This window comes from Mustela lutreola, chromosome 3 (assembly GCF_030435805.1).
Source record: "Mustela lutreola isolate mMusLut2 chromosome 3, mMusLut2.pri, whole genome shotgun sequence".
NCBI lineage: Eukaryota > Metazoa > Chordata > Mammalia > Carnivora > Mustelidae > Mustela > Mustela lutreola.
In genome coordinates, this window is record NC_081292.1 from 125,427,509 (window position 1) to 125,499,597 (window position 72,089).

A 72,089-nucleotide genomic window follows, 5' to 3' on the forward strand; every position below is an offset into this window, starting at 1 on the left:
TGATTTGTGTCAGAGCCTCTGATTGTTAATCTAGGTATGTTTTACACATTAGGCCAAAAGGGATGTATTTAGCTAAAATGGACGTTAAGGATGTGGTCTTTCACCTCTATTTGGAAAAATGAGTGTTGTGTGATAGGCAATGATTTAGGACAGGTCTGAAAGGATGCCAAGCTCTCACATCATATGATCTTCAAACACTGGAAGTGAAAGAGTCTCAATTAATTCCTGTTCAAAGAATTCTCTTTTTCACTCTAGTTCCAAATTGGGAGAAGAAATAGGGTGACTCCTAAACTGTTTGAGGCATTTTTTCTAATTTTTTCTAATCACGAATGCTTTTTGTCTCCAAATGAGCCATTTCTATAAAGATCTTAAGATGCTTCCAACTCACACCCTTCATTCTCTCCCTCACTCTGGAGAATCAGGTTTGAACATTCTGCATGGGAACGACCCGTGCTCTAGCTTAATGTCTTCGAAGACTCATGATGTAACCAGACTGTTATATCATCCTATTGGTTACTTATTGGACTCATAATGCTCAGATATATGTTTTATTAAGAAAAATATATTATCCCAATTTCCCTTTTTCTTTTTAATTTCAAAGTGTGGTTATTAGAAAATTTAAAAATAACTTAAATGACTTGCGTTTGTGGCTTGCATTTTATTCCCATTGGACAGTTCTGTCTGGTAAAGAAGACAGAGAGAGAGAGAGAGAGAGCAAAAGAGAGAGAAAAGAAGAGAGAGAGAGAATGAGAGAGAATGAAACATGTGAGTACTTTGAGAAAATAACATATTACATGCCTTTACTTTATGCTTTACTCAGCCCTTAGCAGCATAGTTTTACCTGTGCATGAATTTCATTTAAAAATAGGGTCAGCAGTAAGTGATTCTGAGATGGTAAGTAATAAGGCAAGATCTGAAAGCATGTACCTCTTGGGTGGCTAGAGCAATATAACAAAGAGGAGAGATGGTGTTTCAGCTCGGATGCATATGAGAGGATGTCTTTGCCTGGCCTGTGCATAAGGGTAGTCAGCTCTGGATGGTGTAAACCACATTCTCCAGGACTGTACATTCTAGGTAAGATGTAGATGTGCATAATTCAGTGGAATTCCTTGGAAAAACTGTGAAAAAGAACATAAATGAAGCAATGAAAATATATGGGAGATATATAACTCTCTAACAATTGGGAATCATTTATTAAATCATTCTTAAGTTACATAAATATCCATTGAGCTTCTCTTGATGTCCATTCATACCTCTTCTAGACAGTAGAAGAGGAACCAAAAAATCAAAATCTATGCCTTTCTGATTTTTGCATAAAAAGAGGAATAGAAGGATGACAAACGTGAAGATGAATGGTTAGTACGTCATGTTTTTCTATGAAGAAAGTTGAAGTAGAGCAAAGGGATAAGGGGGCAGAGAGTCTTAATTTAGAAAAGGTGTTTAAGGAATTCCCCTTTGGAGAGGGGACAATTGAAAAGAGACGTGGCTGAAGTGAGAAAGCAAATGAAATGGTAACTGTGGGAAGATTATTCTAGGCCATGATAGTGGATGTTCACATGTCTGAGGCAGAGGCTGTGTGGTATGTATCTGAGGATTTACATGGGAGCAGTGAGGCTAGAGAGGAGTGAGGAACTGGGAGAACTGTAGGAAGTAAGGCTACAGAGGGAACTGGGGTCAGGTGGTGCTGGATCTTGGAGGATAAGATACCCTCCACCTTACTCTTGGAGGGTAAGGCAAGGATTCAGAAGTTTATTTTAAGTGAGATGGCCAACCTTTGTAGAGTTTTAGTTTTGTTTTGTTTTTAAGATTTTATTCATTTATTTGACAGGAAGAGGGAGAGAGATCATGAGCAGGCAAAGAGGCAGGCAGAGAGGGGGGTGGGGAGCAGGCTCCCCGCTGAACAGAGAGCCCAATGCGGGGCTTGATCCCAGGACCCCGGGATCATGACCTGAGCTGAAGGCAGAGGTTTAACCCACTGAGCCACCCAGGTGCCCCACCTTTGTAGAGTTTTGAGCATGGTACAGATGCCATCTGGTTTTACATTTTAAAGGATCCCTCTGATGGGAAGTAGAACATATATTCTAGTGAGGCAACAAAGGAAAAAGACTGATGAAGAAGCAGTTCAGACAGGCTAAATTAAAGCTGGTTATAGTTTATACTAGAGGACTAAAGTGGAAGTGATTAGAAACGATTGAATTTTGAATGTATTTTGTAAATGAACCAAAGGGTTTTCCTGATAGGTTGTATTTGTGGGAGAAAGAAAGAAAAGAATCAGGGATGACTCCAAGGGTTGGGCTTGTGTAGCTATAAAAATGGAATCACCATTTATGAAGACAAGGAAATCTGTAAGAGACCATAATAAGCAAAAGATGCATATTGTAATCTACATGGACTCCACTAAATGGAAAGCTAGAAAATGTATAGCTAACAAGTTAAAATAAAATGATTAAAATATTTGATTAACTAAAAAGAGAAAATTTTAAAAAAGTATAAAACCAATGATTCAAATAGAAAACAAATAAGGTGATGGCAGACATAAATCCAAATATTAGTGATCAGTTTATTTTTTAAAAAATATTTATTTATTTATTTTAAAGAGAGAAAGAGAACACATGAGTGGGAGGGGCAGAGGGAGAGAGGAACCAAGCAGACTTCCCACTGAGGGTGGAACCAGTGTGGGCCCCATCTCAAGACCCCAAGGTCATGACCTGACTGGAAACCAATGGGAAGCCTTGGCTGCCTGGGCTACCCAGGTGCCCCCAGTAATTATTTTATATGGACTAAAATGTCCATTTAAAACTAGTGGTGGTGAGGGGTGGGAGGTTGGGGGAACCAGGTGGCGGGTATTAGAGAGGGCACGGATTGCATGGAGTACTGGGTGTGGTACAAAAACAATGAATACTGTTATGCTGAAAATAAATAAAAAATAAATTAAAAAAATAAATATGTTAGGAAAAAAAAAAAACTAAGATGACAGAATGGTTAACAGTAAAAGTTGAAAACCCTGTGATAGGAACTGGTAGGAAAGAATGAAAATTAGAATTCAATTTGGATATGATAAGTGGAGATGGTTAGTTGGCACTTGACTATTGAAGTCTGGAGTTCAAAAGACAGATGGAGACTGAATATGTCAATTTGAATCACAAGAATTTTCAATAGTTAAGAATCCATCTTTCAATTTCATGGTTAAATAGTGGCTTAGCTAATTGGCTATTGAGTACTTAGTGGGCATGTTTTAAAGGGTATTCACATACCTTACTGATAATGTATTAATAAACTTGTAAGATTTCTTTCCTTCTGGGATTCCATATACTATCAAAAAAATATTTCACTGCCAGGGAATTCAGACCAGATGGTTGCTATAGTCTTTTCCAAATCTAAAGTTCTACCCTTAGAAGGTAAATCCAGGATCAGTGCAGGTGAACCATTTCATTTCTCTACAATAAAATGTTCCTTGTTGTGTTTTATCTAAATCATGTGAAACAACTATGAAGGCTACTAACTCTTAAACTCCTCGCAAGGAGTTCCAAGTTGCCCTGAGACTAATTTTCCTTGATAAATGCCATCAGGTAATCACTGGTACAATTTATTTTGCTAAAATTTTATTTTGTTAAAAATATTTGGAGATTTGGAGATATATATGTGTGTATATATATACACATATATATATTTGGAACAGTGGGATTCAGATTTTTTTTTATTACACTTTATCACTACTTTTCTAAATGTGTGACAAACAAAATCTAAAAAATGCTTTCTTTATGTAGTTGTGTTTTTTTTAAGCCTATACACAATTATTATGGTAAGAATTATAATTCTTACCACTATAGCTCTTGATTTGGGCTCATATTCAACAGATGGTCTTTTTGATATAAATTTTGGTATTTGTTATACTGAACCTAACTGATATTTGGAATTTAAATCCACAGGTTTATAGTTTGCTGTTAAATGTTAGCTTCATTGGAAATTCTATATTAGAGAAATCTGTTTGTATATTGACTCTGTATTCCAAAATATTAACTCTCCTCCAAGCTTTATGTTATAATAAAAATGAACACAGTTCCTTCTGTATCTCCTAATCTAAGCCATTCACAAAAACTTTCAGGGGAAGTGACAGAACAGAAGCCCATGTATACCGTATCAAATACAGTTCTTCTCAGCTTGATAATTACCAAAAGCCTATATTTACATTTCATCAGAGATAAATCTACCATAAGTTAATTGTGTTATATTTTCTACATGGCACCAATAAGGGCAATTTTAGAATACTGAGAGAGGTCGAAAGAAAAAGTTCTGTACATAGTGGAGTCCTTCCTTCCCTTCATTCTGCTCAAGTGATGCATATTTTCGTTGCACTTCTCATGGGATTCCAAGTGTTCATAAGGTTCTGAGTTTGATCGCTTTGTCCAGCTGAGTGTGATTCTAGTTTTTAAAGATTTGGAGGGATAATCCAATATGGTCTGTAAACATGAGCCATCTACTTCATATAATGCTCAATCACAGAAAAATTATTAGTTCCATATCTGCAGAAAAAAACTGGCTGTGTTCTTCTTACCTAGATGAACATATTAAAATCAATTTCAAAGACAATTTGACCACGTAGTATTATTATCCTACAAATAAAATGTGAAATCTTAAACAAGACTGAAGTCCCCTTGACTGTACCATGATTTAACCCAAATCTCCATTTTTTTAAAAGATTTTATTTATTTATTTGACATACAGAGATCACAAGTAGGCAGAGAGGCAGGCAAAAGGAGAGGAAGGGAAGCAGGCTCCCTGCTGAGCAGAGAACCACATGCGAGGCTCGATCCCAGGACCCTAGGATCATGACCTGAGCTGAAGGCAGAGGCTTTAACCCACTGAGCCACCCAGGCACCCCCCAAATCTCCATTTTATCAATGAAGATATGATGTATAACTTCTGATGGGAATAAATATAAATTATTCTTTTGCTTTTCCTGAAACTCTCCTAAAATCTCCTAAACTAGAAATATTTCTGTAAAATTGAAATGTTACTTATTATCTGTGGCTATTCGCTAACTTCTAGCTGTCTTTTCCTTTTCTTTTTATGTGATCACAAATGATGTTTTCTAACACATTTAGCTTTTGATATTTTCTAGACTTAAAAAAAAAAAATGGGTAGATTCATGTATACTCAGGTATCCCAGCATGAATGCAGAGGGCAGTACTAGGTACTTAGCGGAGATGTAGTTTCCTCATCTGGCCAGATGCTTAGTACTGGCCTTTCAATCTCTGTTCACGCAGTTCTTCATGTCACTGCCTTCAACGTCCAGCAAAGATTCCACATTTCACGCTGCCTTCAACGTCCAGCGATGATTCCACATTTTCATAGTTTTCTCTGAACTATATGTCCTCTCCTAGTGTATTCATCACTTCTAAAATAGTCATTCACTGTTTAAAAATGTTGTCTGGTAATCATTCGTTTAATATCAGTATTTGTAAATATGCGTTTAGCATTTACTACAAATCAGGCATCATTTTAGGTGTTATGAACATGGAAGTAGCGAATAAACTCCCTTATGGTCTAATCTAGTCGTAAAGATAGTACATTTAAAAATGTATCCGCAATCAAGTCAGGTATGGTTTAAGAGAGAGAAGTCCTACATGTCATAAGAGCGTGTGATTGGGTCTCTTCCCTGGCTGCACGTTGTAATCACCCAAGGATCTAAAACAAACAATAGCAAAATTCATGCCGATGGTCTGATTCAGGTGTAGAAGAGACCTGAGGCATTAGTAGTTTTAAAATCGATAATTCCATTGTACAGCCAGAGTTGCGAACCCCAGACCTCTCCTTTCACTGAATGCCTATGGGGGACCTTTAGTGTAGAGGTATTGACACATGTCCCTCCGGCCAACATCAGTACCTTATTGAGTTTTCAACTCTTCACAAAGAACGCTAATAAAGAAGTTTGAAAAAAAAAGGCTGGGTTTCCTTCTAACATCTATTTTCGTGGTCCCAGCAATACATTAGAAGACTGTGGATTCTCTGTGATGCAGCTGCCAGGAATAGCAGCAGCCTCTGGAATTCCTTATCTATAACTCATTTAATAAATTAAGTACCAGGCATCAGTGATCTTCATCCTCTCAGTATGGGAGTAGCATCCATTTTATTTCCTTCGCCAGCCCCTTTCCATATGATGTCTTCACCTGTATGCTTTATTCCCAGCTTTTCTTTAATTTTAAAGATTTTTCTCTGGGACCAGGCACTTTAATTATTTTTAAGCAAAACGGGACAAACTCCATGTCTACTATGGATTAAAAAAGACAAATAATATTACTAGTTAGCCAACTTTACCCTTACCAAAGAAGAAAATAGAGCATGTATTCTTTTAAGTGAGGTTAAATATAATTTTGTTTATGGTACACAGGTAATTGAAGAAATCAGGTTTTCCCTCTACCCACTATATATCTAGACAATGGCCTCATTCTACCCCCACCACCCCTCATCATGCTGTCCCCTTATTTTTCTGCATAAACAACCTGTCTTTCCCTTTTGTGGTATTTGCTTTTTCTTTAACTATCACCCTTCAAAGGCTAAAAAGAGAGAGAGAGAGAGGGACTATCTAGTCTGCATCACTACTTAAAACTATTAGAAGACAGCAGTTCACTAGTTGGGACAATACAATTCAAAACACCAAAAAGATAACAGGTTTTGAGAAATTGGCATATGTTAGTGATTAAGCAATCATTCATTTCCCACAGATTTCTTTTTATAGGAAACTTTGGAAAATCCCAAAAGAGCTGACCGAGTCATTTAAACCACAACAGGTTTCTTTCAACATCAAAACCATGGGTAGGAGTGGGCGAGGGATACTTTTCTTTTCCTTTCTTTGCTTTTCTCATATTCTCTTTTCTTCCTTCTTTTTCCCTTTTCTTCTCTTCTCTTTTCTCCTCTTTTCTGTTCCTGTCCTGTCCTTTCTCTCCTTTTTTTAAGCAAGGATAGCTTGGTCAGACTGTGCAGAGCTGTGGCTTCCCCTCCTGTGGATGCCTTCTGAACAGCAGATCTAACTTCCTCCTCAAACCAAGGCATCCTGAAAACATCCAAGCAGAGGAAGCATTTTTTCACCATGACATGGGAAAGGGCCACAGAGATCCAAATGGAAACGGACATTTCATGTGAGTGACTATTTCTACCCCAGCTTGGCTTCTTGCCTAATTCAACAGACACTTAGGTGGCTGAAGAGGGAAATTTTTGTTAAAGTGAATCCAGCTCTGAGTTGGACACGGAGCCTTTTGACTGGTGGCCGAGTTCCTTGTGCTAGCTGGCAAAATTCACAAATTTTTCTTTTGGTTGTTGTTGCTGGTTCTGAAAATACTTCATTTCCTGGCAAGTTTTCTTTCTTTAGTAGATAAAGGGAAAGATCTTTTCCATCTACGCCATGTAACACTCCTATCATCTCAGAAAGTGTTTTCTCAACCAGGCAGGATCCCCTAAAGACTCACTCTTGCTCTCTGTGGCCTCTTGACAGCTGGCTTATAACCAAGTGGTCTCAGAAAAGTCCTCCCTTTCCCTGATTGTGTATGTCAGCAGGAGTCTGTTTGCTGTCATCAGAAGGTTCATCTTACATGTATGACCACGGGAGCTGTGTGTGTGTGTGTGTGTGTGTTTGTGTAAGGGGTGGGCACAGAGCCCAGTTTTAAGCTTTCAGGAATACTCAAAAACTATGATTAAGAAAATTAGAGATTAAGATGGTACTCCTTTCCCTGTTGCTCCCTAGGAAGCAGTGTAACATCTCTTGTTATGGGCCACCTATAAAAACACCGCCATGTTTATCAAAGATAGACAATCTTCTACACTTGTGGTAGAGTGAATGGACACAATCTTTCTGGGTACCATGATGGCATTACAAGTCAAAGCTTTAAAAATCATGTATCTGTACTTAGAAATTGATCTTAAGGAAGTAGTCATGAGTGTACAATAACTGATATTAACAAGGATTTTCATTGCAAAGCAAAAAGTGAAAACAATCATCCAACATTTGGGAAATGGTGATGTGTCCATCTAACGGAAGAGTTTATAGTTGCGTTTTTAAAAGATACACAAAGGTATGAAGTAAGGTCTTTGACACGATGTAGAGTGGAGGAAAAAGAAGAGTAAGAAACTGACACAGTTTAATGACATCTTTGTATAAATATGTATGCACAACTGCATAAGTAAATGACTAATAGGAAATACACCAAAGTTGTAGCCGTGATTTTCCCTGTAGCATGCCATTCCATCTAGGATGGGTGGATGGATGGATGGATGATTATGTAGATACACAGAAAACTATTTTTGTAAGAAGGAAAATGAGCTTTGTTAGATACAAAAAAGGAAAATGTTTGTCTAATCTGTAAATAAGTTATGAAAAAATCCATATCAAAATAAAAAGAAGTATTTCATAAGCATAACCATCACAGAAATAGAAATAGCATAAAACAAATGAGAAATTCTAGATAGAGCAGAGGGCTAAGAGAACACCTAGTTCCTTTTTCTGTTTTCCCAGGGGAGAAACAAGAAGCAGAGAGGTGGTATCTCTTTTCTCAAGGTCTGATAGTAACTTTGTGATTAAGGTAGAACTAGTCTTAGCCCTTAGATGATTCGAGTATGCAAGAGATGGCATTTTATTGTCAATGTTGTTCTTTGTTTACATGTAGGTCATTGATTTTGATTAAGTTTGGATTATTTGGTTGGCATATTAACCTCCCAAAGGTCACCTGTTTCTTGATATTGTGGTTGGTTTGACGTTCTAGACTGGAGAAAGTTGTTACAATATTAATAATAGCCCTACATGTTGTATAGACTGTATTTGATAAGTGTTGGTGTGCAGCAAGAGCTTCTGTCTTTGAATCTGTTGCTATTTATGCATGTGACTTTTAATGTGGATGACTTTGAATTTGAGATTAACCTAAAATGCAAGGGAAGTAAACTAAAAGAAATGATTTTCAATCCAGTTACACAAAGTTCCTTCAGTAAGGTATTTTTTTCTGCACCAAGTACAGAAACTTGTAAGAATTCAGTAAATAGTTGTTGACCAAATTAATAAACACACAGTGCTTTCAGAAACATTTTCCCAATGGCATGGAATTATATGTAGTTAGAATTGGCAGTATTGTTTAAATAATTCATATAGGTCTGTCCTTAAATAGTATGAAAAAATAAGACTTCTCGAAGTACAAGTGTGGCATCAGTTTGGTTTAAAAGCTTCCTTTTCTCAATGTGTAGATTGTATGTTGCAAATATTAACTGTGAAAACATCAGGTAATACCTACCTGGTATTATAACTTTCTTCTAATTCAGTCAGTGAGTATATATAATTTCTAAGTAGGGGTATTTAAAGTTAATTAGTTCTGAATACTGTTTATTAACTATATTTTAATGACCCATTCTTTTTATCAAAAGCACTAAAACCTTTTAGAAATCACTTTATAAATGCGATTTTAATTCTTTGACCATATTCATAGACCACCACTTTCTCAGAAGAGATTAAATGATTCAGGTTTAAAGAAACAAATTACTGTGCTAATCTTCAGGTATTTCTCTTCCTGATAGGACTGCTCAGGTCTAATTGTGGCAACACAGGCCCATCACAATGCTGGTTTCTTTGGTGCTTCTTGGAGGTATTTGTCAGAGACTTGAGATTTGGTGTAAGGAAGACTAGCCTTCAGCAGTTTCCGAAACAGACTGGTTCCTCTAAAATAATTCATATAGTTGGCCTCATGAAAACATGCCTGAGTCCACCAGGTAGAAGGACTTCAAATGGAATACAGGAACTTTTAGTAGCATTTGGGCTGGTGTTCGGGATTCTTAGAATTAATCATTCACACGTCTCTGAATGTCGTGGACATTCTGAAAAGCCCAGAGCAGGATTGCTGGAACTGTCCCACAGTGGAAAGGGGTTTAGTTTGACCATGGAAGTTTTGAATAAATTGGGAAGTATTACTTAAAAGCCAGGCGTCCAGCTTCCTTTGATAAATTGCAGGTCTGGTAACTCTGGGTTCTCTTCCTCTCGTGGCACTGACTGGTATGTCGTGTGGGTAGAGGCACCTGCCTGTTGAGATGAGGCAGGGAACCTTTACCAGCCATGCGTCGACTCTGACCTAACCTGTTTTACTCAGACATTAATGCATTTCCAGCCTCATCAGTATGGACATTTGATTTTTTTGACCACCGTCAAAGGACTAAAGCATTGTTGGTGCTGCCTACTGCCCCAGGTGTATTTTGTAATTTGACTCAACATTTAATCCCATCCTGCATTGGAAGGTGTGCTAAAATGTCAGCAGGTAATTCCCTTTTATATCCTTTTATGTGTAAATTGTAGGCTCTCTTTATTCATTTATGTCTTCCTTCTATTTTTAAGGCAATAATACAAGGCTTCCTAACCAGCTTTTCTGGGCTATTGCAGACTTTGCTTTTCTCCCCCTTTTCTGAAGTCTTATGGCATGTTTTATCTCTAAGACTTTAGTTCTTAAGATTGGCACTGTAATATCACTTTGGAATTCAATCCCTTTCAAAGTCAGACATTTTTCTCCACAAAGGGCAAGGATAATGCCTTTTGCCAATATTACATATAATTCCAATATTTTTACTAATATAACTACTAATGAACTGGTGTTAATTTAGTAAAAGTCCCAATATTACCAAACCTAGGAGAGTGCTGGGCACACGGCAGATCTGTAAGTATACTCGTTGACTCAATCAGTATTTCCACTTCTTTACTATTTAACCTAAAACATTAATTTCCTTCAGTATGAAAATTACTTATTGTACTGTAGCACATCACCCATAATACCTAGCAACTCAAATAATATAAACTCCTCCTTTAGATGTTTAGGAAGAAATAGTTCTAACAAAAGCAGAACACAAAAATGTAAGTGCCTGCCCTGAATTTCTATTGCCTTATACATTTCTTCTTACCACTGCTGAGCCAATGTTTTCCTCTTTTAATTTCTCTATTAACTTTAATTAGGCTCATGAGTTTGCTGGCCAGGTGGGTTTTCCCTAAATACTCACAACTCCATTTTCCAGGCTAACAGTAGAATTAAGTTAAGCTGCAGATTTGTGGCAGAATCTAACATTATAAGCTATGGAAGGTTCCAATGCCACCACAACTCATTTTATCCACTGAGGATTTCAGCAGACAGCACTTTTAATAAGCCAGGCTCGACATTTTTCAGGGAATACTTTGGGATCCATTTTTGAAAGCAATATTGGTTATGATTCCACAGCTGGAAGATTTCCGAGGAAATAATGTTTTGTCCTCTTGAAAACATACTTGGTCCATACGGCATACAGAACACAATAACTCCAAGCAACTGGTTCTCAATTTTACTAACACATATCTCAAACATGTAATTTTCCAATGGCATTGTAGTAGGCAGATGATAGAAGAAGAGTAGGATTAGTTCCAATTTACTCTCTTATTTCATTTCATTTTATTTTGTCTTTTAGGGAACATAAATTGCCTACATTATTTATGTATCTTGGTGCATTAACATAGGTTTCCTTTGTAATTTTCTTACTAAAAATCTTGAAAAAAGGAACAGAACAGAGCTGAAAATCTTCCTGCGATGATACAGAGCATTAGATCGTCTCAGGTACTGGCTGCTGGTTTAATAAAAGGATAGGATTTCCATTTACTCCAGGCAGGCTTAATGTATTGTTCTCGGAGTGAGACAGTCAGAATGAGTCAGGAGCCAAAGAATACACTTTATAGACACAAATAATCGTAAATTCAGAATGTCACCTTTAGGCAGAGGCATTTTTATTATTGTTAGTGGAGCTGCTGAGTAGGTTTGATGTTTTATTCTCTTGAGGACTCAATGTTCCCGAGTCCTGGAGCCCTGTCTTTATCAGGCTCGCAAGGAGGGAGCCCAGCCAAACTTGCTTCCTATACTTCTCTATGATTGATAGCAGATGGCATGCTTTAAAATAAACCTATCCATTAGCAGTCCTCAGTGTTTTTACTCAAGGCATTTACAACTGTCTCAAGCAGAAAACACATTCACTCCATGAGCTAGTTTCAGTCCACAACAGCTGTACAGGTGCAAATCTCTCATTAACTCTTAAATAGTAGTGAGATAAACAATGGCATTTTCTCTTACTCTATTTAAGGGAGTATACTTCAAAGCTGCTGTAGAATTACTCTCCTCTACAACAGAGCTTCAAAGGAAGGAGTGTTATTAGAACTGAGTAATGTTATGCAATGATACACTAGCCCAAAGAATGTATAGATCATGTGGTGGATGTTATAGTTTTAAAATTTGTTTCTAGGCACACAGATTTAGTGGAAAATCACAGTCTCATAAGAGTGTTTGTATTGAGGTAGAAAGAAAAAACAATACTCAGTAAAAGTCCTTGGTGGCACTGAGGCCTCTGATTCCCGTGCACTTCTACCAGAATCCTGTTGTCTCCTTTCCCCATCCCCTGTCTCTCCGTGTTTGCAAAGGGAATGTTCACCTGAGCTTTTACCCAACGATGGATCAGTTAATCGGGTCTGTTTAGACAGCCAATCGAATTTCCTTGCATACTAGTAGTTAGAGAAAAGCAGTCATTTTACTTATTTATTTATTTTTAAGATTTATTTATTTGAGTGGCGGGGAGGGACTGAGGGAGAGAGAATCCTGAAGCAGAATCCCCACTGACCGCAGAGCCCAACCGGGGCTTGAACCCAGGACTGTGTAAGATCATGCCCTGAGCCGAAATCAAGAGTTGGATGCTTCACCTACTGAGTCACCCAGGTGCCCCAAGCAAAGTCATTTTGAAAGTTTATTTGTTAACCATACTGAACACAGATAAGAATGTTGATTTGTGCTCAAGGGAAGAAAAAGTGCTATGTAGTATAAAAGAGTATTATTATTATTAAGATTGGCAAGCACCTAACAGAATTTATCTTATGCCAAGTAATGCTCTATAATCTTACAAAAAAATAGCTTACTATATCTTATCAACAACTCTGGAGAAGACTAATATCAATATCCCTAATTTTATATGTAAGGAAGCCACTAGGCTATGTTATACTTATTGTAATTAATGATAAGATCCCAGACAGAGTACTTCTGGAAAGGAGCAACTCAGAGCATGGATTCCATGGCCTCACTGGTTTAAATGTGTTTTTTTTTTTGTTTTTGTTTGTTTGTTTGTTTGTTTTAAATGTTTGTTTCAGTACTTACTGTCTGTATGATTGTAAGCATGTCCTTTGATGGTCTCTCTCTGTTTGTTCACTTCTTATTTTATAGGCCTACTATGGGCTAATAACTGTTCCTTCCTGATATGGCTATTGTGATGATTGAATGAATTAGTGTATGTATAATGCTTAGAAGAGTGAGACGTAGTAAATGCTATAAAAGTTTTATAAAAGTTTTAGCTATTGCATTGCAATCATCGTCTTTATGAAGCATATTATACTGATCTTAAGCCCTTAATGTAGTTTTCTCTTATTATCTTCTTTGTCTAAGACTCTGTGTTTTGAAATATTTTAATATTCAAGCGAACAATTTATTTGTTTTTGTATTATATTTTACTAATCAAACACATACAGTTACCAATCAGAGACTGATAAGCATGAGGTAGTAAGAGTTTTCATATGAAATTGATAAGATGTTAACTGAAAGCAATTTGACACTCTAGCTTTAGCACCCTTATTATTGCTGAGTGTGTTATTCCCATGGGCCTTCTGAAATAATGAAACTGGTTGACAGAGCCCCTCATTACAACCTTCCATGGGTCCCAATTGGCCCATGCTGCCATGATAGGCAAACCTAAACCAAAATGTCTCTTCAGTGGGCAGCTGGAGAGGCAAAGTAGTAACAGTCATAAAATATGCTCTATGCCTATCCTATCCCCTGCTGTAGTTTTTAAAGGTTAGCCTGGGTTACAGGATTTTTCAGAAGAAGGCCCATATGCCATTAACTTCCCAATGACCACCTAATATAGATAGTTTGAAAAAATGTTGAAAAAATCCCAGTGGGCATGAGGCACTTCATTACAAGCCATCTTCATAGAATCTGTGTGTTTTCTCACAAGGAGCCTTTTGTAGAGATGGTTGCTTTCTTGTCTTTGCAAGTTGCACTCAAGTAAGTTCTAGAATAAATATACCTATACACAAGGTGAATAAAATCCTAAAATAATGCAGGGAAGTTTAAGTGATGAACAACACCTACTAGTGCCGGGTTATTTTATGTTGGTATGGACATTAGGTATCCAATTATTGCCATTGTAATAACGATTTGGTTATTCATAACATTTCATTTGGATTTCTGAAATGTAATTCTATATCGGGTGTGGTTATAGAAGGTAAATGCTGGGCCAATGGATATTCCATACTTCTTGCTGTAAGCTTCCAGGGAGTATGGCTTGTAATTTGATATTTCTCAAGAGTATCTTGGTGTGCATTTTAGAGGAAGTTGGTATATTAATAGTTCCTCTACACTTCATTACTAGTTTTAGTATCACACTGAATGAGATTAAGTCGGTTAGATTTATACTCTCTACACAGAAAGAAAGAAAGGAAAAAAAGAAAAAGAAACAAGGAATGGGGTCTAGGAAAATCAGTACACTTATTGGATTAAATGTCCTAGAAAGAGAAATTATGTTTTAGTAAGAAGTTATTTTTTTTCAGAAAGATATATATATTAGGAGTTTGAAAAAAATTAATACGTAATATTTAAGATTTTTAGGGTAAAATGAACTAAGACTATATTATTACAGAAATATAACTAAGTGTGGGTTATATCTCCTGTAGAATTCCAAATAATCAGCATTTGTAATGCAATAGTAGAAAGGAATGTAGGGAACTCGACATCAGTGTACCTGCATTCAATAAAAAATAACAACCTAATATCTGTCTACCCTTAGGCCAATTACTTCAGCTCTTTGTTCCTAAATGTAAGTTCCCTATGTCTCAGATTCCTCACCTGTAAGTTAGGAGGGTTGGACTAGATCAGAAAATCAAACAAATGGCAGGTGGATTTGGATTCCCCCCTCCCATAGCCATGACAGGCAGCAATAATTGATTGCAGACTCTTCCTGCTGAGCCTATATGAGGCCTTTGAATTTTCAGTGCAGTGACCTGAGCAGCCTTTCTGTGATCCTCCTTGTCCAAAGCGAACTTGAAATGAGACTTGTTGGGTATTTCTGTTAGCCCTTAGATGGTCCCTAAAATGGATTAATGGTTTCCCACCTTGAGGCATTGTCTAGGATTAATAGGTAGATGTGTTAAATGGAGAAATGGATAACATAATTCGTATTTTGGTGAGTATGGTATAAATGCTGGTGTTTTAATATTATGTTCTATTACTCTATTCCTGTGAGGAATGCTTCCTTTTAAGGAAATCTTTTTTTTTTTTTTTAAATTTTAAAACATTTTTAGGATTTTGTTTGTTTATTCGTCAGAGAAAGAGAGAGGGAGAGAGCAAAAGCTGGGGGAGAGGCAGGCAGAGAGAGAGAAACAGGCTCCCCTCTGAGCAAGGAACCCAACTGGGGCTTGATCCCAGAACCCTGGGATCATAACCAGAGCTGAAGGCAGTTGCTTAGCAGAATGAGCCACACAGGTGCTCCTAGGGAAATCTTGATATTCTTTCACACTGGCTCATTTATTTATTGTTAATGGTTTTAAAACTCCTGAACCTATTGTTTTCATTGCTCACTTGGCCCCTTATTCAGTATAACTTTAAAGTATTTTCTCTAATTTATACCAGTCTCTGTGATTCTAAACTGATCCAAGAATTGTGTTCTCAGTGTTCTCTTTGATAGCTTTTTATTCCTTGAGTCCCCCATTTTCTGTTTATTTTTTTGAAGACTTGTTCCACTTCATTCAACTTGAAATTTCCAAGTAGTGCATATCTGTCTATATCTCCCTCTGAATTCTGTTCAGTTGGAATGTTTTGGAAGTTGAGGTCCATTCCCAATGATGGGTCATGATTGGATTTCTCTGCGTTAGTTGTGTGTCAGACATAACTAATAGCAATTATCCAGAGCTTTCCAATGTGAATAACAGCTCTTGTAAGATCAGGAAATTATCTTTAGTTTACAAAACTTCCTTGATAAATATGTAACTTATTGCAGCATCTAAAAGAATAGCAATTTCTTCAGAATATATTGAGTTCATCCTCATTACTTACAATAGTTCTTCTTTTTCACATACTTTCAGATGGAGGAAATAAACTATCTCATTTCAGAACTTTATTACTATTATACATTTTAGTAGCACTTTACATTTTGTAGAGTGCTTTGTAGTTTCTATTTCTGTAGGTTTTAAGAAAATATGGTCTTTTGGGTATAATTATGGGCTAGGACTTAGGAGACAGATTTTAGTTTTGTCTCTGTCATTGTGATTTAAGTTGCAATCAATGACCAGTGACCCTATTTCTCCACAATCAAGTTCTCTTCTCTATGAAATGGGTGCAGTATTGCTAATTTTGCTTGTGTGTGTGCTAAAAAGAAACATCTTCCTGGACTATTTTCTTCAAGCTCTTCAAGAGAAGAAATCCATAAGTAGTATGCAAAGTACCACTTACTGTGTCATCTCAGACTCTGTTTCCTACCGTCATGTTCCCCTCCTAACAAAGAAATAATGGAATTGTCCCTGAGACAGAAGAGTGGCTGGATGGTAGCCCAGGATTTGGGTTGCATTCCCAGTAGTGTTTGACATTTGCGTTCATCAGTTGACTTTCTTGTCACCTGGAGTAATGTTAAGTTGAATTAGTATGTTCAGTGCAATGAAACAAGCAAACAGATTTTTAAAATGTTGAATTTTCAGCAAATTAACAATTATAAGCTTTCATATCCAAAGGCAATGAAGTATTGTTATACAATTAAAATTAAACGGAATTTACATTGACAATAAATAAATATATACTTTAAGTTGAGGAAAATGTGAGCAAATATATTAGCAATAATTAACATGTACTACTTTAAGTCATATTTTAATTGTTTACAAAACTAATTTTTCTATTATACATTCACAGCAAGGCAATAGGGGCATTAATCAACTGGGTCTGAATGGCTGACTATCAGAAGTTTGGCAGAAATCAAGTCGAAGTCTTCTTGGTACAATTTCTTCTGTGAAAAATCTTGTGACTATTCCCAGGAAGAGAAGCCAAACACTCTCACACACACACACACACACACACACACAACTTTATAACAAACAAAATAGCAGTATCACTTTATATGGAACCTTTATTTTCAAAAGATCCCAGAATGCTTATAAACTGTTTTTCAAACCATATACAGGAACCACTGAAGCACGGCTTTATTTTGAAGCCAGAAGAGGAGCTGAAATGTCAGTTGAAGAGGATGTTCTTGTTCTGGAAGGGGTGTGGCTTATGTGACCTAATAGGAGTTTTCTGGCTCTAATTTCTGCAGTGCCGCGTGGGTGGAATTCCTCTGCCTTGGAGCTGCTTGTATAAGACAAGACTGTATTACTTTGGAAGGTGGGAAGTGAAGGAGAAGCCAGTAGTGGAAAGAGGAGGCATGGGGAATGGACTGTTTATGTTTCTGTTACCAAGTGGCAGTGACTACAGCCTGTCACAAGTTGCTAGGCTCCCTGCCCCTTGGGTAGAAAAACTCTGTCCCAGGTGCTAATTGAACCAGGTTATTTGAGTTGCCAAATGAAAAACTCATCTCCTATTTTTGAAGAAAAAATATAATAACAGGTTCAGTTGGCTCACGTATAGTTTAGGATCATAGAATGTTGGAATAGGATGGATACCAGAGGTTATCTAGTTAAAAAGCTTTATTTTCTCTTTGAGAAAACTAGGACCCGAGCAGGGGAAGAGATAAGAACACTATCTTAGATCATATCAGAATCTTCCGTTTGGAAGACGCCTTACTGATTAACTAATTTAATCTCCCACACATTATAGAATGACATCTAAACCCTTTCTGAGAGGTATTTCAGCAATTCTGTTGACTGATAGGGACTAGGATGTCAGAGAGCAATGGATTCCATTGTTGGTCTTCTCTTAGGAATATTCTTCAGAATATTCATTCTTTCATTTCTTTAATGCACATTTATTAAGTGCCAGTTATGTGCCAGGAATTAAGCTAGGCTTTGGAACACAGAGGAAGGTAATACAAAACAACAACACCTCATATTTATTGGGACTGCACTGCAGGTTGGTTACCATGTGTTTTATGCATATTACCTCATTTATTCCTTCTAACAAGCCTGTGAAGAAGCTTTTATTTTCCCCATTTACAGGTAAGGAAGAGGGTGTAACTTGCCAAAAAGAAACAGCTAGTAAGTGGCAGAGCAGGGATTTAAGGCAGGTGTGATGGTTTTAGAGGTCATGCTCTTTACCCTAACATAATTCCACTCTTTAAGTCACCAGCTAAACAAATAAATGAACAACACAATAACTGATTCTTAGTAGAGCTATGAAGCAAAGGAGCAGAGTTCTACAAAAGGCTTAATGAGCTCCACTAGCCACAGTGGTAGGGAAGACTTTGAAGGAAAACCAGCCATCAGAATAGCTTTGTCCAGAGAAGAGCAAACTTTCTTCTTCTAAAGTTCTCCCATTTAATTCTATTCTTGAAATTATAAAAAGAAGATTGAATCCCTCTGTCATATACATTTGTTTGGGAGTAAGTGAGGCTCTTTTTCTTGAGGAGTACTATATAAATCATCAATCACTGATTTTATAAACAGACCTCTACATTTTAATAAAGGCCTTTGTAGAAACTATTACTTTTATCCTTAATCTCTGGTCCTTTTATTTTATTGTATCTATCACCTCACTCCCTTCTCTCACCTTTATAATAATCATGTTTGCTAATAAATGATCTCCATTGATCCTTGGCACTTTAATGGGAAAGCAACTAAAATATATTTAGTGTTTACTATGTATCAAGTTTCAGGGGAAGACTCTTATATACGTTATCTCATTTAGATCTCAAACTTCAATAAGTTGTATTACAAAATAGTCTAACACATTAAGGTCAGGGAGATTAAATTTGCCTAAAACCACTCTACTGGTTAGCAGCAAGCCCCAATTTAAAAAAAAAAAAAAAAAAAGTTTGCATGATTCCAAAAAGTGCTCTTTTCTTCCCATAACTCCCCTTGTTAATTTGATAAATATTCTAATTTTTTAAAAAATGTGTTTGCTTGTTTTGTTATGCTGACTACAAATCCAATTTAAGGTTACTCCAGGTGATAAGCAAGTCAACTGATTAATGTCGAACACTGCTGGAGATGCAACCCAAATCTGTGGCTACCATCCAGACACTCCTCTGTCTCAGGGACAATCTCATTATTTCTTTGTTAAGAAAGTGATCTGAAAAAAAAAAAAAAAAAAAAAAAAAGAAGGTGACCTGAGCGTGGAAACACAATAGAGCCTTACTTAGGAAGGGAGTTTCCTACCATAGCATGGGAAATATCAATAGGGTTAGGGCCGCTTTTTATTGTTGCTGTTACATATATATTCTCTGATCTCAGGATGGGTCTTATAATGGATAGCATTTTATAAGCCAATCATGGCATAGTTTTCATTGTTTGTTTATGAATGTGCTTGGTCATAGATAATTATATTGTTGTTTCAGTTATATGTGGATTGTTGCAACTACATATATTTGTTTCCTATTTTATTTTTTTATCAAAGTATAATTGACATGTGATAGCCTATTATTTTCAGGTGTATATCATACTGATTTGATATTTTTATACATTACAAAATGATCACCATAATAAGTTTAATTATCATCTGTCACCATACGAAGTTATTGCAATTGTGTTGATTCTTTTCCCTATGCCATACGTTATATCCCCATGACTTATTTTGTAACTTGAAGTTTGTACCTCTTAATCTCTTTCACCTATTTCACTCTCCCCCCCATAATTGCTTTTTAAAATGTTTTTCTGATTATTGTCTCAAAACTTGCTCTTGACTCCTCATGATCAGATAAAAAAAAATAAAATCAAGACTTGCAGAATAATTTAAAGTGATGTGGAAGAAAAATTAGAGACAATGGTATAGCACTCTTATGGAACTGAAACAGCATTGGTATTTTGCTGGCATGTATCATGGTACTGTGTCAAAAAATTCCATGTATCATGTCATTTTTAATTAGCATTGCTTTGTTTTCTTAATCACACACAAAATAATCCTCAGCGTTACTATCCATGATGTCTTAGAACCAATAAAATATGATGAATAACTTGACCAAATTCACATAGAGAGTAACTGGTAGAGTCCACAATCACAAAACTTCTAAAGGGTCCATACTCCAGACTCTTATTTGCTAAACTATCCCCCCTTTTAGCAGAATGGTGAGAAATTATTTTTTCTCACCCCGCATATCAAAGATGGGCAACTTATTATATGCATTAAAAATTAAAATGCATCCTGGGCGCCTGGGTGGCTCAGTGGGTTAAGCCGCTGCCTTCGGCTCAGGTCATGATCTCAGGGTCCTGGGATCGAGTCCCGCATCGGGCTCTCTGCTCGGCAGGGAGCCTGCTTCCCTCCCTGTCTCTCTCTGCCTGCCTCTCCATCTACTTGTGATTTCTCTCTGTCAAATAAATAAATAAAATCTTTAAAAAAAAAAAATTAAAATGCATCCTGCATTATGCCTAGAAAATACTATATAACAGACTGACATAATAAAAATACGTATTCTATCAGTGTTGATTATAATTTTCGCATAAGATGGTATACTTTCAAATAGTAACATTGAATTGATCTCTTATAATTAGCCTTCAAGGACAGTGGATTGAGATGGTAGCCATTCAAGAACACACACTGGGTTCATTCTTCATTTGAGGTTTCTCTCACATTGTATCTCTTTTCCTGAGGTATGGAACTGGTAGTTTAATAACGTAGGGCACCGGGGCTTAACATGTACAAAGAAACTGAAACACTACATTATTTTAGGAAAGAATGAAGATAAAAAAAAACAAAACTACTTAGGGAAGAGTTAAAGCAATGGCGGAGTATCCTTGAAATTAAATATTTCTCTATACCAGTTGACATTTAAAATGTGTGACTTAAGAGATATAAGAAGAAAATTGTGAGAAACATAACCTTAAATATTTTGGATCACATTTTCGTGAATTATGCAGCATTTGGCACAAACTTTAGGAAACAGAAACACTCTAGGGTAATGATGAGTATGTCTATGTGCTCCGTGTGAACATATAGGCACTGACACAGTGTATTTGGGGTATAATGTACTAGACACATAGACTATGTCTATGGCCAAATTGCTTTTCCTGTCACTGTTCCATCCCTGGGACTAAATGTTGGCTCTTTAAAATTTGCCTTTATGGATGCTTCCATGCTGAAGTTATGGAACGTAGTTGTTGCATAGCACAGATGTTGTTTTAATTCTTCACGGGCAGTCGGATGTCCTCTGAGAAGTCACCCCGCAGCCATCCTTAGAGATGGCATGTTGTAGACGGGACAGAACAAAGCGGTAAAAGAAATAAAATGAAGCTATGTTATCATTGGCTACCCTTTAAACATATTAAAAACTCTCAGAAGAGATAATCTACAGTGGGGAATAGTGCTGTGTTGGCACAGGGTGCACAGGATGACCTAATGGGTCTTTTCAGTCTCTAATTCCTGTGATATTGCAGATCTAAGAGATGGAGCCAGTCATTGTTTACAACATAACAGATTTCTGTCTCCCCCCACCCCCCATCTCTTTCACCCCCCGCCCCGGTCCCTGGAGTTCAACAGAGAATCTCTTAAAATAAACAAAAACTGTGAGAAACTAAGAAAAGTCAGGGACTGGCCCACTTTTTTTGGTGGCAGAGTATGGAAAGTATGAAGCGCTGATCTGACTGTACGGGCTGGAAAGCACAGGGGTCTGAGCCATTTACACTACAGGCAGTAGTTTAAAAAGGAAAACACACACACACACACACACACACACAAATCAACTTGAAAAAATGGGTGTAACCCTGGGCTTTGATACAGCTGGCCTTTCAGCCCCCACTTGAGATTTGAACATCCCCAAGGGAAGCTGTGGTTTGGAATAAGATCGTGCATTTAATTTCACTCAGAGAACTTATTGGACTTGGCACCAAAAGAAAGAATTTGCAGTATATTTTTTGTCATGATTAGTGGCCCCCTCACCACAACATTTGATTATTTTGGAAAGGGAAAAGTTAAATCCTTGTAAAGTTGTGATTTACAATTTGCGAGCATCCAGGTAGGGAGCAGGACTTCTGCCAGCTTGATCATGGGATCCACATTTTATTCTAGCTCATTGATGTGAGAAAACAAAACAGTTCTGTGGGGGGAACTAGACTTGGAAATATATCCCTTGATTATCCTGGGAGATTTTCTCTCTACACTACATCTTCTCTCAGTCACGTTGATTTTGGTCTCGGCTGGAACTTGTAGCGAGAAACTGGCATGTGGCTGGTTTACTTTTCATTTCTAATCTGTAGTATCTGGTATTTTTATCGTTTGATTTCTTGGCCCTCATGGTTATGCAAATCTTGAGGCAAAGGAGTTAAAAGGAGCTTCTAATTTTATACCTGAAAATAACTTTCCCTGGACATCTTTTTTTCTCAAGCTTTATGATTAAGAGTGGAGATCTTGTGGATATTTTAATACAGACTAAAATATGTCCAGATAGCCAAAGGGAAAGGGAATGACCAACTGGGTAGGCTGATGAATATTTTCCTGGTAGATGCACAATTTTCCCCACAACTGTGATGCTTTCTCCTCTGACATTAAGAAAGCAGTTTGCAGAAGTAACATTCCTTTGAACACTCAGCTTTCTGAATTGGTGTCCTGCCGCAAGGACTGAAGTAGGGTAAGTTTGAACATCGATGCTGACTAACAGCCAAGCAAATGAGATTCTGTTCTATCGTCCAAAAGTCAGTCGGGTCTTGAAGTAAATCTCAAAGCAGAATTAATACCAATTACATGCCACCTCTTTTACTACTTTTGAAATTTGTGGTCTATTTCTAGTTGGATTTGTGCTTGCTGGGAAACAGTCTGTAATGTTCAGGCAGAGAGTTCTCACCATGATTACTAAGGGAAAGCTATTTGCTGAATAATGTCAATGTAGCAATGTTAGTGGTATTGTTGGCAGAGGGAAAACACTTTTTTTCTCTCGTTCTGGACTTGGACAGGAGATAAAGATAAATACAAGAATTTCTTTGGTATTTGGGAAGTATTCCATTTGGTATACTTGTCCCAAGATGGGCATGGTGGTTAAGGGAATAGGCAGTAAGGGCAAGGAGCTCAGGGTCCAGTCCTAGCTGGCTGGGTGACCTTGGGCGAATTGTCTATCTTCTCTAAGTCTGTTTTTCCATCTGCACAATGGTGCAAGTAAAAATGGTTTCATCTGGTTGTTGCGGGGATGGGAAGGTTAATAGAAATATATCATTAATGTTGTATAATGATTGGCACATATTAAGAATTCAGTAAGTGTTAGTTATTATGGCTGTTTGGTATTGACCTCAGGATCAGGATAGTTTCTGGTTGCATATCCTGGTGAACTTAGATTCCATTTCTCTGTGGGAATGAGATACAAAATCTGCTTCCTCTTTCTACTCTCACTGACTTAATGACAGAGAGTCAATAAGAGTGTTCTTATATGACCCCACCTTTGCAAAGCTACTATGAAATTTGAATCAAAAGCCAATTCATTCTGTATTAATGAGGACCTTTTCAATTGACTGTGACAGAAAACCAACTTGAATTTTTTTTTTTTTTTTTTTTTTTTGTATTCTCTTATGTTTCTAGGAATTCTGATTTCTGGGTGCCTGTTATCTCCTTTTCCTTGCCCGCCCCCCACCATCCTTCTTACTCTCTCCCTTCCTTCTCCAGCTTTTACTTTCTTCTGTGACGATTTTATTCTAGGCAAGCTGTCTACACATGACGGCAAATATGCCCTCCAGCATAGGTGATCTGAATTCAGCTAGAATTCTTAGAGGATACATGGGGAAATAATGTGGCACAGAGATAATTCTCATAGTGAAGACTAGATTTTCTCCCAAATATCTCTGGTGGATATATACTTACTAGTTATCCCTTGTGGTCCATTTTTCCCTACATATACTCTTTTTCACATGTGCACAATTTTGTAATGCCCTTCCCTAAAATAACCCAACCCACTTCTCTACTATGAACACATTCTCTTCTTTCAAAAGAGATACAAACCCATATCTCACTTTGTTACCGCATCCCAATGCAAGTTTAGGATCATTGATGGAGATGTATTGGCTGATGTCGATGTGGCAATTTCATAAGCTACTCACAAAGCTCTACATGGTATTTTCCATTACCATCTCCATCGACAATGGAGGAGGAATGAGGGGATAAATTCATCAAGATTACCATTTAGAAAAGGTGAGAAGGAGAAACAGCTTATAGTGGCCATGAGTTTGGGATATATAACATATTCTGTGGGACTAGAGTAATAGGATCTCTTCCTTCTGGTGGTGGAAAGCATTCCAGTCACCACTCTGGTTGCTCTGAGATATGCTTCTTGTCCATTGTTTTTCATAACCACATTTGAAGGGCAAAAGTTCTGCTGTGACAAAGTGACTTTAAGCAACTCATGTCATCTTGACATGGTCTGCGTGCCCTGGGGAATAATGTGGGGATTGCCCATTGCCTACCTTTATTTGTTGGTCTTTGAGTTTCTTTGATAAACATCTTTAAAACCTTAGGAGGCTGCCTATCTATCTGTTCATTTCACTGTAAGAGTTCTACATATTACCAATTCGAAGATGCATATTCTTTTGCACCTTTTAACATTACTGGAATGTTCCTAAAGCTAGTGAATGCATGAAGTCCAGGGCTGTGCAATCAAATGCTCTACCACTGAGCTATACCCCCAAGTCTAGGGCTGTGAAGGGCTGTATTCTAGACCCTGTTCTGGGCGTTTTGTTTTGTTTTCCTTTTAGTAAGAGCCTTGATGTGTTACCCAACACCTCTTGTACTGCCAATGGTGCTAACAAGTACCTTAAAGAAGGCAAACAAAACAAAACAAAAAACCCAAAAAACTACAATATTTACTGTTTCAAGTGGCTAGAAATGTGGAGGGACAAAATGGACGAATCAAACACATTAATGTACCTATTTATTACCTTTATGATGTGTAAAATTTGACTGTTTACTATTATAAAAACAAAATATATATGATGTTCACTAAGGTCATTTATGTTAGTATTGACATCATCTAGGGCATCTACCCACTTTCTTCCAAAATACCTCTTCACACCTTTGCAGAGTCATGGTCAAGGCTGGATTTGATCAGATGATTATGATCCAGTCTGGCATTTAAAAGTTTTTCTATGTGCTAGCAAATTCACCAACATGGTCTCTATTCATAATTTCTATGGAAGTATTAAATTGTCATTTGCATTTTAAAAATTAGCATCCACAAAGTCCACATCATCTTTTGCAGACTAAGTCTATTCTCAGACAACTGTTGGATTTAGTTTATTTGCAAGGAGCGGAGCTTAGACTCATTTAGGACATGGTTGACTTAGCAGTTTCCTCTCCATCCAGCCCCCTTGATTCTGTGTCCATTTATTGTGTCCACTTCCTTTTCAATCTGCACTTGAGTAACTCATATCTTCCTGTTTCTTAACGCACACCTCTGTCAATACCTTCTTTAAGGAACAGATCTGGTATCAATTAGTTTTATTTTGGTATGACTTAAAGTCAGCCCTAGTTGTGCTTTTTTTTAATGCTGACACTGTTAGTGTATTTCTCAGTGAGCATGTTGGAGAGGAGATTTTACCCTTTTCCCCTGAAGTACAACTAGTGAATATAGTGCTCACACTGATTAAGAACAAAATTGAGCTTAGAGAATATGTTAGATGAAGGCCTAGAACCATACTTACTAAACTTAATCATAAAAATTATCTGGAGCTTTAAAAAAAAAAAAGTTTCCTGGGCCCTGTTCCAGACTTATCGGGTCAGACTCTCTGAAATAAGGTCTTGAGAATTGTTCTTTAATGAACTCCCCAGGCAGTTCCTATGATCAGGCAAGTTGGTCTAAAATAAACCAATAATGGGAGCGGGTATAAACATAAGAGAACACAGTAGATCCCACAAGGTACTACATGACACATGCAAGGGCACAACTTTGATCCACCTTCTTCAAATACCTTTATAAACAGTATAATCTTAATGAAATGTTATGGTTCCTCTTACTGTTTATCTTTCTTATATCGTAAACTTTAACATATCCCAAAGCTAAAAAGTTATATGTAGTTTGAAAACGGGGAGAATAAATGACTAAATCCCACAGGATCTGAACGTGTGGATTGTATGGAAGTGATATAAAAGGCAGCATGCTCAAACAGAAACAATCACTTGCTTTCATCTTATTTATCTCCTGAAGAGTAGCATTTCTTTGCTTTCATTTCTTCATATAATTTAATCTTCCTTTAAAAAAATTATTTATGTATTTTCTAACTTCATTGAGGAATAACTGACAATCATAACTGTATATATTTAAAGGGTACAGCCCGATTATATTTATCAGTATAACATATATGTTTTATATAATATATGCAGACACACATATACAGTGGAATGATTACCAAGATCAAGATAAAGATAATTAACATATCTTCTTCTCACACAGTTAACTCTGTATGTGTGTAGTGAGAGAGCACTTAGGATCCATTCTCAGCAGCTTTTAAGTATACAACACCATATATTATTAACTACGATCGCCATGCTGTACATTAGGTCCTCAGAAGTTATTCTTCTTATAAATGAAAGTTTGTACCCTTTGACCTACATCTTCCCATTTTCCCTCACCATAGCCCTAACAAAGATCATTCTGAGAGCATTATGGTAGGTGAAATAAGCCAGACGGAGAAAGGTAAATGCTGTATGGTATCATTTACATGTGAAACAAACAAGCAACTGAACACGAAATAATTTTATAGAAACAGAGAATTGAATGGTGAGTACTTTAGTCTTTCTAATCTGAGGCAATTTTGCAAGTATTTTATTACTTTAGAAAAGTGTTATATTATATGTAAAAATTACAAATAAGATATACATGATCTTTTATAATTTTTTCTATTTAGTATTTCTATATTAGGGAATCCAATTAGAAGTATTATAACATCGACTTCTGAATTAAATCAATATCTACATATTGATATTGAAATGGTTAAAATATAGTTCTTTATATAATTTAAATAGTGCTATGCTGCAAATATCTTGGCAGAGAGATAAAACTATGAAGATCAACGGTTTTGACAAAAGATATATTCTAAAGTGTGACATATTCTAATATCTCTTATTTAACTACACCTTACTGCAACAGATATTTAAAACACTCAGCCTCATTCAGAATTTCTAATGTTAATTATTTAGTTCGTGTTGTCTAGATAGGCTGTAAACTGGCTTAGGTGCATACATTTTACATTCCATTTAGTCTCTACTTTGTAAATCTGTGGCCAGTTAACTAGCGGCATTTCTGTTAGTCTAAAAACAGAGACCAAACTGCCCCAGATCAGAGATCATCTGTCCTCTTGCTTTCCAGATCTCCTCCAGCAAGGATTTGAGAACCCAGCAAAGAGAAAGAGTTAAGCCTGTTCTCCTAGTTGGCAGAAACTTTGTAGTTTAAAATTACATACTGACTCTGGTGTAGAGACACAAGAAATTATAGAGCAGACACTGTCCAGGACAACGTATAATTTACAATGTACTAAAGAATGTATACCGCATGGCAAAGTAAGTGAAGTGCTTCTTCAAATATAAGTGTTTTGCATAGAAAGGCAGTAATTATCCACTCCTAGGGAAATGTTTGCATTCATTCTAAATCAATATTTACTATTCATTTCTTGTGTTCAACAAAACAGGGATTTAACTTTTTTTTTTAATTTTAATGAAGCACTAAGACTATAATAATTCTACAATGTAATTGTCTTGATATGAAATATTGCTAAATGGTGTTGCTATTTCAAGAAAGAGCAGTGTGAAATGGAAGGGTATCCCTGTTTGTGAAATGTTACTTTGGGAACATTCAATTCAAACTCAGCCAAGCAGGGCGACTCACCAGTTTTCAAAGATAACTTCAGCTGTCTCTTTGGTAAGACCCTTAACTAGGATCATTCAGATGAGTCTTTGCCTTTATATCTTTTCTCTTTCTCTCACAGGCTTTCTGATAACGATTCTGTTTCAACTCAGCTATTGCTTTTTGGGGTGTGCATGTGTGTGTGTGTGAAATTCTTCTATACAATTATTCTTTTCTGCAAGAGGAAAAGATTTCTTTCCCTTTTACCTTCCCAATTCTCCCTGATTATTTTGTTCAAAGGGACCTCAAGGAAAATGCCAGAGGAAAAAAATAAGAAAATAGGACCCCTGAATACTGTATTCTGAGGCAGGACTGAGGGTCTCTGGCATATTTTTATTTATAGAGCTTATGATCTGATCATTCTATGACTCTTCTTTGGAAAATGACTACAATTTTTTATTTTAAAGGCTAAAAAAGAACTGGACAATATAACAATATGTTATATTACAACACAAATACTCTTTTTTTCTCAGCAACAGAATAATGGCTTTGCCCCTGAGTTGCAGGTCAAAGCAGTGCCCTTCAGTGAACACCATTGCATTACCAAATGCTTCATAAATGCCCATGTTTTCTGCAAGCTTATATTTCTGTCTTCCACGTCTGTGTGTAGTTTAGGACCTAAGGTTTTTCTCTTGTTCTTGTCTTGCTGTTTTTGTTTTTTTGTTTTAGGGGTGGGTGGAGTGAAGGGGACATCTTTTTTGAAAGTCCCATCATTCCTAAGAGATTTTTCAGATTCTATATTGATTGTTTATGTGATTTAAAATTTAATCAGTGTTGTATCTTCAGATTCACAGCTTCTGCAGCATCCTTATATTATTTAAAATGAGATTTAGAGCAGAAGGGGAATCAAAAGTAAATTATATACCTTCACAATCTCATTACATAGTTTGTGTAGCTTTTCTGACTTTAAACTGTTCGTGTATGAGCAGTGGGGAGTGGGTCTGGACTGAGGTTCCCTCTTTGTGCTTTCCTGCCTATTTATAATTCATGCAAGCTCTTTGAGTGAATTACTACTTGGTATGTACTCTGGGGACAAATAATATCATTTATGTATTGTGATTGCTACTCTATCCTATCTGGCTTTTTATTGACAAGAAACAAGGGTGTTGCTTGTAGTTTTAAAACTAAATGGGGTGCAGAAATTGTCCTTCTTGTTCTGAGAAAGGCACCTTCTTTCTGCAGGAAATGCTATTGTAAACTGTACTGTTATAAATGGTGTGTTAGTTTTCAAGATATTCCTGTCTTGGTGTATGAAGTAACAAAGTGTTCCTTTAGCTTTCAGTAGAGAGAGCCAATGGAAAAGCAGGCAGTTAAGGACACGTTCCTAAAGTCTGGAAAATCAATGGGACACTAAAAAGGGAACTGAAGTGGACCGGAAGGAACCTCTTGAGGGTCATTTTAAAAACCAGAAACTGATTATGAACAGAGCTTTTACCCAAGAACTGGAGGGGGCCAGAAAACCCATTCTACTGCACTCAGTTAAATGTCTAATAGTTGAGATGTTTTCTGCACAGCCCATAAAGGATAATGAGGAAAGCTTTGATAGCTTTAAAGAAAGTCACTCTGTGGCCTCTTAGAAAAACATGATCTGAGTGCAAGTGGCAAATGCTTACAGACCCCAAAATGAAAAGGGGCAATGCCAGCTAGGTAAGGCAGTTACCTTGCTAATTGCATAAGAAAGAGATCCTGATGTGAGTTTGCACCTGAGGGAAAAATAAAAGCAAGGGATGTCAGAGTATAAAATCTAAGATCTCATTTACTTAAGCTGAATCCTTTTGGAGACCTTGAAATTATCTATGAGTTTACCTCTACATCATAATTATTTAATGTAGGTCAAATTAAGGACTAACCTGAATTCTTAGTTTTATTGTATCATATTTTTTTGAATTACAAATTGTCCTTATATTAGTAGGGGATCAAAAATATTATATTACTGCTTTCCTAATTGCAATCATTTCTGAGATTATTCTTGTATATCACCACCCCCCAACTCAAGCAAAGACTTCATGAATAATTTAAAAAAGAAAAAAAAGAGAAGAACATTCATGTTGAAGTATTTATATTAAGTTTGGTAATGAAGAAAACAAGTTTCGTTAACTGTTCTTTTTATGGTGCCTTTGCTACTCTTAGCAAAAGTCTATTAAAAAGAGCAACCCTAAAATCCTCTCCCAAGGCACTGAGGACACTTACACTGACCTTGTATTCATTCTTTTAGAATATGAGACAGTTACATTGAATAAGAGAGTAGTTGAATACTTCTATTCATAGAAGTAATCTGTCACATGGTTAATAGACTAGACCACCGAGAATGAAGTAATGCTTTCTGCAGATCTTTAGGCAAGATTATTGATCAATCAGTCTGTAACTGGATAAATATTGATCACACACCTGCTTGGCATGACACGCAAAACAAGAGTTTGGAGAGTCACCTGAAGAAGGATACCTACAAACAGACTAGAGACTCGAAGGTCTATTCATTTTTGTCATACTTCAACTAAAATTTACTGCACTGTAGAGATATGTCCAGTGATGTAAACTTTCATAGGAATCAAATGATGATGCTTTCTGAATCAATGATCAGAAAAAGAAAGGGGCAACAGAATGTCCTACAAGGCATGTGCTCAACAACTCAGAGAAAGACTACTGCTGATATTTACATGTATGTACTGGATACCTCTCCTTATCTTAGTACTGAGGTCCTAGAAGACTGACCGACACATGGCAGAATCCGCCCTTTGCCACACCTGGTCATCACTCAACTGCTATGTCAGCAGTTCTCAAACTTTTTGGTCCCAGAACCCTTTTTCACACGAAAAATGACTGAGGACATTTAATAGTTGGGTATTAGATCTATGAATATTGACCTGACCAAAAACTAAAACTGAAGTTAAAAAATATTTACCAATTTATTTTTGAAAACAATAATAAACCTATTACTTTACCATAAATAGGTTTTTCATGAAAGAGCTACATTTTCCAAAGCAAAATATTTAGTGAGAAGAATGACACTGTTTTACATTTCAGCAAATCTCTTTAATATCTAGGTTCACCTATAAGCTTCTTCATTCAATGAGTCGTCATATCAAATATTATGTAGCCTTTGGTAAACCCCATTGCAAGCACATGAGAGAATGAGAGTAAAATAGGCAAAAATGTCTTAACAATATTAAGCAAATACTTTGGTTCTTCAAACCCCTTGAGAGGGCCTCAGGACCTTTCAAGAAGCCTCATTTATCACAAAGTTGGACTATAATGTGCTGAATTCATGTCTATCTACCTTCCACCAAATGATGAGTTCAGTGGAACACTTGAAACCTACTAGGTGCTCAATATAATTGCTTTTCCAATTATTCTTTTCTTCCTCAAAGAAAGTCTTTCAGATTTGTGCCTCAGAGTTCAGATTGTGAGGATCTTTTTTTTTTTAAGATTTTATTTATTTATTTATTTTAGAGCTCATGAGAGAGAGCTAGCCTGTGTTTACATGAGTGGGGGAGGGTCAGAGGGAGAGAGAGAGAGAGAGAGAGAGAGAGAGAGAATCTCAAGCAGACTTTGTGCTGAGCAGAGAGTCCATGTGGGGTCAGTCTCATAACCCTGAGACCATTACCGGAGCCAATGCTTAATGACTAAGCCACCCAGATGCCCCCCTGACAATCTTTATGTATTCCTGCATGAGCAGAAAGAAAAGAGAAGAAAGAATGGAAAGAATTCTGGATCTTTTTTTAATGTCACTTCTGTTTAACTTTGAAGAAGGTTAAAAAAGAAATGGGGAAGAAAATAAGAATAACGGGGGTGGGAAATAGCCTCCTGGGATCCATATGAGGAACAAAATCACATACCTGGGATTCTCAATTTCTGTTTTGTCATCTGATAAATGATGCCATGTAACAAAGCTTATAAACATAAGTGCCATAATTATCAGATAGATGTAACTACCTGTCAACAATCAAACCAATCTATCCAAAGTATTTAAAGCCTAGAAAAAAAGCAGCACAAGTATTTTCATAGCTTGATATTGAGTTTTTGATAATGTGAAAACTAAAATTCATTTTTTTTATCCTGTGTTTACTGATCTGCTGTGTGCTACAGATAAAGCAATGTGGAGAGGTATATGATTTCCGTTTTCAAATGTCTTTTTTTTAAAGATTTTATTTATTTGAGAGAGAGAGAGAGAGATCACAAGTAGGCAGAAAGGCAAGCAGAGAGAGAGAGAGAGAGAGAGGAGGAAGCAGGCTCCCTGTGGAGCAGAGAGCCCAATGTGGGACTCGATCCCCGGACCCCGGTAACATGACCTGAGCGGAAGGCAGAAGCTTTAACCCGCTAAGCCACCCAGGCGCCCCCCGTTTTCAAATGTCTTATAGTGTAATGAAATCTACTCATACACAATGGCAATTAATGCTACAGAGTTATGAATGTTAGGATGTGGAGAGTCAAGATGTTTTAAAAACTCATAAATAGAGACATAACCCAGTCTTGTAGGAAGAGTAAGGCTTCCTAGGGAAAATGAAGTGACCTAAGGGATGAGTGGAACTGGCCTGGTTGGCATTCTGGTGCAACTGGGAACATATTCTAAATAGGAGATTTAAAAGAGACCACAGTTAATTTGCTGGTTCATTTACATAAATAATTTTGAGATTATTATGGAGTCTTTGAAAGGTTTTGATCAAGATATACAAATAAGCTTGAATTTTCTCAAGATCATTCTGATAGCAATTTGGACAAAAACAGTGACAGCAGTGTTGTGTTGATTCTGGAGAGAAGGGAGAGGGACGCCTATATAGATAGGACATCAGCAGAAATGATAACGGTGAGAAAATTCTAGAGATATTGAGAAAGTTCCCCAACCAGGATTTTATAATTCTTGCAGAGATGGGGATGGAATGAAGAGGAACATTTAGTTTGAGTCTCAGGTTCTTGGTGTAAGCAACTGAATATTTTCATTCAAACAGGGAGCCCAGTAGGAGGACTATACAAGTGCAGATGTCAGGGAAACATAAAGAATTCACTCTTTTTGAGACATCCAGGTGGAGATATTGAATATTACATGGCATCTATGAGATCCACCAGACTATTGACATCCAGTAGATTAAAGTTTACAGGATTATGGAATCCACTAGACTAATGATCATGAAATGGAAAAACTCATACTTTGTTTCTTATTGTTATCCTATGGCCTATCATATTTGCTGCATAGTCGAAGTTCACTCAATATTTATAGAATAAACAGAAGTACAAGTGGAATGAATAAAGAAGTATGAGAATCAGAGGAGAGATTTGGAATGGCTGAATGGATTTTGAAGTCATTAGCATGTGGGTGACAGTTGAAGTCTAGGAAGTAGTTGAAATACTCCAGATAGAGAGTTTAAGATGAAATGATAAGGGACATTAACAAATATCTGGAAGACTTGCAACATATGAAGAATAGACAGAGGGAAATGAATCTCCAGAAGCTATAAAAGAGAGCAGCCAAAGAATGGAAATTAGAGCAAGCTACATTCTTTTTATAAGTAGTAGAAGACTGACTATCTATCTTAAGGAAAATTTAAATTTATCAAAATATATCCAGAGAGAGAACAGAAATGAAGAAAACATGGGGAACCACATTTGGAAAATGGGCATTAACAAAGTGAGATCTGGAAACCTGGATAGCATAAACTAGAATAAACTTAAATTAGTGGTGGTGTCGGAGGAGATCTTCTGTCATGGCCATTAAATGAATAAGACTTTTAATCATCCCTACACCCTGACTTGACCAAGCTTTAAAATCCCAGAAGAAAGTGTCTGATTGGCTGAGCCTTGCTGATAGCCCTTCTCCCTAAGCTGGGAAAAAAAAAAAAAAAAAAAAAAAAAGTTGTACGCCTCCAGCTTCCATAATGGGAAGCAACAATGCCCTCTCTTTCAGACTCCACACAGATGGAATATTCTCCAAAAGGCAAATAGAGATGCCAATAAGAATGGGGGGTGGGGTTGGGTACTAGGTAGAATGAAAAATGACAGGGAATATTATAAGACAGGGTAAGAAAACACTGGTAATCTTATAAGTAGAGATAAATTTGGATAAAAGAGAAAAGCAAAGGCATCTTCATTGACAGCAGCAGCAAGCAGGTCATTGTGACTTTGGCAAGAGCAGTGTGAGCAGTGCAGTGGTGCTAGAAACCAGACTGGAATAGACGCAGGTGTGAGAGCTGAGTGACAGAGTGAAAATAGCTAGCATAGATGACCATTTGAGAACTTAGATTAATACAGGGGGAAATTTGCTTTTATCATTTGGAAACATTGAGAATGACAGAGGAAACAGTTTTGCCCTTAAGCAGAGATTTTCAAATTCTGATGACCAGGGAAAGAGTTCTAAATCTTGCATGACCCTAGATGGGTAAATTTCCACATCTGGGCAATTGCCCATGCATTGGAATCTCGCTCTTTTTGCAGGGCGCCAGGGAGTTGCACAACTCTGTAAGTGGCTTTTCTTCTGCCTCTGAAAGTCTCAGCCACATGATTATCACTTTAATGTTTCAATGTATGTTGCTGTTACGCTTAATATTGTTGTCTTTGTATTTTTCTCTAACCAGAATTTCAAGCATATTGGGGAAGGAGCTCTTTTATTACTCAAAGTACCTGCCACAATATTACCATGAAATAGTGCCCATGCTTAGGGAGTATTGACTGATTAGTTGATTGATTTTTAAGAACTTTGACTAAAATGACATCTAACTATAAATCTTCATAAGAAAAAAATATTTTAAATTGTTTTCCACCTTGAAGTTCCATTGGATATCTCTCCTACCTTCTTTTTACCATCTTCCCTATGAATAGCTGTTATGAAAATACAGGAAAAACAAAAAAAAACAAAACAAAACATTGTTGCATTTTAAGATAGAATAAACCTTTAGATTAGACACTTCCAAAACAAACTGAAACAAATGAAGAGTGAGTTTTACTGCTTTATATCTAAAAATGGCACTGCCTAATTTAAACTATTTTTAAAAACTGTATACTCATGCTGCTTGCATACCAAACTGAAAATTGGTGAGTTATAAACCTTTGAAAAACAGGGTTTATAATGGAAACAGTAATTGACCCTTAAGTACAACATCAAAAATACAATACTATATAATACAAAGCCCAGGGCTTGGGATCTCATCTGTGCTCTAACCTCAGACTGGCACACTAACCCAACACCACAAAGCCAACTAATACTTATATTCCAAGATGTTTTCTTTTTACAGGGCAGGGAAGTGGATATGTGATCCAATGGCCACATGCATCTAAGCTTCACAGAACCAGTACTCCAAATATCTTTAATGAACTCACAACTCCAGAGATACAACACACCATGAAAACATTAGACTTGCTTGGAGAAATCATTTAATTAAAAATAAACAAACAAACAAAATTCACAAAACTACTACTACCCTTGAACTTGTGTTGCATCATGGACTTTGGGTATGTAATGTTACACCACAGGATAAAGGGAGGTTAGAGTGACCAACTGTCAGGAAAGTTCATGAAAATACCGAAAATACTCTTGAAATATTTAGCTGTCTTCAGCTTTGCTCTAGTTCACGGTTGATCCAGTTTCCCATTTTCTAAGCCACAACTATCCTTTTTTGTCATGAGAAAATGCAATCTAAATGAAAGAGGAAAATAAAAGTATTCAATTTGACTAAGATATGAAGGGTAAATGCAGATTCTGAGTTATATAGGCTAAGAGGTGGATATCTGTGTATATACACACACACACACACGCTCACATGTGCCCTAACAATATTAACTTATACTGCTTGCTTCTTGTGGTTTTTTTCTTTTGTTTATGGAAGGGAGGGAAAGGGTTAAGGGAGTTTGTTGCTAAAGAAGGAAAGTTCAGAGATTCCTTTCATTTTAAAGTTGAAATGTGAGAGCATTGCCAGCTTATTCCTTTAAGAAGCTTCCAAAGAATTTGTCAGCTAAGAATAGTCAAGATTTTGCCTTTTAAAAATGTCATCTATTCACACAAGTTTTCAATGACTTATGTTTATCAAGGGACAATTAGCAGGACTCTCTGGTGTTTTCTTGCTGGTTCTTGCATTTCTCTTGCTACCTTAACAACTAGTGAACTTGGTAAAATGAAAATGAGTGAAAAATTATTGACTCTGTGTATACTATATCTTCATCTACACTCTGTGACCAAGACACTAAGTGAGCTTTGGAGAAAGAACCAAAGGAAGAAGAACCAAAGGAAGAACATTAGAATTGAGACAGAGGGGTATTTTTCTTACAATCTTCTTTTTAGAAGATTGTAGAAGTGACAGTGTCGGTTCTGGCACTCAGCAATTGTTCTAATTGCAGTTAAAATGTTCTCTTTATATAGTGATATGAAAAACTCTTGTGCATAAAAATAAATAAAATCACTCTGAGGTCACAATAGGGTACTTCTATGGTATTTCAGATACTGAGATCTATCTCAGATAACTTCACGGTGTATACTAGCAATTATGCTTACTCAATGTCATACCAAAGAACACAGACCTCTTCCACACACATATTTGAATACAGATACACACTTCGTTCCTTATTTTCTTTCTTTTTTGTTCCTTCTTTCTTTCCTCATATTATTTCAAATACTGAGTTTGTTCCGCCCTAGTTTATACTCCCTGTGAATTCTGTAATTATATTCATGGCTCATTATATATGTATATAATATATTATATTATATATATACATACATATATATATGTATGTATATGTGTATATATATACATATATAATGAGCCATGAATATAATTCATGAATATAATATATTTTTATATATATATACATATATAATGAGCCATGAATATAATATATTATATATATATAATATACATATATAATGTATATATAATAATGTGGTAGGTTAAAAGTTTTGAACTATTAACTGATGCTTTCCCTTTTCCTTATACCCCTTGGCCCTTTCCAGAAAAGTTAGGGAAGAGATAGCACATCAAAATGCAAAGGAAAAATTAGTAAAGTTTTAGCCTTGGAGTTTCAAAAGACAACTCCTTGTGAGAAGCATAGACAACTCAGGGCATGAGGAAAATATTTGAGAAACTACCTAATAAATAAAGAGCCAAGATGTTCTCTTGGTAATTAGATAAAACTGTGTTGGGCTGGGGACATGAAGAGAGTTGGAAAATAAACATTAAGAGATTAGGATAGAAGGGTACCCAAGGGGAGGGGTGAAGACTCATGTGCCGGTCACTTTGGCCGACTCTACGTGGGTGGGGAGAAGGATGTGTAAGGGAGGGAATGTGGGACAAAAACCCAAGAAGCTTACACAGATCAAAGGCTTCAGAGAAGAGCCCTGAGGATCAGGGTCATGTCAAGTAGAAAAACCTTTGAGATATCCTGTGTCTCACCTTTATCCCATAGGTTCATACAGGTTTCTTGAGTCTTGCCTGCTAAGCCCATTTAAAATTGGTGACTTTCTCTTTCTAACTTTCCAGCCTTTTCTCAGACCCCTGAGAGAAATCCTGCTGGTCCCGTGGCCCACTGGGGTCATGGGAATCTCTGAGAGGCATTTTGCTATAGCTTTAACATATGAGAATTATTCTATTGTCATGAGATGCAAAAAAACTCTCCCGAGCTGACCTGGATCCACCTGCTTTGCCTCATCTCTCAGCCTGTGGTCTGAGGACATCTCAGATTCCACTGGAGGGGGAAGTGGTCTCCTCACACTCAATTCCCAGCCCACTCTAGGATTTCTCTTCTCACTGGAAACTGACCATGTAGAGAAGGAAACAGGGAGCTGGAGATCATTGTTAGGGACTCATTCATATCTTTGCTTTCAAAGTATACTCTCTTTGATTCTAGGGAATTTTGTCTTTCAACCTGAAGTATGATAGCTTGGTTCTAACTCATTAATTAATGCATTTTCTATTATTTAGGGTTTATTTACCTGCTTCCTCCTGAAGAACAATGTAAGAAAATAGTGTTTGGTTTCATGATTTTTTTTCTTTAAGTGTTGGATACCTTTCCAGAAGTAAAACCCTAGAAAGTTTTAATTGATTAAGTTAGACAAACCCTAGGGCCCCATGAAAATATATCAAAAATATGAGTTAACATTTCAAGATATCCCCCCCCAACTCTCTGTGCAGTTTCATTTAATGCTGTCTCTCCTGCTGAAATATAAGCTTGATGAAGGCACAGATATCTTTTTGCTTATTGATCTATCCCTAGCACCTTGTACATTATCTGAAATATACTCAATAAATATTGTTAAATAAATGGAGAAATAAAGCAATAAATGAAATGCCTAAAATATTGTTACTATTTTGTGGCATGCCCTGCCATTTCCTCAAGAAGAAATGTAGGTGATTTATTTTACCCATTACTAACTCTGAAAACTACTGGTTGCAACCAAGACCTTTCTTTCCTCCCTGGTTTTGCGCACTTAATACATTCTTAATACAAAAGTAAGTGAGATCCAGACAGTCTGATTAACAGAGACAAATATTTCCATTCTGGTCAGTTATTCCATAGAGACAGACTGGTAGCTTGCGAGAGAGACTGCACATGTGTGTGAGTGTGCATGTGTGTGCGTATAAGTGTGACTGCTGATTTGTGTCCAATCTATATGATTAGAATCAAAGTGATATAGATAGCAGCAAAAGAGGAAAGGTGCATTTCCCATAAACAGCATAAATGATGGTTGCTTACTCTCCTTTATTGTGGATATAATTTGGATATTTTTCTCAAAGTAAATGTCAATTTAGTCAACCAGGCATAACTTTATCAAATAATGTAAAATGCAACTTTGATAAAACATTAAACATTTATGGAACACAATTAGATAAAACTGTAGCTAGTCAACATGTATTAATTACTAAGCCATGTTAGTAATTTCCTTTTTGATAGTTTCTTTTTGATAGTTCCTTGAAACAGTTCAAAGCTCATGTCTAGAAAAAAATCAGGTGGAATGTTGAGCACTCAGCAAAAACATTTAATTTATAGCAGAAGTCAGTCAACATGATTTGATATTTCTAAAATAATTGCCTAATAGCTTTACTTCAGTTTAAGTAGACACAAAATAATAGCTTTCCTAGATGTTTCCATTGATGTTTATATGTTAAGGATAATTCCAGAGGCTGCTTCTCAGTGTTGGGAAAATAGCACTTTGTTTTAAATTCCTGCATATCTTTCTCACATTGGTCATTCAAAAGGGAAAAGTATACTAATTATTCACTCATATTTGGAATTCTTTAAATCGTAGAAGCAATCAGTTTATTAAAAGAAATGAAAACAGATGAATGCCACATCAGTCTTGGGCAATAGATCAAATTTTAAAAGTTTGAGTCTGTTGTGGCAGTGACATTTCTAAAGCAGTCACCATGAAGTAAAACTCAAAATGCAGGTTTTAGCAAAGACCACAAAATACATATTTATATTGTAGTTTCCTAACTGTTCCCTATTGTTACGGGCATTTGTCCTGCCTTTCAAATCTCTAAAGAGAAAAGCCAAGAAGAAAGCCGTGGCTTTTGAGGTGTAGGTGGATTTTTTTTTTTTTTTTTTAAATAAGGCATGTTCCTCTCCTTCCTGTATTTCTTTATTTTGTTTTCGTGCCTGTAAGAGTATTATCATTTCAGGAACACAACTGCAACCCTTACCATGAGCTGAAAGTTAAGTATCACTTTGTAGGCTGGTCCTGTAATAAAAAATAAAATTCTCAATAAATTGGGTGTGCTCATATTCTTTCTCTTCCACAGGAAAGCTTCCTTAATCTTTGGAGTGGAGCCTTGTCAAATGTTATCAAGATTGGGCAAATCACATGCTGCTAATGTGTTGAAGTCTCTACTAATTTGCTCATTTCCACCTTTTTCTTTTTAAAATTTTCCCTTCTGTCGTCTTCACCTCCCTCTCCTCACATTGCTACCCAAGTTCTGTAAGTACAACAACCAGAACTTTAGTCTTCAGTACCCATGGCTCTAGGAATCTGTGATTATTCTAGTGAACATGTAAGTGGAATTTAAATAAGTCAGTCGACCCTCTGAACATGTGTCACTGACGTTTTCTTGCTAATAAGAGATGGGGAGAAGATTGAAACCAGAAGCTATAAGATACATTTGACCTTTTCCCAAAGATATAAAATTCAGATATTCATATTGATAATTATGACAGGATCACTAAGATCCATGCAGTATGTCTTCTATGTGGTGAAGTAGAGAACATTTGTTTTGGCTAGAACATAACCAAATCCCATTAAATAAAGTTGACTATATTCTTAGCCATGATATATGGTGCTAAGAAATGCCTGCATTTATGATAGAATTATTTTAATTTAACTTTAAAAAATTTGATTAAGAATGTGATCAGAAAGACCTATATTTGATTTATGTCAGGAAATATTCATTTTCTTTTTGGGCTGAACTGAATGCATATATGTCTTTGATTCATATGCACTGTCTACATTTACTGGGAAGAAAATCTAGTTCACTTAGGCTCATTTAATGTTGAGGAGAACAAAATGATATCAAATTCAGGTTTGAATTCAGCCTGGACACTGTTCATTAATTCACCTAAGTATTTAAGGACCTATTCTGTACCTAACACTCTTCTGGGATTTGAAGGCCCGAAGGAAAGGAGAGAGCCTCTGTGCGTGTGTGTGTGTGTGTGTGTGTGTGTGTGTGGTGTGTATTGTATGTGCACATGCATGCATATATGCAAGTAAAAGAGACTCCCTGCCTTTAGAGCCCGTGTTTAGAAGCCTCACAGCATCATTCAAAGGCTTACAGGGATTTATATGAAAATATGAAACAGTGTTGGCATAAGGACTTTAAAGAGGACTACTGAGAATATTGCCTAGTGAGGGTCAGGGATTACCCCTCAGAGGAAGTCAGAACTGAACTGAGATTTGAAACGAACAGTAGGAGTTCTTGTCTGAAAGAGGATAAGAGACAGGAAGAAGGAGCAACAACCGAGGCCTGGAGATAAGGAAATGTAAGTCGTGAGAAGCAGGCAGGGGCCAGGCTATGGATCTTAAGCTTCACACTAAGTGCAATGGGCAGTCATTGACATTTTTAATCAGAAGAGGAAAGGACCAGGGAATAAATATAGCATTTTGCATTTGCATTTTGGAAAGAATATTCTGGCTGTGGTATGGGAAACCACACTGACTGTAGGAGATTGCTACAGGAGTCTAAGAAAGAGGGGATGAGAGTTTGTGTTGGAATGACAGAGCGAAAAAGAAGAGAGAAGAAATGAGTTAATGCATATTTATTTATGACGGGATAATAAACTAATATTATTAATTATAAATAACAACATTTATATTTATTACTTATAAACAATATATCTATTATTAATATAAATATTAATATATATTATTCAAGGGAGTTTTATTTGGATACAAAGGAGTTTGGGAGAGGACTTTTTTTTTAAGACAGGGACAGAGTGCATGTGAGTAATCAGGGGAGATGAGCAGAGGGAAAGAGAAAATCTCAAGGAGGCTCTTCATGGGGCTCAACCTCAGAACCCTAGGGTCATGACCTGAGCCAAAATCAAGAGTCAGATGCTTACCTGACTGAACCACCCAGGCGCCCCTGGGAGAGGACATCTTATAAGAAGCTGCTGAGTCACTGATTGTACAATTGGTATTCTGTGATGCTCTTCAATGGAGAAAGAGATTGGTGCTGAGAAAGAGGGCCAGGATTGAAAAGAAACCATATGCTTGGTTTTGCCTATGGCCTTTGAAATATCCAGGTGAAAATACCCAGAGAGCAGTGGGAGACATGATCTGGAGCTCAGAGGAGAGAGCTAGACTGCAGATAAACATGTGTGCAGCTGTTGTGCGCAGTTGGCATGGAAGCCTATAGAGATTGGATAGGTTGTCTAAGGGGAGGATGGAGGGCAGAGAAGAGGGGCCACAACCTGCCCAGGAAACTGGGATATTGAAATTATAAGGAAGAGGTAAAGGCTAAAAAATCAAACCAATGATCAGGAAGGTTGGAAGAAAAGAAAAAAAAAGGAAAAAAAAAGCATGATATGAAAACAGAGGTAAGAGACTGCTCCAAATGGGGGAAAATAAAAATACAAGGTAATAAATACCTCTGTAGTATCTTGAGGCAAAAGTGAATTCATATTTCTTTACTGGCTCTGTCAATAATACTAATAGATGCTAAAAAATTTCTAATGACACCATTATAACTTGAGAGAGACAAACAGAAATAGGTATGCAGTGTGTGGAAGAATGCATTCAATATTTTTGGTGAACAAATGAATGCATATTGAACATGAAAGCTCTAATTTAGGGGGAAAAAAAAAGACTTCCATCTTGTCCTGTTCTGAGTCATGTGGTATTAAAACATCTAGGAGCTTCTTTTTCGTAATATAGAAGAGCTGATGCCATGACAGGAAGATTTCTAAGATCTTTTCATCTAAAGTTCTGTGAATCTTTTTACCTAACTCTGCTGAAAACATTGAGGTACATCTCCCGGGGGGGTGGGGGCGGGGAAGTGGCCTTCTCTAAGTCCTATTGCCATCCAAGTTGATTTTACACTGTGTCAATAATATTTGAAGAAGGGAAACATCTTCCAGAAATTGTACCCTATCTCCCATCCTCTAGCAGCGTACCTGCTTGCCATTGCTGTGATATCCAGCCAGGTGCACCTGGTTATATCTAGTGTCAGCTGAATCCTGTATCTTGTTTTCTGTCCTAGGACTTCTTTACAACCTCAGAGTTTTTGGCTGGGCTTGTGAACATCTAGAATGGTAGGCAAGTCATATCCTTGCAGGACCTTTGCCTAATAGGGAGTGGGAACCATAAAGAAATACCCTCCTCTACACTGGTCTCAGGTAAGCAATCCCATGGTGAACTCATTCTACATGATTTCTCTCAGGGTTTCCCAAAACACTGAGCCCCAATATCCACCATGGTATCAGTTCAATGCTTCTTTTCTCCCCCCACTTCTGTTTTGCTTTCTCCAGTCCCCACCCTTAGTTGTTCTTTGAGAGAAATTTACCAAAATAAAGGATCTTCCCTCAAACCCTTCTCAGGAGGCTGCTTTTTGGAAGTACCCAAATTAAGGAAAATTCTTTTGGATCAATATAGGTACTTCACCTGATTAAGAGATTTCTGAAATTTTATGAGTAATTCCAATTATTCTAAACAATATTTGTCTCATTGGTTTACATTTCAATTTCAGGAATGTTATTTCATTATTTTGCTACAAAACTTTAGTTGGCATAGTCTTTTAACTCTTTAGCATCTCACCTGGGATATCTTCCAGCTTTTATTTATTTTTTTTTTTTAAAGATTTTTTTTATTTATTTATTTGACAGACAGAGATCACAAGTAGGCAGAGAGGCAGGCAGAGAGAGAGAGGAGGAAGCAGGCTCCCTGCTGAGCAGAGAGCCTGATGCGGGACTCGATCCCAGGACCTTGAGATCATGACCTGAGCCGAAGGCAGCGGCTTAACCCACTGAGCCACCCAGGCGCCCCTCTTCCAGCTTTTATACCAAACAAAGAATCATCTGTAAGTAAATATTCAAATGCAATAGCCATATAGTTATTTAAGGAACTCTTTATTAAGAAATAGTTTCTTTGCTGGTCAAAGCACAATTACTTGCTAGCATGCATATTTTCATAAAATTTATCTTGGATTATTGTTTTGTTATGTCAAGTTTATATAGATCTTAATCCTTATCTCTACTGCCCTTCATTAGGAGTTGAAAATTGTGTTCCCATTTTTATAGTAATGGTAATGCTTTTTCCTGATCCACAAATTTGTTTAAGTAAAACGTATACACACATAGATATTTCTCTTTTTATTGGGGAAAAAAAAGAAAAGATTTTTCTTCTGCTGTTTTTACAACTCATTAATCACAATACAATATATGCTATTAATTATGCTTAAATGCAGTTTGCTTATATAATTTGTGAACATCCAATAACTCAAGACTTTCAAAGTATTTGTCTTCCATGTAGACATTTTGATTACGGAAACATTCCTAAAGCTAGAAGAAGGAATAATAACATAGGATTAAAACTATGAATCACCTTTTGATTAAACACTCTGCAGTCTTTGTTGCTAAATGTTCACTCAGAGGATAACTCTAAGTCTCACTTGAACTTGTAGATTTTAATTCCGTATTGATCACCATAACCTAGTAAAAGCAATACATATTCACTCACATTAAAGTTTGACTTTAAACAGGATATTGATGCTTTATTATAGCAACAGTGGTCTCTAAGTGTGCAGCTACAGTAGCTAAGACTGAGGGGACAAAATAGGCAACATAAAGTGGACAGTGGTACTTGGTGACAATCTTTGTTCAATGTTAAATTTGCTATATCTCTTGATCCGTGTGTTCACTCAGCTACATGTCTATGGTAGTAACTTAGACTTCAGCTCATAAAGTTTTTATAGTGGCAATAATAGAAATAATAGATGTGTAAATATAAAGATGTATATATTTTAAAGTCTTTCACATGCATTATCTCATTTGATTTGAAAAGTTATCTTTTAGTACAGGTGAAGGAGGTATTAATATTTCCATTCAGGTTCAGAGAAATGATGTCATGTATGACCGAATTAAAGCAACTGTTAAATGCAAGGTCAGGAACTAGGTGTTCTGGTTCCTGGCCCAGTGATCTTCTTGGTGGATACCTATGTCCTGCTTTGTACTCTAACTAGGCCATTGTCTTCTCAATTTGTGTCTTGTCCTTTTTCCCACTCTTACATTCTTCCCTCCTCTACCTTCTTGAATAAATGGTAAGATGTATACTGGGAGCTACTTTGGACCAGCTATGTTCTTTGCCTTCTTATTCAACCTGAACTTTGCATATAATCATTCTGTGATGGTTCATTTTATTTGTCTACTTGGCAAGACTACGGTACCTAGTCATTTAATTAAAACCAAATCTAGATATTGCTAGACTGTGGTTAACTTCCATGAGCAGTTGACTTTGAGTAAAGCACATTACCCTTGATAATGTGGATGGGCCTCATGATAAGTTGGTCTTAAAAGCAGAAACTGAGATTTCCTGAGGAAGAAAAAGAAATTCTGTCTCAGTATTGCTGCATCAATCCCTGTCTGGGTTTCTGGCCTTCTGGCCTACCCTGTGGCTTTCAAACTTCCCAGCCCTTACAATCATGTGAGCCAATTTCTTAAAATAAATTTCTTGATATAGGGTAAAATATATTTCTGTATATTCTACCTAGAAATATCTGTATACCCTATATTAGAAATATATTTATATTTTTATATAAAAAGAAATATAAATATTTTATATAGATATAGGTACACAAATGGAAATATGGGAATGATTCTCTGGAGAATCCTAGCTAATACATTTGTCTCATATTTGTTCTAGAATATTAATATCATAAAATTGTGCTCTATCGATTTTTTTCTGTTCCTTAAAGGACTTCTATATATTTGGTCTCATCTCTGTTTTCCCTCCTCCTCGCCAAAATTTAATTTTTCACTCATGCTCCTAGATTCCATAATTCTCTTCATTATAGGACTTATTTCATCAATCTCTTCTCTCTTGCAATACTAGTCTTTCCATTTCTCAGTTAGTGAACTTAATCCTAACGTATAGGACAAATATTTGTCATTAGCTAGCTCATTTCAATTTTCTTATTGGTAAAATAAAGGGCGCTTTAAATCATTACTCCAAATATCTTACTGTTAGCCAGATGAACACGCACACATATATATAAACACTAAGTTCTAAAGAATATATCCTATTTTATTTTTTATTTCAATCCTGTATTCCAACCTATTTATATTTTTGCAACAGAAGGCTAAAAAGCAAGATATCAACTATGAACTCAATCACAAATACTAGCTTTCATCATGAGGTATTGAATACTTTGATCCTTATGGCTTTGCATACAAGTTAATTCTTAGGTAGCTAGGAATTTTTGGTTGCCTACTGAGATCCAGGTGGATGTTCTACATGCAACATAAATTAAACCTTTGCAAAATTTAAGTACCAGTTTTTCTCATCAAACTTTCTTTCTCTTTTCTTGTATTACCTATATGGCTATTGGCAATATCATTCCATTTTCTCAATGACTCTTGAATGTACATTTTCCTTTATGTGTCCAGTTTAACCCCAATCCTGACAATTACTTTTCATTACTAAATGCACTATATTCTCTTCAGCCTTATGCTTTTTTTTTTTTTCAAATCCAATCCTTTCATTTAATAAGTATCTGTTGAATCTGTAAGCTGTGTCATACATGGTTGTACGTACTCAGGATACTTCAGGGTATAAAGCAAAATAGTGGACCTTACTACATTCCAGAAGGCTGAGACAGATAATTACCTATTAATATAATTAATAAGTAAATTATGTTAGAAGATGATTTTTCCCTCCAGAGAAAGAAAGAAAGAAAGAAAGAAAGAAAGAAAGAAAAGAAATAGAACACAGCAAACCCCTCTGAGAATTGCGTAGCTAAATATGTATTTAATAAACATTCATTATATTAGTGGTTTACTGAATGAATAGTCCTTTAAATTTCAGTTTGTCTGGTGTTCAATGTCCTGGAAGACAGGAGTTATACATAATTAGGAGTTAGTTCATCTGTTTGTTTGCTTTGGTTGTGTTAAAGATTTGTTGTGTTTTGTTGTCTGTTTTCTTCTGTCTTTGGGTGAGGTGAGGGCTCAGAAGATGCTGACAGTTTAACATAACAAGTGAGTCATTAAAAAAAAAAAAAAAGATAATGTGTTTCTCTAATTCTCCCTCCCTCCTTTTCTTCCCCTTTCCTTCCTTTCATTTAATTTAGCAAGAAACTAGTTCCTATTATGATGCAGGAACTATGCTTGATACTGGAGTTGCTCTTTTATATAAAGAGCCATTGAACTTGAGGGTATCTCATACAGACAGAGGTCAGGGAAGGCACCCTGGTGGGTGAGAGCCAGGGTTCTAGAGCTATGCTTTAGCTGGGTTACTATCTCTAAGCCTCTGTCTACTCTTGTGAGGAATAGAGGAAAGAAAAGCACCAAAGAGGAGGCTGCGTTAGGATTCAGTGAGTTATTACTTGTAAGCTGCATAGAAGAGTACTTGGAATACTATAATTACTTTGTAAGTTTTCACTTGCTTTATTTTTTATTATAAGGACAATATGCTGTAGTAAACTGAAAGAGAGAAGCATGCCTGGAGATTATGGAAGCCTACACTCAGTAGAACGAAACGTGGAGGGATGATTTTTTTGTGTTCTATAAACTCAGAAGTGAAACGAGGTTCCTGGAGATGGCGTGGGGATCAGGTTAGTCAGGAGGCTCTAAGAGACAGGGAGTTTGGGAATAATCCTCTGTAAGGAATGAAAACAAGAACTGTTGAAGGGCAAGAGCTATGCTTGAAATTTCTAGACAAAACACGTTGCAGAATATTGGTAGCACTTTATGGACAATATATTTGGCAAGGAAGCAGACTGTCTGTAAAGTCGTAAATAAAATAGTGGAGTTTTTACTTCAGTGGTTGATCTAGAACATGATCATTAATGGATTATCACAAAATGTCATTGTTAGCACTTTAATTTTTTTTTAATATTTTATTTATTTATTTGACAGAGAGAGATCACAAATAGGCGGAGAGGCAGGAAGACAGAGAGGCAGAAGCAGGCTCCCCACTGAGCAGAGAGCCCGATGCCATGCGCGGCTCCATCCCAGGACCCTGACAGATCATGACCTGAGCTGAAGGCAGAGGCTTTAACCCACTCAGCCACCCAGGTGCCCCAGCACTTTAAATTGTTATCATTAACATTAAAGTGCTAGTTCTTTGAGATTTGAAAAATTTGAATTTCATAATTTAATAATTATAGCAATTTTGTGAATTTTAGTAGATTTTTATGTTTATTCTACAAACATATGTTTTCTTACCTGTAAATTGGTTTGGATACTATTAAACCAAGTATATTCTCAATTTAATCTTGTTTCTAGTTAAATTTTCAAGCTGTAGAATTTCATGTGTAATGATTGCTGCTTGGCAGGTTTTCTTTCAGGGGTTATAGTTGAATTCATGCACACTTTTGTATAATGTGCAGTTGTTAACACTAATTTCAATAAATTTCATTTTGTTAACAAATTTCATTTGTTAACATAGGACTGTAAATAATTTTTTTCCCTAAAAAATAAAGGGAATAGTGATTTGCTTCTTGACATAGAGTAGTCTTAACACACACACACACATGCACATGCACACACACACACACACACACACACACACACAAAAGTCCATGAAAGCATATATTTGTCTTCAAAGAGCAAAAAAAAGATTTAGAAAAGAGGGCAAACTTGCTAGGATTTTAAATCAATATTTGTATGACACCTTTTTATCTACTGCCTGGAAGAAATAAAAACACATTAAACTTTTTAATAAAAGTAAGTTAGAGTAACTGAGAACATTTTCAATCACATAATAAAGATTTGTTTCAGACATAAACAATGACTTTTTGTGAGCTCTGCCCTGACATCTAAAGAATTCAGAATGACATTTGCTATCCAACAGGGTTTTTCCTTCCGAAAACACAGACCACTAAGAATCTCTAAACTACTCCGCCTCTTTGGTTCCTGTGTAAAACACCAGGCAAGCATGAGAAACCGAAAACGGACTGGATGAGGCTTTGTAAAGAAGACAGTGCAATAGGAAGGTTTAATGCAGAATTTTCCTAGACGCTCATAGCTGCCAAATCAGGCCTTCAGATTCTGACACTTTTCTAGTCCGGAACAGGTAGGAGCTGGGTAAGGATAAAGAAAAAAGATGGTAGGAGATCTTCAGGGAACAAATAGACCACATCCCCAACCTCTACTGTTACAGTAGAAAGTAATAGTAGATAATAATTATCAACACTCCATTCATCCAATCATTCATTCATTTGTATATTCATTCATTCACCAAATCTTTGCCTGCCAGGCATTGTTGTTGGCGATAAGATAAAATACTGAATAAAACAAAGTCCCTAACCTCAGTTTAATTCAAGAGACAGACGAGAAACAAATGAAGATGTAATAAGTCAAGTGGTAATGTATACTACAGAGAAAACTAAAATAAAAGAGGAAATATTGGGGTGGGTTTAGACTTGCCAGAGCATTAAGTTAAATTTTAATTTCAGATAGACACCAAGTATTTTTTTAGTATAAGCATGTCCCATGCAATATTGGGATTTTTTGTTTTTAGTATAAATATGTCTTCTGCAATATTTGGAGTATAAAATTTATACTAAAAAATGAAATATTTGTTTTTTATCTGAAATATAAATATAACTAGCTCTGTGCTCTTGCACCCCTATCTAGCAACCTTGTTAGAATAAGAAGCAGGAGAGAGAGTCTATTTTTATTTTGAGTAGTCAAGGAAGACTTCTGATCATAAAACAGAAAAACAGAGACCTAAAGGAAGTAAGTTATTTGAAGGAGGAGTTTCCCTCAGAGAGACAGGCTATGAGTGAAAATGTCCTGAGGTTAGAGATGTTCCTGAGAGGCTGGTGTAGACACTGGAGGCTAAAAGATGAGGTTGGAAAATGCAAGGGGATGAGCTCAGATGGTTGGATAGGGAGCCATATCCTGTAGGTTTTGTAGGATAGCAGAAGAACTTTGGCATTTACTCCAAATAGGATGAGAAGTCATTGGAAAAGTTAGGTCAGGAAATGCCATAATTTACATTGAATTTTAAATGGGTACACCTGCAAAGAAGCCTGGGACTAAGAGGTAAGGTGGAAGTAGGAACACAAGTTAGGACACAATTGCAAAAAATCCAAAAAAGACACGGCTGTGTTTTTGTATGAGTATGGTAGCAATGGAGGAAGCGAAAAGTAGACATTTTCTGAATAAGTTTTGAAGGTAGAACCCTTAGGTTTTGTTGACAGTCTGGATGTTATGAGATCTGTGGGAAAGAAGGCAAGGTCCTTGTCCAGTTTGGGGCCAGAGCAATTAGAATGAGAGAACAGAACGGCTGAGGCCTTGGGAGCAGGCTGCAGAAGGCATGAGTGTCAGAGGGCAGTCTGAAGTGTGTTTTTAAGGAGCTAGTTTTGTCTTGGCTTTGTTATTCACAAGGAGATGGCTAACAGGTGATGGCATATGGAGAGATCAGGATTGCAGACATGTTTGTGAGTATATGAAGTCATAAAACTAGATGGAATTACCTAGAGAAGAAAGAAGATCCAAGGATTAACCCCTGGACACTATTATGGGTAGAAGCTCAGTAAACAAAAGAAACATTGGAGAAGGAACATTTAAAGACATAAAAGGGGGAACGCCTGGGTAGCTCAGTCAGGTAAGCATCTGACTTCAGCTCAGGTCATAATCCCAGGGCCCTGGGATGGAGTCCCATATCGGGCTCCCTGCTCAGCGGGAAGGCAGTTTCTCCCTCTCCCACTCCTCCTGCTTGTGTCCCCTATCTCGCTGTATGTCTGTCAAATAATGAATAAAATCTTAAAAAAATAAAAATAAAAATAAAGACATGAAAGGAAAACTGAGGCAGAAAAATGTCAAAGAAAGTAAGGGGAAAATAGTGTCTGAAGGAAGAAAGATAATCAGTTATGTTATAATGACTTTTTTAAAGATTATTTACTTATTTATTAGAGAGTGTGAGTGGGGAGGGGGCAGAGGGAGAGGGAGAATCTCAAGCAGACTCCTGCTGAGCAGCAAGCCTGACTAGGTGCTTAATCCCAGGACCCTGAGATTATGACCTGAGCAGAAACCAAGAGTCAGATGTTCAAAAGACTGAGCCACCCATGCACCCAAGATGCTATCGATATTTTGAATAATCGTAACAATAACCTCAAGGTCTTTTATCTATGTTAGTTTCACTGAAAATACAATAAAAGATGAAGACATGATAATTATGATGGGGCTTCTAATTCCTTCTTTCTTTCCTTAGCTCCATCTTTCTAGACTGGAAGTGTTTTGGTAAATAATTCAGTAATATAAGAAGGCAGGTATGAGTCAGTGTTGGCAGTTGCTGGCTCTTAATTCACTGTACTTATATTTCTTTTATATTCAGTTAACTTTCACCATGTCCTAGACTCTCTGGGTCTTTTGCTAATATGTCCGTTTTTTTGTTTTTGTTTTTTTGTTTTTTTTTTTCTGAATCTCTATTTTGAATCTACCTATCTTTTATTTGATTTTATTTATTTTTTTTTTGTATGCTCAACCCAAAGACATTTACATTGGTAAATATATGAATGCAAGGCCAACCTAAAGTTTTCCTTTCCTGACCATGCCTCTCCTTATTATAGCTAATAACACACCTAGATCTAAAAAGCATTGAGCCTTATTCCCCATAAATAAAAACCTCATCTATTCTGTGATCTACTCCCTCAGTGTTCTGCTAACTAATCTGAAAAACACGTCCAAATCAATGTGTTGAACACCTAGCAGCCTAGTCTCCTTTTCAAAATACTACAGTAAAAAACAAAACAAACAAACAAAAATATATATATATATATATTTTATTCCTTGTGTGTGTATGTGTATGTGTGAGAGACAGAGAGAGAGAGAGAGAGAGAAAGTGAGCACACAGGCAGGGGGAGGGATAAGCAGGCTCCCTGCTGAACAAGGAACCTGATGTGGGACTCAGTCCCAGGACCCTGGAATCATGACCTGAGCTGAAAGCAGACGCTTACCCGACTGAGCCACCGAGGCATCCCTCAAAATACTACATTTTAAAAGAAGTTTTTAGGGGTGCCTGGGTGGTTCAGTGGGTTAAAACTTCTGCATTCAGCTCAGGTCATGATCTAGGGTCCTGGGATCGAGGCCCACATCGGGCTCTCTGCTTGGTGGGGAGCCTGCCCCCACCTGCCTCTCTGCCTACTTGTGATCTCTGTCAAATAAATTAAATAAAATCTTAAAAAAAAAAAAAAAGAAGTTTTTATAGCACATAGAAGTTACTGGGGAAAAAAAAAAAAAAAAAGGTTGAATGATTTCTCTATGAGAATTTAGGTATGAGGACCGAGAGGATGGGGAGATAGAGTAGGTCTTCCAAAAGTCATCCTCAACTCACTGAAAATAAGCGCCCCAGCTTTCAGCATTGCATTTCCCTTTTTATATATGAAAGGATTACCTCATTCTTTTCCTCAGTTCAAGCTAAACATATAATTTGCGACATGTTTGGGGATTATTTTTTGTTGTTGTTTTATTTAGAAAAAAAATCAATGAAATATTTTCTCTACAAACTCCTACAGTTCCTGTTTATTTTGTTTCCTTGTATTCTGCTAACAAGAATATACTTCTTTAATCAAAAGTTGCAGTTAAAAGTTAAGTCATATTCACAGTTGTGTTCCCAAACAAAGCAACCACAGAGCAGGATTGTCAAACATCTGATGTGTTTAAATGTGACCAGATAATCGTTTACTAGACTCATCAAGCCACCAGCAAATCCTCTTCTAGCTCTGCGGGTTGTCTGTGCCTAGCATGGGGCATCCGCGTTGCTTGCAAATTCACCCCTGACTGGTCAATGGAGTCAGGCAGTTGGACTGTACAAGCGGCAAAAATTCCACCTTCGTTGAACCCAGAGACCCTTAGTGTCTGGGTTCTATTTAAATAAAATCTGATGCTGAGCTGCTTATCTGTTTCCTTCCAAATGCTCCGAACCTCACAAGTTATTCCACAAAATAGGGTTGAAAATTTGGCCACGTTTCTAGAACATCCACCCCTGGTGTTCGCCAAAAATATCAAAACAGTGGACTTTCTTGTGGTACTCAGGCTCTTCTGATTTCAGGCCCAGTTAAATACCAGGCACTTTCTTCTTCCTTTTTGGGTGGGAAAGTAGGATATGAGAAAACTAGGAGGAAGATGGAATATCTAGACATCTAACAATTAATCTTCTTATATTTTCAGATTCTTGACTGAAAGTCATGTAAACTAATGAGTTTGATTTTTGTGTGTGTGTGTATGAAATAAAAAGAGCAGCATAGGAAATAAAAAAAAAGTAATCTCTGTGCCAAGACCAAAGGGTAATTTTGTGTCCTGGCAGTTCAGGTTGTGGGCTGCTTTTCCACAACTATGCTTCCACTGCTATTACTTAGTCTGCTCAGAGTTCTACCCTGACTAGTGCCCACATAATTTAATAATGAGCAGATGCTCCTGCTGTGGACATTGCTTTTATATGATGATTTTGGAGGAGATTTAACTGTTTCATGATCCCAGGAGACAAAGGAATAGAAAGGAAGAAAAAAAAAAAAAAGAGGAAGAGTAACCCAACTTCTTAAATTAATAATATAACTTGCAGACTTACCCAGTATACAGAAAGGGACATGAGACAACAATAAAACCAAACAAAACCGGGGCACCTGGGTAGCTCAGTCAGTTAAATGTCTGCCTTTGGCTCAGGTCATGATCCCAGGGTCCTGGGATATAGCCCCACATTGGGCTCCCTAGGGAGTCTGCTTCTCCCTCTGACTCTGCTGACTCCCCTGCCTGTTCTCTCTCCCTGCCAAATAAATAAATAAGATCTTTAAAAAAAAAAAAAAAACAAGATGGGATTGGGAGGGAGACAAACCATAAGTGACTCTTAATCTCACAAAACAAACTGAGGGTTGCAGGGGGGAAGGGGGTTGCCAGAAGAGGGGTGCGGTTATGGACATTGGGAAGGGTATGTGCTATGGTGAGTGCTGTGAAGTGTGTAAACCTGGTGATTCACAGACCTGTACCCCTGGGGATAAAAATATATTATATGTTTATAAAAAATAAAAAAATTTAAAAAAAGAATAAAAAGTTGAAATTAAACAAATATTTTATCTTAAAAAAAAAAAAAAAGGAAACAACAAAACAAAACAAAATAACCTCACAAGAGAGAATAGTGTTTTAGAAAGCTTTCTCTTTTGGTTTCTTTAATGTTTAGGGTCTTGGTGACATTATTCCAAGTACCTGGGTTTTATTAGGTACCATTAAGTAAAGATACCACATAGTTTGTTGGAGGTCAGATACATCTGTGTCATATGTAGTTGAGTGATACATGTTCAAATATTAATGTCTTGCAGGAAATGTTACCTGGCTAAGTGATGGCTCTAGGAGCAAGGAGCAAGGTTTTGACTTTGAGGAAGCAAAAATGCAGGGAAAATGATACATAGCTAGAAAATTTTTTCTTTAACTAGAAATCTAAGGATACCTCAGGGGCCATAGGTATTTCAGAAATCTAGAGAATAAACTGTGCTTAAGTAGTTTGATCAAGAAAAGTCTCCTTAGGGTATAAATTGTGAATTTTGGTTGGGTTAGCTCTTTCATCCACTCTGCTGGAATCCACTCCATAACCGTAGAAGAGAGGGTAGAGAGCTCCACCCTGCAGAAGGTGGCAGATCCTTAGTTTGATTAACAATTAAGATATTTGATAATCTCAAACATTTTTAATGATTTTAAAGTAATGAATGAAACATAAGGAGAATCTCCAAAATATTTAGAATAAAATGAACATTTATTCTCATTACCCATAATTAAACATTATTGACATTTGGGTTTTTTCCTTCGTATCTTTTTCTTTATATCTTTTCAAAAGCTATACATATATATATATTCATTTGTTTTATTTTCCTGTAAAGATTTATTTTCCTATAAAATGGTGTTATTTCCTATGAAATGTCGTTCTATAGTTTTTGCTGCTGTTTTGCATTTAGCATTACATTTTGTGTAGATTCCAAGCTATTAAATATTCTCAAAAGCATGCTGTTCAGTGATTGCATATTATTCTGATATATAATGGGTCAAAATTTGTTAAATTCTTTTACTTTGAAGCAGTAATGATGACCCCAAAGTTCTACCATCATAAATGACCATTCAATAAACAACTATACACATATAATTTTACAAACATTTCTCATGATATATTTTGGAAGATTTTTTTTTCTGATATAACTTCCAGATAAAAATATATTGTAAATTTTAAGATTTGATGCCTATTAACAAATTGCTATCCAGAAACATTATGTACATTGCAAAATCACAGTGTGTGTGTGTGTATGTGTGTGTGTGTGTGTGTGTGTGTGTGTCTGTGTACCCACACATGTGCACATTTTTAACCTTTCACAGTATGGTCTGTTTTCTTAGTTTTTTTTCTTACTGGGGCTTTGATGTTTCATAAGGTTTGTATTTGTGTCCCAATGATTAACTTTATAATTATACCTCATTATAAGACCTTTGGTCTCCTCCATTTTTAGACAGCATAATATCTTTATACTATGGATATTCTGGTTATCTCTCACTGCCAAACAAAACATCCTAAAACTTAGTGGCATGGAACAGTAGTTTCATTAAATCTCACAATTTTGTGGCTAGATATTCATGTAGGAATCAGGTCGGTGATTCTTCTACTCTGTATTTTGTCAAGTTTCCCTTGCTGGTATTCACCTAATTGCTTCGCTGTCTGAAGGCTTCAGAATGGGTTAACTTACCTGGTGGTGGTTTGATGGAAGATGGCCAGGAGGTTAGGCTCTGTTGGGATCCTCTCCTTTCCCATGTCATTCATCTCAGGGCATAGTCAAATATATGGCAACACATGGTGCAAACATTAAGTAAGACATGAGGCCTGGGTAGAAGCTGAACGGCTCTTGTGACCTAGCTTGAGCCTCCTTCTATCGAGGAGGGAAATCACTAGAGTCAGGCCTGATGTAAGGAGAAGGAAATTATACTCAAACTTCCAGTGAAAAGATTAGAAAATAATCCGCGACTATCTTTAATCTATACCATTCATACTTGGGCCACAAATTATTTACTTTCCTAAAACATATGAAATACTTTCTTCCTCTCCCAAGATTTGCAAAACTCTCATCCCCTTATTGCATCAGTATGTAGTCCAGGATTTCATCCTCTAAATTAGGTCCAGGTGCTCTCTGTCTCCATCCTCACACACAATGTTGGAATAGAGATAGAGTCAATAGAGCCTCAAATTGAAAAAGGAGAATAGGATAGATATACCTCATGGTTCACAGTAATTCTGAAATCCAGCAGTTTTCATAATCTAATTCAGCTCCCTAAAGTAAAAGTGAATCTTTGGAGTTGTGGCTATATCCTCTGGGTTCCTGGTTCTTGCCTTTAAGTCATCTTTCCTTTTTCATTAGAAATTACCAATGTTAGTATCTATGTAGCTTTCTCAACATGCTTTGTAGCACTATAACTTTTTTTAAATTTATTTTTTTTTAGTGTTCCAAGATTCATTGTTTATGCACCACACCCAGTGCTCCATGCAGTATGTGCCCTCCATAATACCCACTGCCAGGCCCACCCATCCCCCCACCCCTCTCCCTTCCAAAACCCTCAGTTTCTCAGAGTCCACAGTCTCTCATGAACTTTTGAAGTTCAAAGATCTCTTTTTACTTTGTACAGTTTTTGTACATTGTAGTTTCAGTCCAATCTAATATAATTACTTTTCAAAAAGCCTTTTTTAAAAAAAAATTATCAATTAATCATCTACTCCATTAGATGAAAGCCATGTTCACAAATCTCTTTGAGATTCATTCCTTCTTTATCTTAGGCTTTCTGTAACATTGCTGAGAAACAACAGCTTTAAAAGTCTCAAAATTTGTCTACAGATGGGAGTTTCTTAATATGGATGAGGGTAAGAGTTGTCTTATCCTTGCTGCAGTCCATGCCTCTTCTACCTCTCAGAACCTAACTCATTCCCTCACTGCTTTTGCAGTCACCGGCTCTTTAATTAGCCAAGAACTTCCCAACATTATCGTGCAATAATATGATATTATTGCACGATACTGATGATGATGGGTAGTCTTCCCTTGTCCCTCAGTTTAATGGGAATATCTCTAGTAATTTAAAATAAGGTACAGCTGATTAATGATTTAAAAGCTATTCTATACCATGCTTAATAAGTAATGGATTGCATTTATCCAATTGAACGTCTTTATAATGGTGAGTTTGATTGCTGGTACTTGTATTTGGTATTTTCACATCTATATAGCTGAGATAAATGTACAATTTCCTTATTGTTATTCTTATCAGGTCTTGATTTTAGATATTTCACTTTTAAAATTAAAAGACTAGCTTGTATCCTTTAGAGGCTCTAGAATAAATGACACAGAGCTGGTTTTGTTCTCTGAAAATTTAAAAACAAATGCTCATTAGTTAAAATAAAATATTGTGTTGGCCTAGAGCCATCTTTAGAGATTTTCTTTTTTTCTTTTTTGGTAACATTTCCAATTTATTCAATGGTTACTTGCATATAAAGGTTGCCTATTTAAAATTGATATGATTGAAAATGTATATAGTATCAGAAAATTGCCCAGTTCTTCTAATTTATCAAACTGATTAAGAATTATGCATTCTTGCCTTTTATAACCATTTTATCATGTGATTTTGTTAGAAATAACTCTTAGGAGCACAGATCTTGGTAAAGTTAAAGAGAGGAAGTGCTGCATTAAAATCCATCTTTGAGATGTACAGAGCTTTATGATAATAGTAAATTAATTCCACAGCTTCAGTAACTCCATTTGTAAAAAAGGGAAATAAATAAACATTTTAGAGTTTTGCTTTAAGGATTAACTGAATTGATGTACAAAACTCTAAGGATAGCATCTGCTACAGAGAGAGTATGCAATACATCATAGATATTTATCATTATAGTTATCATCATGATCATTTCGTGTCTATTTTATTTGCAAGAAGTTTTTTCTGTTTTTTTATACTTCCTGAATTTATTTATAATATTATCTTCCTCTTTTATAATAAATTAATTTCTACCTTTATCTTTAGTGTTTTAGTTCTCCTATTTTACTTAAGTGTGTTTTCTTTTTCTTATTTCGTTAATTAGATGCTTAGTTTATTTGTTTATTTTTTTCTTGTGTAATTATAAAAATATTCCAAGGCTGTGATTTTGTCTCTGGATACTACCTTGGCTGCATTTCATAAGAGTTGAAAAGTAATAAACTGATTTATTTTCTAAAATAATCTATAACTGTTAATTTTTATTCCTTCTTGGTCTAAATGTATTTTGAAAGATTACTGGCAATGTCCCAATAGAATTTTTCTGGTTTTGTTTGTTTCTTTGGCTTTTTATTATTATTTCTTATTGCATGGTGGTTAGATAATGTATGCTGCATAATTTGTGCTTTGTAGAACATATTGAAATATTTTCTGACACTATAGATGACTATTTTTTCTCCATGTTACAAGAATATTATATATTTTATACTTTTGTAGAGTTTATCATTAAATATATTTATGAATTCAACCATTTAACTTTTTTGAATAATTTATATTTTTTTCTTGACCTACTAGAAACATCAAAGATAGAGAACTGTGTTAAAGTTTTAAAAAATCAAAATTCGATGGATTAATTTGAAGATCTCACTGGTTTTATTAAGTGACTCATGAATCAGACAAGTAGAAGGGAAACTCATCTGGCAAGTAGAAGGGAAACTCCTGGGAGTTGTACAAAATGGAAGGTGTTTATAGGAAGGAGCGTGGGGCAAGAAGTTATAAGCAAAAGAAAAGACTATTTTAGCCCAGGACACCTTTTCTGGGGAGAAGGGATCAGGAGGGTTTCTATCATGCAGCTAACCCCACAGATGTTGATCAGGAAATTTCAGATTGACTGTTAAAAGGTCACATTCCTTGAAGAGGTTGAAACTGTAATCAAGTCTTGATTTGCTGTCTTGGAGGGAAATGACTCCATTTTGGGCTTGCTTTTTCTTTTTTAACAAAGTCTTCTAAAGAAGTTCTGTCTCTGTCCATTTTCTACATAATGTTTTTCGAGCTATTTATTTAGCACATAAAGATTTATGATATTTTTACAACTTTATTGTGAAGTCACTTTTTCTGTATAAATGGCCTTTTGTAATCTGATTACTTTTTCCTTTAAACACATGTTGGTTTTGCACTTGTATTTTCATCCCTACAGTTGAATTTATGAACAATTTTTCTTGGTAAAAATAAAAGTTATGTGAAAAGAACTGAAAGATCAAAGTCTCTCATGATATATTTAGAGCAAGGTAACTGCCCTTGTTTTTTTCTGGAGGGAAAAATCTTTGCTTAAAGAATTTTCTCCTGACATGTGGGTGATAACATGCAATATTAGCATGAAAAAGTATGAGAAAGAAGGATTTGCTCTTGACTAGTTAAGAAATAGGCTTAACAATTCACAAATTTCTTATGGGATTAGACTTTAATACCTAATAATCACCTTTGTCAAGGAAAATGTATTCGACACTGTGGGAAGTAATTGCAATTTATGGAAATGTTTTGAACCAAAGGAAAATCAAATTATTGCTATTGAGAATAGTAATATAAAGTTGGTTCGCTGTGCTAGAAGGAAGACCAATCTTGACCAGTGTCCTCTGGTCTTCCTCTCAGACAAGACTGCATGTCAGGAAGAACTTCCCCGCTCTGGTTCATTGAACTCATACTTCATCATTCCAATTAAACCCCCCTTTCCACAACACTCTGGAAGAAAAATTGCAATGATTCTCCAGGTAGCTTTTCCCCTTTAATACTTAATTTCACATTACTATCCCCCCTCTTTTTTCTTTCTTCTATCTAATTATACCAATCCTTGCTTAATGCCTTCTTGTTTGTTTTTATTTTTTAAAGATTTATTTTTTATTTGAGAGAGAAAGAGAGCATGAGTGCAGGCACAGGGAGTGGGAAAGGGGCAGAAGGAGGAGAAGAGGGAAAGGAGAGAGAGAATCTGGAGCAGATGCTACCCTAAGGTCAGAGCCTGAGGCTGGGCTTCAAAGACCCCAAGAACATGACCCGAGCTGAAATAAAGAGTCAGAGCTTAACTGACTGAGCCACCCAAGTGCCCCAATTTTTTATTTGTTTATTCTTCCTTCCCCAGTGACAGGTGGTAAGCTCCTAGAAGACAAAAATCTTCTTGAGTTTAGTTTGCTCTGTAGTAGGCAGAGCATAGACACAGACTTCAAACTCTTATCGTTATGCGCCTGCCATTTCCTTTTACTGACATTATCCATCCATACCTCTGTCTACATTTTTTTTACCCTAAGAGCATAATCACTGATGCAAGTCCACGTGTTAAAGAAGTGAGGTAACAAGGTGAAAGAAGTTTTAATTTTCTTTTAAAATCTTCATTTTTTGCCTACAGTGATTGAAATACTATATTTGACATATAAATATAAATTTAGTTTGAAATGTTTTTATAAATTTGCAATTGCATAGTTAATTGGGTGAGAGGGAGTAGCAGTTAGGTTAGATGTAAGTTGCTGTATCATCTCATCAAAGGAATCTAAGTAGCCTCTTGTCTCAATCTATCCATTAATTTTCATTTACGTTTCAGCCACTTCATAATCTACTGATTACTGAATGAGCTATTATCAATGCAGTTTGATATTTGGGGGTCTTAAAGAGAAAATTGTCTGAAACATGCAGTACCTGGTGGAGGTTGGAAGAAGACAATGCTGAAATCCACCAGCTCCATCTCAGGACATCCTTGAATGGTCTGTAATTAAGGAGGAGTTGTGTAGGAGTGGTGCTTCTATTATGTAAATGAGGGTCCCTAACTGAGTTAGCAGTGGGGGGAGGGGAAGAAAACAAAGATCAAAGCTCAAATAGCACCAGTTCCTCTTCTTGGCTATGACACTGATGATGAAAAGATTTCTTTGTTCTTTTGTCTATTCTATCACACTACTTAAAATGAACACGCTATTGGGACACCTGGGTGGCTCAGTGAGTTAAGCCTCTGCCTTCAGCTCAGGTCATGGTCTCACGGTCCTGGAATCAAGCCCTGCATTTGCTGAGAGTCTTTCTCTCTTCGTGCCTCTCTGCCTCCTTGTCATCTCTCTCTCTCTCTCTCTCTGTTAAATAAATAAAATCTTTAAAAATAAAATAAAATAAAATGAACACACTATTGCAAAGTTTGCAATTTGCCCAGAAATCCTGATTGTTGTGAATGTTAAAGGAAACCTTGAACAGGTTAAGCTCTTGGAGTTTTAGAAATCTCCTCCTAATACTTCCTATGTGGAGGTTTAAGGCTGTCCGTGAAAGCAGCTGACAATGTCAAAAGAAAGAAAACCCTTAAGAGTGAAAACCGTTATTGGTGTCCTACACATAAACTGCAGTTAGGAATAGCCTCGGGGGGCCATTTCCAGGGAAAGCCTCACCTGGTGAGGTCAGAACCTCAGGAGTTTAAAAGCAAGGGTCATGCTTCATTACAGTGTAGACTGGAGGTGAGCAAACAGATCCCATCACTCTTTAGAGAAAGCTATTTTGAGGCTTGCCCAAGTGCTCAGGCATAAATACACTAGCAGGAGGCCCTTTAGAAGGGGTTCAGACAAGTTATAGTACCATCTGAACGTGAGCCAGGCCAAACTTCTAGGGCCTGAATTAAAAGGAAACAGTTTATAGGCTGTGGGACCTCTTACCAATCCATCTTTTTCACTGAGGAGAAAAAAACGTGTCTTTTGCGGAGGTGATGAAAACCTGTATTAAAAGGTGACACAGCAGAAGAATAAAAAGGAGGCTAAGCCAACTGGTGGAGTATTGCGAAAAACAACAAAAAAAAAAGCCAACATGATTTTAAAAGTATTTACGTGGGGAAGGGAGAAAATGAGGAAAAATCATGGTGTATTCTATGATTAGCAGTTCCAGGACAAATGATAATGACAGTAAAGAACATTTAGAAAACTCAAAAATTATGTTTTCTTTAAGTAAACCGTTGCTCTTTTTAATAGCTGCGTATACAAGAATGTTGATGAACACTTCAGTATGGTGTAAGATGTGACATTTGTAAAATTTAAACATAGCCAATTAAGTAGGACCATAGCTAAAGCTAGTGATCTTGGTCAGTCTAGGAGGGAGCAATCCAGCCAAAGCACAGCTTATGAATCTGATAATTGTTCTTCCGTACTGTAAATATTAGCATGTAAATGAACTTTCGCATACTCCAACTCTTTTTCTTATCCCACAAGCCTGTGGGCACTTGTACATACATGAATACTTCAATATAGATCATGAAGGCTTATTATCATTGCCCACTACAGGTTGGAAAACTAGAATGCATGGTAATATACAGATTACTAAGCTAATCATCTTTCAAAATGTGCCCACATAGGACATACCTTAATTCTTTGGTGTTAATATAAATGGTATAAGAGGAATTGGTAGATGGCACAATGAGCAGAAAGAAGGCAAATGTGTCACTCAGATCCCCCTATAAGAAGGGACTTACTGCCCTAACTTCCAGTAGACAGTCTTCATCTGTCAGTTCCTTCAGGGTTTGCCAAAGTTTCTGTGGGCGCTTCCTCGGAGACATGCATTTCCTGCCCCAACCCCTCCCTACCTGATGACTGACTGAGGCAGGTATGAATATCTAGTCATTTCTGCCCAAGACAGAGCAACTCTGAAGGGCTATATACTCACAAGAGCTACCCTGAGCTTTTGACTAATGGTTTATTGGGCTTCTATGGCTGTTCAACTTCTCCCTCTGCCCAACCTTGCCTCCTCTTCTGACATATTCTAATTGACAAATTCACTCTTAGTTCCTACTTCCAGAGAAACCAACCTGTGAATATGACCATATTAAGAGAATTTCTAATAAATGATCTGTGCATGGAACTTATTATAAAGATTAAGCAATTATAATACAAACTAAAGAGAAAATGCTTGGAACAAATACTGAATTACATATTAGGTGTCATGGCTGTGATTTTCTAATCACCATATTAGTCTCTCTTTTACCTAACTATAAAGATTTCCAGGGATATTCAGTAAGAAAGCCAATTTTGTAAGTCGCAGTGTCATTGGTTAGTATAAATCTTGGCTGTCAGGTGACATTATCTGTATATTAAAATTATGTATATGGTAGCTGATGAACGAAAACAATCTTTTTCTAAAATATTTGTCTTTCACAGTTTTAGTAAAATTATGTAATTAGAGGAGATCTTGGAGATTATGTAGTTTACCTTTTCAGTTGATATACAAGTAGAACTTGAAACTACTATCGTAGAGTTAAATAGGAAAAGTAGACAAGATGATTTGATTGGGCCACGAGTAGATAAACCCAAGGACAGCCAAGATATTATTATGTGGTACTGAAGGTCAGTATGAACCATGAAAGTTGTAAACAATCAAGGTGTAACCATCTTCATGCTAATTAGTCAGTTTTCAATAACTGGTTATTGCATTACATATACTTCTTTAATATATAAAGTGGGTAATGAAACTATATGATATATCCTACCATTTATCTTATTTTCATATGTTTCAAACTTTAAAATTGAATAAAAAATGTCCACCTAGATGTGAATGTTTATTTAGTATCTGCTATGTTCTAGGCAACATTTTAAGCACTGGGGGTATAACGGCAAGCAAACACACAAACTCTCGGATGTCATAGATCTTATATTTCTGGTAGAGGAAGTAACAATAATTAAGAAAGTAATGAAATAAGTAAATATAATTCATTAGTATATATTTTAATTAAGGCAAGTTTTAAGAATTAGAATGAAGGGGCACCTGGGTGGCTCAGTGGGTTAAGGCCTGTGCCTTCGGCTCAGGTCATGGTCCCAGATTCCTGGGATTGAGCCCCACATCGGGCTCTCTGCTCAGAGGGGATCCTGCTTCTCATCTCTCTCTGCCTGCCTCTCCACCTACTTGTGATCAGTCTGTCAAATAAATAAATTTTAAAAAAGAATCTTAAAAAAAAAAGAATTAGAATGAAGTAGGATAAAAAGATAGTGACAATATAGACAAACATAGGCTGCTCTATATAGGATTATAAAGGTTGAGTTCTGGGAAGTTAACTGTGCACAGAGTGAATAAAGTAAGAAAATGGGTCATACAAATATCTAGACACAAGTTTTCCAGAGAGTAAAAGCCCTGAGATGGGAAGGTAAGTGTTGTTGGAGTGCAATGAGTAAGCTGAAATATATAGGAAATCAACTCAGAGTGGTTCCAGGAGATGGCTTTTGTGTGGGCTTAGAAGCCATGGTAAGGATTTTAAATCTTATCCTAAGTATAACAGGAAGGCTTTGGTAGATTGAGGTCAGGGACATCATATGATCTGATTTTTCTTTTGAAAGGATCACCAACAACAGTGTGGAGGTAAAACTGAAGGAACAGCAGTAGAAGCAAGTAGTGTGAGGACTATTGCTTATGGTAGTAGCTCATTGTTCACTGCTATTGCGATGGTACAGACAAATGATTATAATGGCTTGGTGATAGTTCTGGAGATGATAAGTTGTTGGATTTGGATGTGGGGTGTGAGAGAAAGAGAGCAATCAATAATGACTCTCAGGGTTTGTTTTGAGCATCTAACTGGTTCACAGGACCATTTACAGAGATAGAGGCCACTACTGCAAGAAATAAAATGGTGCCATAAGTAAACACTGACCTATTGCCAATGGCTCATGCACAAGATAATGAAGTTTCCAAATCTTTTCTTATCCAGTTATGGCTCTGCTTTTGGTTTTAGTCCTTCATCATTTAGTTGGGGTGCAAACAAGCATAAGTTCAGAATGTGACATGGCAGAACGCCAAATGAGGAAAAATGACAACGAGAAAGTACAAGATTGTAGGATGGTGGCGAGCAATTCCTGTGGCAGAACATTTGCGTGTGTGTGCATAAGTGTGTGTGTGTGTGTGTGTGTGTGTGTATGTGTTTCTTCCTGGAATGGTTACAACAAAGCAAAAGAGATGTTCTGCCCCTCTATTGAGAGTATAAAAAACACAACACAAGGGTTCTCTAAAATTCTATAATATCCTCGATTTTTAAATGGACATTTTGTTCTAAAACACGATAGGACAGAATATGCAAATGACCTTTTTGTTGGCAATTTTCACTTCTACTTCTTAAATTGTAATGCCTCACTCATGCCTATGTATTTAGTCACCAAACAGGCCAATGTCAGTCACTCTCTCAGTAATCCTCCTTTCCTTCAGCATTTCCTTGCTGCCTTTGGCGGATAACTGCTTTCACTGTGACTTCATGTATGTTAGGGGAAAGGAACTTTGGTTGTAGGTATTTGAAAAATTGTGTTTACATTCAAGTTACCTTTTAAATTTTGGTCATAGTGCTTAAAGTCTGTTTGTTTCAAGAAATGCTCGTAAGATCACAGCTATGGTTCCAGCTAGGATCCCCTGAGAATTTGAAGCCACACTAAACCTCAGTGCCAGGAGATTAATGGTTGAGATGTTGAAGTTAACTAATTCTACCACCTACCATACCAACCTTCATCCAACCAGCAACAAACACCTAAAGAATAAAGTCTTTGTTAGTTCTGCTAAGACAAACGTGCATTTGCCTTGAGAAGGTTTTGCCGAAAGCAGAAGATCTTGGTGAGAAGTCCTTACTAAATCATCTGATCATCATGGACATTGTCACTGATCATCATTAATGTGGGGTGGGAGGTAAGGAACATTTGTGGTAAAGTGATACATTTCTTGGGCACAGAGAAGATTTCTAATCTCTTTTCCACATACCTCATAGACTCCTGTGTCTTGAGATTTTTTTTTAATATGCATGTTCAGAGACTAGTGGTGATAATAATAAAGCTAAACGTAATTGATGTCCTGCGGTAATACGTAGTTCCAACTAACTCTTATAAAGTGGCAACCAACCTATAGAGAAGAATTTCAATCCTTAATTATTATGATATAGCTACCTTGTGATTTATCTCTGAAGACTTTTCAATGGGCATTGAATTTTCAATATAGGTCAATTAATGTCATATTAATTGCTGTTATTATGTTGCCCCAATTGACCTATTTCGTATTTGCAGGACTCCAGTGAGAAGGAGGGAAAGACAACAGAATAAACCTTTCCTTTTAAGCTGCTGAAATGTCCCATCTTTCTGGAATTGCATTCAGAGTAAGGATTTTGCATGAAAGAGCTTCAGGAAGTTACAAAACTCCTTTACATGGGCGGTTGGATCTGTGTACAATTTCCAGCATTACCCAGAATAAATACCAGGAGACTGGTGTGGTTTATACAAGAGTTTATAGAGAAAAAAAATCCACCCACTAGCTCCCATGCTGAGGATTACAACCAGGTCCCTGCTGCCAAGTTTTGTGTTTAGGTAAAGCATGAGAAAATCTGCCATTTTTTTAAAGTCACAAAAGGGTTTCTATAGTAAGGAGTGGTAAGAAGCTGACAGCTTTTTATGCATAAAAGGCAGCTGTTCCTTCTCAGGTAATATTATTAATAAACCCTAAGGTAATGTTTGCTCTGAAATATGTCTAATTGAAATAATTTACTCTGACCCTTGGAGAATTATGAAACTGTTTTCATCATGTTCACACACAGCAAAATAATTATGAGATGCCATATGGAAAAGCCATCATGTGGTAGATATCTTTCTGAATCTATATTTTTGAAATGTTTCCCACAGATAAATCTTATAGCTAATTTACAAAGTAGAGGTGAACAGTCCCTTTCCACGTGGAGATTTGATGTGAAATGTTTGCAGTTCCAGAATATTAACAGGGGTGTTGACATCAGTAATTATGACAGTTATGAGACATTTTTCACAAAGTATTATGAGAGCAATATTTGGTCATACTGGGAGAAAAAAAAGGTATGGGACTTTATACACAGCATTTGAAATATCTAGGAACCTTTAGACTCAGAAAACTGTGGGCATATTGGTGACTGAGGTACTTTTTGCCTGTAGCATAAAATCTGTCTGGAAAGTTCCAGCAGTTTCCACTGAGATAGCACAATTGGCAAGATGAGGCTAAGCGTGGTATGTAAGGACTTTCGGGAAAACTTGTCAGCTTTCACAGGGAAAGGTCCAAGTGTTTATGGGAACTATGAAGTGGTGTTGGGTGGCTCTCAAAGGGATTTGTGGGGTCATTTGGGACAGGGATTTGAAAGCTTTTTGATTGAAGCTCTTCTGAACTTATCAAAATGGTTAAAAGTCTGGCTGTGAGTCTCATGAGAGCAGACTTTCTTGTGAAATTTCTGGTATGGTACTTTCCTGCTGGGGTGAGAAAATCTTAGTAGGACAGACTTTCTCACCGTATTTTAAATCTTGAGATCCATGTCCCTGTTAAACCCAGGAAATGGAGAGTCACAGGAAACTGAGCTTTACTTTAAACCTCTGGTAAGTTAAGATTCAGATTCTCTAGAGTTTCAATTGTTTAAATTGACTTGTCCAATTTCCTGACCATACCTCTCCTACTCCCCCTCACCCCCCACCAAAAAAAGTGGGATGCAGGAAAGAAAAGGCATGTAAAAGAAGATTTTTTAAAAGTGTCATTCACTTTTCCATAACATTCCTGTTTGTCCAGATTTCTATTAAAGAAAAAAAAAAAAGGAAACATTGATAAGTGAAGTACAGCCTGTTCACCCTGTGTGTTTCCTACCAGGAGTGGTCTCAGAAGCCTCTTTGACCCTCAGCACTGTTGGTAGTAGAGGGATCTCCATTTCCAGAGCCCACGTTTGGATTTCAGAGTATTTGGTCTCAGCTGAAACAAATGAGCCTTTTCTTCTCACAACAGCTCTTTTGAGGCAGACACTGGGATGCAGATTGTGAGGCTAGCCAGGCAGTGTCATCCTCACAATTAGCTAATATTTGGCACATGGAGATCTGAGTGCCGTCTCCTTGGGTCCTGGCGGGAGCCTCCCATTTGTTGACAGCCTCTCAGTTCTCAGTGTTCAACTACCCTAGAACTTTCAAAAGAAAAACAAATTTACATAAAAGCTCATGTATGTATACATGACTTACAAATATTTATAAGGCTTTTAGGGAAACGCATGAGAGACACTTTTTCACTTCTCCGAAGCTGCTGTTCTACCTTCAACAACAGAACGTGGGATTAAAAAAGAGTGAAATGCAAAACTGGCAACCTGACAAAATGATGAAACTGCTGTTGTTTTCTAATATATTTTAGGTCAGATTCTTGTACTTCCCATTTTTAAACAACTGCCAAGCATTTGTTTTTATATCTCCTAGACATCTGTGGTATTGGTGAGCACTATTTCTAGCTATTGACTCTCCTAAAATAAAGGTAACATTTCTGGGTGATTTATAGTCTATCATTATTATAGTGCAGCCTCTGAATGCACGAACTAGAGATTTACTGCTCACTTGTGTCTTATCCCCGACTCACGTAACAGAGGAAAGGTAAAATGTCTTGGCTTGGTGAGGGCTCCCTTCTTTAAGCAGCTGTCTTTTTTGGTGTGGTGCTTGCAGCTTGATTAAACTACATCGAGAAGGTCAGTGACCAAAGTTTGCCTTTAACAGTTTCCCATAACATGTATTCCTCATAGGGAGCAGTGCTCAGCGCAGGTTATTTCCAGCAATGTTCTCAAACCCAAAGAATGGTCTTTGCAGTAAACCAACACATTCCCACTTTCTATCCTTTATCTCATACATAAGTGATGACAGCATTTATATTTCATCTGCAGACCCAGCCAAGAACAACTGGATTAAGGCTGTCTCTTTTTCATAAGTGTATTATACTCTTTCTTTGACCTTTCAAGACATGGGAATCTTCGGTTTCATAAGACCTCTCGGGGGGGAATTCCGCACCCCCATGCCTCTGTATTTCTCATTGCTTTCCCCCCTACACAGCCAGCTGTCAGAGAGAATAATGCAGCCATTACACACACACACACACACACACACACACACACACACACACCCCAATCTCAAACACATTTACTGGAAATTTAGAGTATATAGCAGAAGTATAAAGAAACGCTTTGCTATAAGATTGAATTTCCACCTTATGTCACACTCTACAAATGTTTTTGGAAGACACAATCGCTAAAAGATTAGCTAAATTGTACAAAGTTTCAAGAAAACATAGTAGCTAACCCTAAATGAGTGAAACTTTGGAAGTGACATTTTGACACCTAATTTCCTTTTCTAAAATAGAGCAGTGATATTTCCATGTTTTCTTACCCATTCTTTAATAATAATTCCTGATTTCAGATTATGTTTTAATATGTGAATGTCTGATGATTATTTAGGAATAGAAATATAAGAATATTACTAAACTGACAAAGCCCAAACCTAATGAGTACTTTTTTTACTTCCTTCCTTTGGGTACCAATGGAAGAAAGAAATCCTCCCCCCCCCCCCCACTGCAGGTTTGGAACCAGAAAAAGAGATAGCATATGACCACTCAGACATGAACTGCAAGTGAAAAAGAGGGCTTAGAACTAAAGGATGACATTCTAGAGGCTAGGTCTTTCCACAGATCTCTAGGTTCCACTAACCATCTGCCATTTAAAGAAATCCATTTGGCAATCCTACAGGGATCTCATGATGAACCTGTCAAAAGTGAAATGTTTTTTACCTTCCAGTTGTCCCTCCACCTACCAAGTGCATTTTTTTTTAATTTTTTATTTTTTATAAACATATAATATATTTTTATCCCCCAGGGTACAGGTCTGTGAATCACCAGGTTTACACACTTCACAGCACTCACCATAGCACATACCCTCCCCAATGTCCATAACCCCACCCCCCTTCCCCCAACCCCTCTACCCCCAGCAACCCTCAGTTTGTTTTGTGAGATTAAGAGTCACTTATTGTTTGTCTCCCTCCCAATCCCATCTTGTTTCATTTATTCTTCTCCTAACCCCATAACCCCCCCATGTTGCATCTCCACTTCCTCATATCAGGGAGATCATATGATAGTTGTCTTTCTCTGCTTGGCTTATTTTGCTAAGCATGATACCCTCTAATTCTATCCATGTCATCGCAAATGGCAAGATTTCTTTTCTTTTGATGGCTGCATAGTATTCCATTGTGTATATATAACACATCTTCTTGATCCATTCATCTGTGGATGGACTTCTAGGTTCTTTCCATAGTTTGGCTATTGTGGACATTGCTGCTAAAAACATTCGGGTGCACGTACCCCTTCGGATCACTACGTTTGTATCTTTAGGGTAAATACCCAGTAGTGTTATTGCTGGGTCATAGGGTAGTTCTATTTTCAACATTTTGAGGAATCTCCATGTTGTTTTCCAGAGAGGTTGAACCAGCTTGCATTCCCACCAACAGTGTAGGAGGGTTCCCCTTTTTCCGCATCCTCGCCAGCATCTGTCATTTCGTGACTTGTTAATTTTAGCCATTCTGACTGGAGTGAGGTGGTATCTCATTGTGATTTTGATTTGTATTTCCCTGATGCCGAGTGATATGGAGCACTTTTTCATGTGTCTGTTGGCCATCTGGATGTCTCCTTTGCAGAAATGTCTGTTCATGTCCTCTGCCCATTTCTTGATTAGATTATTTGTTCTTTGGGTGTTGAGTTTGCTAAGTTCTTTATAAATTTTGGACACTAGCCTTTATCTGATATGTCGTTTGCAAATATCTTCTCCCATTCTGTCAGTTGCCTTTTGGTTTTGTTAACTGTTTCCTTCGTTGTGCAAAAGCTTTTAATCTTGATGAAATCCCAATAGTTCATTTTTGCCCTTGCTTCCTTTGCCTTTGGCAATGTTCCTAGGAAGATGTTGCTGCAGCTGAGGTCGAAGAGGTTGCTGCCTGTGTTCTCCTCAAGGATTTTGATGGATTCCTTTCTCACATTGAGGTCCTTCATCCATTTTGAGTCTATTTTCGTGTGTGGTGTAAGGAAATCGTCAATTTCATTTTTCTGCATGTGGCTGTCCAATTTTCCCAGCACCATTTATTGAAGAGGCTGTCTTTTTTCCATTGGACATTCTTTCCTGCTTTGTCCAAGATTAGATGACCATAGAGTTGACGGTCTATTTCTGGGCTCTCTATTATATTCCATTGATCTATGTGTCTGTTTTTGTGCCAGTACCATGCTGTCTTGATGATGATGGCTTTGTAATAAAGCTTGAAGTCTGGAATATTCCTTTGGCTATTCAAGGTCTTTTCTGGTTCCATATAAATTTTAGGATTAATTGTTCCATTTCTTTGAAAAAGATGGATGGTACTTTGATAGGAATTGCATTAAATGTGTAGATTGCTTTAGGTAGCATAGACATTTTCACAATATTTATTCTTCCAATCCAGGAGCATAGAACATTTTTCCATTTCTTTGTGTCTTCCTCAATTTCTTTCATGAGTACTTTATAGTTTTCTGCGTATAGATTCTGTGTCTCTTTGGTTAGGTTTATTCCTAGGTATCTTATGGTTTTTGGTGCAATTGAAAATTGGATTGACTCCTTAACTTCTCTTTCTTCTGTCTTGTTGTTGGTGTAGAGAAATGCAACTGATTTCTGTGCATTGATTTTATATCCTGACACTTTACTGAATTCCTGTACAAGTTGTAGCAGTTTTGGAGTCGAGTCTTTTGGGTTTTCCACATATAGTATAGGACTTCTAGTACTATGTTGAATAGCAGTGGTGATAATGGACATCCCTGCCGTGTTCCTGACCTTAGCGGAAAAGCTTTCAGTTTTTCTCCATTGAGAATGATATTTGCGGTAGGTTTTTGGCTTTGATGGCTTTGATAATATTGACATATGTGCCCTCTATCCCTACACTTTGAAGAGTTTTGATCAGGAAGGGATGCTGTACTTTGTCAAATGCTTTTTCAACATCTATTGAGAGTATCATATGGTTCTTGTTCTTTCTTTTATTAATGTGTTGTATCACATTGATTGATTTGTGGATGTTGAACCAACCTTGCAGCCCTGGAATAAATCCCACTTGGTCGTGGTGAATGATCCTTTTAATGTATTGTTGAATCCTATTGGCTAGTATTTTGGTGAGAACTTTCGCATCTGTGTTCATCAAGGATATTGGTCTATAGCTCTCTTTTTTGATGGGATCCTTGTCTGGTTTTGGGATCAAGGTGATGCTGGCCTCATAAAATGAGTTTGGAAGTTTTCCTTCCATTTCTATTTTTTGGAACAGTTTCAGGAGAATAGGAATTAGTTCTTTAAACATTTGGTAGAATTCCCCCGGGAAGCCGTCTCGCCCTGGGCTTTTGTTTGTTTGGAGATTTTTAATGACTGTTTCAATCTCCTTACTGGTTATGGGTCTGTTCAGGCTTTCTATTTCTTCCTGGTTCAGTTGTGGTAGTTTATATGTCTCTGAGAATGCATCCATTTCTTCCAGGTTGTCAAATTTGTTGGCGTAGAGTTGCTCATAGTATGTTCTTATAATAGTTTGTATTTCTTTGGTGTTGGTTGTGATCTCTCCTCTTTCATTCATAATTTTATTTATTTGAGTCCTTTCTCTTTTCTTTTTGATAAGTCTGGCCAGGGATTTATCAATCTTATTAATTCTTTCAAAGAA

The 72,089-nt window shown here is 36.7% G+C and overlaps 1 long non-coding RNA gene across 1 annotated transcript; it reads left to right on the forward strand.

Moving 5' to 3' along the window:
• The first annotated feature begins 6,920 nt into the window (after positions 1-6,920).
• LOC131826985 (uncharacterized) lies at positions 6,921-47,851 on the forward strand. The gene is made up of 3 exons (XR_009351835.1): positions 6,921-7,139; positions 42,681-42,816; positions 47,548-47,851. It is a non-coding gene; the product is annotated as an uncharacterized LOC131826985 (long non-coding RNA).
• The last annotated feature ends 24,238 nt before the right edge of the window (positions 47,852-72,089 follow it).